Source organism: Sander lucioperca, chromosome 5, assembly GCF_008315115.2.
Source record: "Sander lucioperca isolate FBNREF2018 chromosome 5, SLUC_FBN_1.2, whole genome shotgun sequence".
Classification (NCBI taxonomy): domain Eukaryota; kingdom Metazoa; phylum Chordata; class Actinopteri; order Perciformes; family Percidae; genus Sander; species Sander lucioperca.
In genome coordinates, this window is record NC_050177.1 from 3,734,773 (window position 1) to 3,806,861 (window position 72,089).

Consider the following 72,089-nt stretch of genomic DNA (forward strand, 5'->3'; position numbering starts at 1 on the left):
ATTCATTAGTTGTTTGTTTATGATTTAACAGAGTATACATCATCGCTATGAAGTTCAGGCAAAATACCATCTGAGGTGTCTAAAGGGCTAGACCAAGTCACCCAAAGGCTTTTTGTTGTAAACACCCCCCAGACAAAGACCAAGAGAGGAAAGGTGAGCTTTTCTTCTGCCATTTATATCTTGTTTTGGTAGGAACTGTTCTACACAGATCCAGTTCCATCTCACATTGTATTTACATTGCCTTTGTTTCCTTTTAGTTTGGAGAGGCTTCCCGACCACACCAGAAGTCCAACCACCACACCACCTGTCCCCCAGCCTGCCGTCCTCTCCGTAGGGAAGGAGAGGACGGCCCAGAGCAGAGTAGGGAAGACTGGGGCAGAACCTGGAGGAAGACCTGAGGAAGAAGGAGGTGAGAGCCTGTGTCTTTGGACCGTACCACCTGCACAGGTGATTATAGGCTGAGTTAACCTGAGCAAGCATCATCAACACTTAGTTTCTCAAAACATCACTACAATTACATCAGTTACTGCTGACATTACTATTTATACATATATGTACACACACAACAACCATAAGCACCCCAAATATTATTGTGAGGAGAAACCTTGTGCTGACTAGATCAGATGTCATGAGATCACTATCACTAGCATTAGTAAAGGACCAGAATCTGGGTGGATACATGTTTACCTTTATTAATTCTGTTTTATCTGTCATCCACAGACACCATACAGACTCTGGAGACTGCGCTGGAGCAGGAGCCAGCAAGGAGTCAACATTAAAAATGGGTGTCATGATTTTTTAAGCAGCTTGATTTTTATTAAATAAATTAAAATGTATTGAGACACTGTCTCATTGCAATAGTTTGAAGTCTTGTAAGAAACTACTTTGGGAACTACTTGTGTATATTGTTAGATGCAGCCCTTTTCACTGTGGATGTGTTCATGTCTTACCAGGACTATTCAGGAACCCAAAACACTGACCACATTGTTTACGCTAATGTCAAATTCAGATAACTTCAGATTTCCTGCTACTTTATACTTCTCCTCACTTTGTACTTGTTACTCCACGACATTAACAGACCTGCCAACCTGTAGGCATTTTGTGTAGTGAAATACGGTGATACGATTTGTCACTTTAAACTACGTGAAAAGTTCACTTGTTGACGTGCAGTAGCCGGCTAACACTTGATGGTATTAGGCTCAAACAGCGTAGCAGCCACGAGCATGCTGGGAAACTAAACTAAAAAGTTCGACCAATTACAGCGTTGAGTTCCTTCCTCTTAAATGTCAAGCGGGATATCTGCTACGGTCAGTGTATATTTTGGTCATTCAATTTTCATTTCATAAACAGGTATTAAAAAACAAAACAAAACTTCTTTTAAAAACCAGCTGGCTTTTAAAAGAAGTTCCTATCCTAACCAGCATAAAACGGATATATGTTGTTAGAATCAGAATGTGGTTGGTTTTATTCAGGGATGTATTTTAAGACGGTTTTATTTCCTTTAACCATGCAAGTAAGCAAAAAAAGTGTTCATTTTTACCGGAGGCTGTATTACCGAGGGTCAGCGGCGCTGCGCCCGGCTCTGGAGCACCGGAGCTGGCCTGGAAGCCAAAGAAGGATCGGCGGTGCTCCATATATACAGTATCTATAGCAACCAAACTTCACTGGCGAGACAAACGTGTGACGGTCAGGAAGACGTTTTGGCAGGGGGAAAAACTGATCAGAAAATGTAATGGAACGTTGTAGAAATGTAGTGGAGTAGAAAGTATAGATATTTGCTGCAAAATGTAACAAAGTAAAAACCACTCCATTTTGGCCCTATAAATAGTGATCAATCACCAAGTAACGCAGGATTTAATCAGTGTAATTGCTGATGTAAATTGCAGTGTTAGTGTTTCTTTGCATAGCCTACTATGATTTCGACAAATGATCAGAAATACATTACAGTAGAATACTATAATTGTAAATGACTGTAGAATTAAATAAAATGCAGTAACCAATTATTTGGAGCAAACTGTCATCACTCAAATGTGCGTAAGAGTACTCTTCAGTGTTCGTAGATTTTGTTCATAGCTAAGAACAAATCCAAGATCAGAAAACATTAGTGAATGTCAGAATCCTCGTAAAAAGTGCGTAAGTGGGGTTTAATAAAAAAAATTGTTTAGTTAGTATTATTAGTTAACACACAGTAGAATATACACAAGTCTCTGTCTCAGTCAGACAGACAATCCCTACCTGTCTCTGTCTCAGTCTGACAGACAGACAGTCCCTACCTGTCTCTGTCTCAGTCTGACAGACAGTCCCTACCTGTCTCTGTCTCAGTCTGACAGACAGACAGTCCCTACCTGCCTCTGTCTCAGTCTGACAGACAGACAGTCCCTACCTGTCTCTGTCTCAGTCTGACAGACAGACAGTCCCTTCCTGCCTCTGTCTCAGTCCGACAGACAGACAGTCCCTACCTGTCTCTGTCTCAGTCTGACAGACAGACAGTCCCTACCTGTCTCTGTCTCAGTCAGACAGACAGACAGTCCCTACCTGTCTCTGTTTTAGTCCGACAGACAGACAGTCCCTACTTGTCTCTGTCTCAGTCTGACAGACAGACAGTCCCTACCTGCCTCTGTCTCAGTCTGACAGACAGACAGTCCCTACCTGTCTCTGTCTCAGTCTGACAGACAGACAGTCCCTACCTGTCTCTGTCTCAGTCAGACAGACAGACAATCAGGGAGTGCTATCATCAAGCTCAACCATCAATTAGATTCTAATCAGGGTGTTAAACATACGGATAATTCTGAGTTTTTTCTCTGAATATTACCCCTCTCTCCCAGGTCTGGAACATTATCTTTTTTCCTACAACATCAAGCTGACAAGAAACTCTGCGGCAGATAAAGTTTCTGATCTTTCTGGAATGGTTTACTTGAGATCAAATGAGGGGGGTGTGGCCCATGAACTAAAATGAGTTGGACAGCCCTCTAACCATTAATTCAATTCAATTCAATTTATTTATATTATCAATTCATAACAAGAGTTATCTCAAGACACTTTACAGATAGAGTAGGTCTAGACCACACTCTATAATTTATAAGGCCCAACAATTCCAGTAATTCCTCCAAGAGCAAGCATTCAGTGTGACAGTGGTGAGGAAAAACTCCCTTTTAGGAAGAAACCTGGGACAGACCCAGACTCTTGGTAGGCGGTGTCTGACGGTGCCGGTTGGGGGGGTGATGAACAGTGGCGATAATAGTCACAATAAAGATAATGGAACAGTGACTAGAAATAGTAGCTGACCATTAGAAAGGTGCATGGAGACGGTGCGCCTACGTGAGGCTGAAGTGCCACGTGGTGGTGCCGGGGGGATAGTCTCCGTCCTGGTTCATAAACAGGAGGCCGAGCTGGATGATCTTCAGGAGGTCGATGTTCCACCTCAGCAGCTGGTACTAGTAGTCTAGTGTGCTTCCAAACGCACCGATTGGCAGGACAACCACTCCGGGGAATTCTGGGTCCTGGTGAAAAATAAAAAGACATTAACAGAAAAAAAATATTTCTCAGCAGTGAGCACTAGAGTGGAATAGGGATCAGCCAATTATCGGCCCTGGCCAATTATCTGGGCTAATATTTGGCCATATCAAATGTGATTAGGTTATCAGGGTTTTATTTTAACCATAACCGATAAAGTTAGTTATAATAAAGTGAGCTACTTTGGCTCTGCTACAGCTCTGTAAACACTTATCAATAATCTGTTAGCATGTTTAGACTTCAGATGACTATTTCCTTCTTTGTTGGACTCTGTATTCTGTTTAGAGTTTCGGTTTTATTACATACTTGCTTAAAGCATTTCAAATAACTTTTGTGTTGGAGTTTGTATCATTCCAAAATGTTAATTTAGATTTTTTTTTAGATCCTCTTGCAATGAAGACGGATATCAAAAAGCAAAATAGAGACAAATGAGCTGATTAAGAACTATAATCCTTCAAATGTAAGTGTTTCTGCTTCAAAATGTATTTTAATATTATATTTAACAGTTTACATTTAAATAAACACTGATGACTGACAAATGTAAAAAAAAATAATGATATGAACATTAAATCTGACCAACAGGAGTGATATTCAAATGTGTCGGGGGTTTATCCCACTACCACTATGTATAGACATAACCTAACCCTATATATACTAGTGCTGTCAGTTAAACGCGTTATTAACGGCGTTAAAGCAAACCCATTTTAACGGCGTCAATTTTTTTATCGCGAGATTAACGTTCTTTTTGGCCAAGCAAACTTTGTCGTTTTTTTCACATTCTGTTGCAACAACTAGTAACGTTAGAAAAACTACAACACCACACCGGCTCTAGTTTGGGCTTGGAGCCAGTCAAAGAGTAGTAGGCTAACAGTAGGTTTTGAGTGGATGGCAAGCGAGAGACGCCGAAATGGATGCCAATAAGATTCCGAATGGAAAGATGACTTTTAAAATGTTGTGGAGGGGGACAGTAGTCTCACCTGACCCGTCTTATACATGGCCGTAGAGGGGGACAGTAGTTTCACCTGACCCGTCTTACACATGGCCGTCGAGGAGGACAGTAGTCTCACCTGACCCGTCTTATACATGGCTGTAGAGGGGGACAGTAGTTTCACCTGACCCATCTTACACATGGCCGTCGAGGAGGACAGTAGTCTCACCTGACCGTCTTATACATGGCCGTCGAGGAGGACAGTAGTTTCACCTGACCGTCTTATACATGGCCGTCGAGGAGGACAGTAGTCTCACCTGACCCGTCTTATACATGGCCGTCGAGGAGGACAGTAGTTTCACCTGACCCGTCTTATACATGGCCGTCGAGGAGGACAGTAGTCTCACCTGACCGTCTTACACATGGCCGTCGAGGAGGACAGTAGTTTCACCTGACCCGTCTTACACATGGCCGTCGAGGAGGACAGTAGTCTCACCTGACCGTCTTATACATGGCCGTCGAGGAGGACAGTAGTTTCACCTGACCGTCTTATACATGGCCGTCGAGGAGGACAGTAGTCTCACCTGACCCGTCTTACACATGGCCGTCGAGGAGGACAGTAGTCTCACCTGACCGTCTTATACATGGCCGTCGAGGAGGACAGTAGTTTCACCTGACCCGTCTTACACATGGCCGTCGAGGAGGACAGTAGTCTCACCTGACCGTCTTATACATGGCCGTCGAGGAGGACAGTAGTTTCACCTGACCGTCTTATACATGGCCGTCGAGGAGGACAGTAGTCTCACCTGACCGTCTTACACATGGCCGTCGAGGAGGACAGTAGTCTCACCTGACCCGTCTTATACATGGCCGTCGAGGAGGACAGTAGTCTCACCTGACCGTCTTATACATGGCCGTCGAGGAGGACAGTAGTCTCACCTGACCGTCTTATACATGGCCGTCGAGGAGGACAGTAGTCTCACCTGACCGTCTTACACATGGCCGTCGAGGAGGACAGTAGTTTCACCTGACCCGTCTTATACATGGCCGTCGAGGAGGACAGTAGTCTCACCTGACCCGTCTTACACATGGCCGTCGAGGAGGACAGTAGTTTCACCTGACCCGTCTTACACATGGCCGTCGAGGAGGACAGTAGTCTCACCTGACCGTCTTATACATGGCCGTCGAGGAGGACAGTAGTCTCACCTGACCCGTCTTACACATGGCCGTCGAGGAGGACAGTAGTTTCACCTGACCCGTCTTACACATGGCCGTCGAGGAGGACAGTAGTCTCACCTGACCCGTCTTACACATGGCCGTCGAGGGGGACAGTAGTTTCACCTGACCGTCTTACACATGGCCGTCGAGGAGGACAGTAGTCTCACCTGACCGTCTTACACATGGCCGTCGAGGAGGACAGTAGTTTCACCTGACCGTCTTATACATGGCCGTCGAGGAGGACAGTAGTTTCACCTGACCGTCTTATACATGGCCGTCGAGGAGGACAGTAGTCTCACCTGACCCGTCTTACACATGGCCGTCGAGGAGGACAGTAGTCTCACCTGACCGTCTTATACATGGCCGTCGAGGAGGACAGTAGTCTCACCTGACCGTCTTATACATGGCCGTCGAGGAGGACAGTAGTTTCACCTGACCGTCTTATACATGGCCGTCGAGGAGGACAGTAGTTTCACCTGACGCGTCTTATACATGGCCGTCGAGGAGGACAGTAGTCTCACCTGACCGTCTTATACATGGCCGTCGAGGAGGACAGTAGTTTCACCTGACCGTCTTAACATGGCCGTCGAGGAGGACAGTAGTCTCACCTGACCGTCTTATACATGGCCGTCGAGGAGGACAGTAGTTTCACCTGACCGTCTTACACATGGCCGTCGAGGAGGACAGTAGTCTCACCTGACCGTCTTATACATGGCCGTCGAGGAGGACAGTAGTTTCACCTGACCGTCTTATACATGGCCGTCGAGGAGGACAGTAGTCTCACCTGACCGTCTTATACATGGCCGTCGAGGAGGACAGTAGTTTCACCTGACCCGTCTTACACATGGCCGTCGAGGAGGACAGTAGTTTTGCCTGACCCGTCTTACACATGGCCGTCGAGGTGGCCAGTAGTTTCACCTGACCGTCTTATACATGGCCGTCGAGGAGGACAGTAGTCTCACCTGACCCGTCTTACACATGGCCGTCGAGGAGGACAGTAGTCTCACCTGACGCGTCTTATACATGGCCGTCGAGGAGGACAGTAGTCTCACCTGACCGTCTTATACATGGCCGTCGAGGAGGACAGTAGTTTCACCTGACCCGTCTTACACATGGCCGTCGAGGAGGACAGTAGTCTCACCTGACCGTCTTATACATGGCCGTCGAGGAGGACAGTAGTTTCACCTGACCCGTCTTACACATGGCCGTCGAGGAGGACAGTAGTCTCACCTGACCGTCTTATACATGGCCGTCGAGGAGGACAGTAGTCTCACCTGACCGTCTTATACATGGCCGTCGAGGAGGACAGTAGTTTCACCTGACCCGTCTTACACATGGCCGTCGAGGAGGACAGTAGTCTCACCTGACCCGTCTTACACATGGCCGTCGAGGAGGACAGTAGTTTCACCTGACCGTCTTACACATGGCCGTCGAGGAGGACAGTAGTCTCACCTGACCGTCTTATACATGGCCGTCGAGGAGGACAGTAGTCTCACCTGACCCGTCTTACACATGGCCGTCGAGGAGGACAGTAGTTTCACCTGACCCGTCTTACACATGGCCGTCGAGGAGGACAGTAGTCTCACCTGACCGTCTTATACATGGCCGTCGAGGAGGACAGTAGTTTCACCTGACGCGTCTTATACATGGCCGTCGAGGAGGACAGTAGTCTCACCTGACCGTCTTATACATGGCCGTCGAGGAGGACAGTAGTTTCACCTGACCGTCTTATACATGGCCGTCGAGGAGGACAGTAGTCTCACCTGACCCGTCTTACACATGGCCGTCGAGGAGGACAGTAGTCTCACCTGACCGTCTTATACATGGCCGTCGAGGAGGACAGTAGTCTCACCTGACCGTCTTATACATGGCCGTCGAGGAGGACAGTAGTTTCACCTGACCGTCTTATACATGGCCGTCGAGGAGGACAGTAGTCTCACCTGACCGTCTTATACATGGCCGTCGAGGAGGACAGTAGTCTCACCTGACCGTCTTATACATGGCCGTCGAGGAGGACAGTAGTTTCACCTGACCCGTCTTATACATGGCCGTCGAGGAGGACAGTAGTTTCACCTGACCGTCTTACACATGGCCGTCGAGGAGGACAGTAGTTTCACCTGACCGTCTTATACATGGCCGTCGAGGAGGACAGTAGTCTCACCTGACCCGTCTTACACATGGCCGTCGAGGAGGACAGTAGTCTCACCTGACCGTCTTATACATGGCCGTCGAGGAGGACAGTAGTCTCACCTGACCGTCTTATACATGGCCGTCGAGGAGGACAGTAGTTTCACCTGACGCGTCTTATACATGGCCGTCGAGGAGGACAGTAGTCTCACCTGACCCGTCTTACACATGGCCGTCGAGGAGGACAGTAGTTTCACCTGACCGTCTTATACATGGCCGTCGAGGAGGACAGTAGTCTCACCTGACCGTCTTATACATGGCCGTCGAGGAGGACAGTAGTTTCACCTGACCGTCTTATACATGGCCGACGAGGAGGACAGTAGTCTCATCTGCCCGTCTTACGCATGGCCGTCGAGGAGGACAGTAGTTTCACCTGACCGTCTTACACATGGCCGTCGAGGAGGACAGTAGTCTCACCTGACCGTCTTATACATGGCCGTCGAGGAGGACAGTAGTTTCACCTGACCGTCTTATACATGGCCGTCGAGGAGGACAGTAGTTTCACCTGACCCGTCTTATACATGGCCGTCGAGGAGGACAGTAGTTTCACCTGACCGTCTTATACATGGCCGTCGAGGAGGACAGTAGTCTCACCTGACCCGTCTTACACATGGCCGTCGAGGAGGACAGTAGTCTCACCTGACCGTCTTATACATGGCCGTCGAGGAGGACAGTAGTCTCACCTGACCGTCTTATACATGGCCGTCGAGGAGGACAGTAGTTTCACCTGACCCGTCTTACACATGGCCGTCGAGGAGGACAGTAGTCTCACCTGACCCGTCTTACACATGGCCGTCGAGGGGGACAGTAGTTTCACCTGACCCGTCTTACACATGGCCGTCGAGGAGGACAGTAGTCTCACCTGACCGTCTTATACATGGCCGTCGAGGAGGACAGTAGTTTCACCTGACCCGTCTTACACATGGCCGTCGAGGAGGACAGTAGTCTCACCTGACCCGTCTTACACATGGCCGTCGAGGAGGACAGTAGTCTCACCTGACCGTCTAATACATGGCCGTCGAGGAGGACAGTAGTTTCACCTGACGAGGAGGACAGTAGTTTCACCGGACCGTCTTATACATGGCCGTTGAGGAGGCCAGTAGTTTCACCTGTCGCGTCTTATACATGGCCGTCGAGGAGGACAGTAGTCTCACCTGACCGTCTTATACATGGCCGTCGAGGAGGACAGTAGTTTCACCTGACCCGTCTTACACATGGCCGTCAAGGGGGACAGTAGTCTCACCTGACCGTCTTATACATGGCCGTCGAGGAGGACAGTAGTCTCACCTGACCGTCTTATACATGGCCGTCGAGGAGGACAATAGTCTCACCTGACCGTCTTATAGATGGCCGTCGAGGAGGACAGTAGTTTCACCTGACCCGTCTTACACATGGCCGTCGAGGGGGACAGTAGTCTCACCTGACCGTCTTATACATGGCTGTTTATGAGGACAGTAGTTTCACCTGACCCGTCTTACACATGGCCGTCGAGGAGGACAGTAGTCTCACCTGACCGTCTTATACATGGCCGTCGAGGAGGACAGTAGTTTCACCTGACCCGTCTTACACATGGCCGTCGAGGAGGACAGTAGTCTCACCTGACCGTCTAATACATGGCCGTCGAGGAGGACAGTAGTTTCACCTGACGCGTCTTACACATGGCCGTCGAGGAGGACAGTAGTTTCACCTGACCGTCTTATACATGGCCGTCGAGGAGGACAGTAGTTTCACCTGACCCGTCTTACACATGGCCGTCGAGGAGGACAGTAGTCTCACCTGACCGTCTTATACATGGCCGTCGAGGAGGACAGTAGTCTCACCTGACCGTCTTATACATGGCCGTCGAGGAGGACAGTAGTTTCACCTGACCGTCTTATACATGGCCGTCGAGGAGGACAGTAGTCTCACCTGACCGTCTTATACATGGCCGTCGAGGAGGACAGTAGTCTCACCTGACCGTCTTATACATGGCCGTCGAGGAGGACAGTAGTTTCACCTGACCCGTCTTACACATGGCCGTCGAGGAGGACAGTAGTTTCACCTGACCGTCTTACACATGGCCGTCGAGGAGGACAGTAGTTTCACCTGACCGTCTTATACATGGCCGTCGAGGAGGACAGTAGTCTCACCTGACCCGTCTTACACATGGCCGTCGAGGAGGACAGTAGTCTCACCTGACCGTCTTATACATGGCCGTCGAGGAGGACAGTAGTCTCACCTGACCGTCTTATACATGGCCGTCGAGGAGGACAGTAGTTTCACCTGACCCGTCTTACACATGGCCGTCGAGGAGGACAGTAGTTTCACCTGACCCGTCTTACACATGGCCGTCGAGGTGGCCAGTAGTTTCACCTGACCGTCTTATACATGGCCGTCGAGGAGGACAGTAGTCTCACCTGACCGTCTTATACATGGCCGTCGAGGAGGACAGTAGTTTCACCTGACCCGTCTTACACATGGCCGTCGAGGAGGACAGTAGTCTCACCTGACCGTCTTATACATGGCCGTCGAGGAGGACAGTAGTTTCACCTGACCGTCTTACACATGGCCGTCGAGGAGGACAGTAGTCTCACCTGACCGTCTTATACATGGCCGTCGAGGAGGACAGTAGTTTCACCTGACCGTCTTATACATGGCCGTCGAGGAGGACAGTAGTTTCACCTGACCCGTCTTACACATGGCCGTCGAGGAGGACAGTAGTTTCACCTGACCGTCTTATACATGGCCGTCGAGGAGGACAGTAGTCTCACCTGACCCGTCTTACACATGGCCGTCGAGGAGGACAGTAGTCTCACCTGACGCGTCTTATACATGGCCGTCGAGGAGGACAGTAGTCTCATCTGACCGTCTTATACATGGCGTCGAGGAGGACAGTAGTTTCACCTGACCCGTCTTACACATGGCCGTCGAGGAGGACAGTAGTCTCACCTGACCCGTCTTACACATGGCCGTCGAGGAGGACAGTAGTTTCACCTGACCGTCTTATACATGGCCGTCGAGGAGGACAGTAGTCTCACCTGACCGTCTTATACATGGCCGTCGAGGAGGACAGTAGTTTCACCTGACCGTCTTATACATGGCCGTCGAGGAGGACAGTAGTCTCACCTGACCCGTCTTACACATGGCCGTCGAGGAGGACAGTAGTCTCACCTGACCGTCTTATACATGGCCGTCGAGGAGGACAGTAGTTTCACCTGACCGTCTTATACATGGCCGTCGAGGAGGACAGTAGTTTCACCTGACCGTCTTATACATGGCCGTCGAGGAGGACAGTAGTTTCAACTGACCGTCTTATACATGGCCGTCGAGGAGGACAGTAGTCTCACCTGACCGTCTTATACATGGCCGTTGAGGAGGACAGTAGTTTCACCTGACGCGTCTTATACATGGCCGTCGAGGAGGACAGTAGTCTCATCTGACCGTCTTATACATGGCCGTCGAGGAGGACAGTAGTCTCACCTGACCGTCTTATACATGGCCGTCGAGGAGGACAGTAGTTTCACCTGACCGTCTTATACATGGCTGTCGAGGAGGACAGTAGTCTCACCTGACCCGTCTTACACATGGCCGTCGAGGAGGACAGTAGTCTCACCTGACCGTCTTATACATGGCCGTCGAGGAGGACAGTAGTTTCACCTGACCCGTCTTACACATGGCCGTCGAGGAGGACAGTAGTCTCACCTGACCGTCTTATACATGGCCGTCGAGGAGGACAGTAGTCTCACCTGACCCGTCTTACACATGGCCGTCGAGGAGGACAGTAGTCTCACCTGACCCGTCTTACACATGGCCGTCGAGGAGGACAGTAGTTTCACCTGACCGTCTTATACATGGCCGTCGAGGAGGACAGTAGTCTCACCTGACCGTCTTATACATGGCCGTCGAGGAGGACAGTAGTCTCACCTGACCGTCTTATACATGGCCGTCGAGGAGGACAGTAGTCTCACCTGACCGTCTTATACATGGCCGTCGAGGAGGACAGTAGTTTCACCTGACCCGTCTTACACATGGCCGTCGAGGAGGACAGTAGTCTCACCTGACCCGTCTTATACATGGCCGTCGAGGAGGACAGTAGTTTCACCTGACCCGTCTTACAAATGGCCGTCAAGGAGGACAGTATTCTCACCTGACCGTCTTATACATGGACGTCGAGGAGGACAGTAGTTTCACCTGACCCGTCTTACACATGGCCGTCGAGGAGGACAGTAGTCTCACCTGACCGTCTAATACATGGCCGTCGAGGAGGACAGTAGTTTCACCTGACCGTCTTACACATGGCCGTCGAGGAGGACAGTAGTTTCACCTGACCGTCTTATACATGGCCGTCGAGGAGGACAGTAGTCTCACCTGACCGTCTTATACATGGCCGTTGAGGAGGACAGTAGTTTCACCTGACCCGTCTTACACATGGCCGTCGAGGTGGCCAGTAGTTTCACCTGACCGTCTTATACATGGCCGTCGAGGAGGACAGTAGTCTCACCTGACCCGTCTTACACATGGCCGTCGAGGAGGACAGTAGTCTCACCTGACCGTCTTATACATGGCCGTCGAGGAGGACAGTAGTCTCACCTGACCGTCTTATACATGGCCGTCGAGGAGGACAGTAGTTTCACCTGACCGTCTTACACATGGCCGTCGAGGAGGACAGTAGTCTCACCTGACCGTCTTATACATGGCCGTCGAGGAGGACAGTAGTTTCACCTGACCGTCTTATACATGGCCGTCGAGGAGGACAGTAGTCTCACCTGACCGTCTTATACATGGCCGTCGAGGAGGACAGTAGTTTCACCTGACCGTCTTATACATGGCCGTCGAGAAGGACAGTAGTCTCACCTGACCCGTCTTACACATGGCCGTCAAGGAGGACAGTAGTCTCACCTGACCGTCTTATACATGGCCGTCGAGGAGGACAGTAGTTTCACCCGTCTTACATGGCCGTCGAGGAGGACAGTAGTTTCACCTGACCGTCTTATACATGGCCGTCGAGGAGGACAGTAGTCTCACCTGACCGTCTTATACATGGCCGTCGAGGAGGACAGTAGTCTCACCTGACCGTCTTATACATGGCCGTCGAGGAGGACAGTAGTTTCACCTGACCGTCTTACACATGGCCGTCGAGGAGGACAGTAGTTCACGCCTCTTACAGGCTGAGCCCGTCTTACACATGGCCGTCGAGGAGGACAGTAGTCTCACCTGACCGTCTTATACATGGCCGTCGAGGAGGACAGTAGTCTCACCTGACCGTCTTATACATGGCCGTCGAGGAGGACAGTAGTTTCACCTGACCGTCTTACACATGGCCGTCGAGGAGGACAGTAGTCTCACCTGACCGTCTTACACACGGCCGTCGAGGAGGACAGTAGTTTCACCTGACCCGTCTTACACATGGCCGTCGAGGAGGACAGTAGTCTCACCTGACCGTCTTATACATGGCCGTCGAGGAGGACAGTAGTCTCACCTGACCGTCTTATACATGGCCGTCGAGGAGGACAGTAGTTCACTGACCCGTCTACAGGGCCGTCAGGAGGACAGTAGTTTCACCTGACCCGTCTTATACATGGCCGTTGAGGAGGACAGTAGTTTCACCTGACGCGTCTTATACATGGCCGTCGAGAAGGACAGTAGTCTCATCTGACCGTCTTACACATGGCCGTCGAGGAGGACAGTAGTCTCACCTGACCATCTTATACATGGCCGTCGAGGAGGACAGTAGTCTCACCTGACCGTCTTATACATGGCCGTCGAGGAGGACAGTAGTTTCACCTGACCCGTCTTACACATGGCCGTCGAGGTGGCCAGTAGTCTCACCTGACCGTCTTATACATGGCCGTCGAGGAGGACAGTAGTTCACCTGACCGTCTTACATGGCCGTCGAGGAGGACAGTAGTTTCACCTGACCGTCTTATACATGGCCGTCGAGGAGGACAGTAGTTTCACCTGACCCGTCTTATACATGGCCGTCGAGGAGGACAGTAGTCTCACCTGACCGTCTTATACATGGCCGTCGAGGAGGACAGTAGTTTCACCTGACCCGTCTTATACATGGCCGTCGAGGAGGACAGTAGTCTCACCTGACCGTCTTATACATGGCCGTCGAGGAGGACAGTAGTCTCACCTGACCGTCTTATACATGGCCGTCGAGGAGGACAGTAGTCTCACCTGACCGTCTTATACATGGCCGTCGAGGAGGACAGTAGTTTCACCTGACCGTCTTATACATGGCCGTCGAGGAGGACAGTAGTCTCACCTGACCGTCTTATACATGGCCGTCGAGGAGGACAGTAGTTTCGCCTGACCCGTCTTACACATGGCCGTCGAGGTGGCCAGTAGTTTCACCTGACCGTCTTATACATGGCCGTCGAGGAGGACAGTAGTCTCACCTGACCCGTCTTACACATGGCCGTCGAGGAGGACAGTAGTCTCACCTGACCGTCTTATACATGGCCGTCGAGGAGGACAGTAGTTTCACCTGACCGTCTTATACATGGCCGTCGAGGAGGACAGTAGTTTCACCTGACCGTCTTATACATGGCCGTCGAGGAGGACAGTAGTCTCACCTGACCCGTCTTACACATGGCCGTCGAGGAGGACAGTAGTCTCACCTGACCGTCTTATACATGGCCGTCGAGGAGGACAGTAGTTTCACCTGACCGTCTTATACATGGCCGTCGAGGAGGACAGTAGTCTCACCTGACCCGTCTTACACATGGCCGTCGAGGAGGACAGTAGTCTCACCTGACGCGTCTTATACATGGCCGTCGAGGAGGACAGTAGTCTCATCTGACCGTCTTATACATGGCGTCGAGGAGGACAGTAGTTTCACCTGACCGTCTTACACATGGCCGTCGAGGAGGACAGTAGTCTCACCTGACCCGTCTTACACATGGCCGTCGAGGGGGACAGTAGTTTCACCTGACCCGTCTTACACATGGCCGTCAAGGAGGACAGTAGTCTCACCTGACCGTCTTATACATGGCCGTCGAGGAGGACAGTAGTTTCACCTGACCCGTCTTACACATGGCCGTCGAGGAGGACAGTAGTCTCACCTGACCCGTCTTACACATGGCCGTCGAGGAGGACAGTAGTCTCACCTGACCGTCTTATACATGGCCGTCGAGGAGGACAGTAGTTTCACCTGACGAGGAGGACAGTAGTTTCACCGGACCGTCTTATACATGGCCGTCGAGGAGGACAGTAGTTTCACCTGACGCGTCTTATACATGGCCGTCGAGGAGGACAGTAGTCTCACCTGACCGTCTTATACATGGCCGTCGAGGAGGACAGTAGTTTCACCTGACCGTCTTACACATGGCCGTCGAGGAGGACAGTAGTCTCACCTGACCGTCTTATACATGGCCGTCGAGGAGGACAGTAGTTTCACCTGACCGTCTTATACATGGCCGTCGAGGAGGACAGTACCGTCTTATACATGGCCGTCGAGGAGGACAGTAGTTTCACCTGACCGTCTTATACATGGCCGTCGAGGAGGACAGTAGTCTCACCTGACCCGTCTTATACATGGCCGTCGAGGAGGACAGTAGTCTCACCTGACCCGTCTTATACATGGCCGTCGAGGAGGACAGTAGTTTCACCTGACGCGTCTTATACATGGCCGTCGAGGAGGACAGTAGTCTCACCTGACCGTCTTACACATGGCCGTCGAGGAGGACAGTAGTTTCACCTGACCCGTCTTACACATGGCCGTCGAGGAGGACAGTAGTCTCACCTGACCCGTCTTACACATGGCCGTCGAGGAGGACAGTAGTTTCACCTGACCCGTCTTACACATGGCCGTCGAGGAGGACAGTAGTTTCACCTGACCGTCTTATACATGGCCGTCGAGGAGGACAGTAGTCTCACCTGACCCGTCTTACACATGGCCGTCGAGGAGGACAGTAGTCTCACCTGACCCGTCTTACACATGGCCGTCGAGGAGGACAGTAGTCTCACCTGACCGTCTTATACATGGCCGTCGAGGAGGACAGTAGTTTCACCTGACCGTCTTATACATGGCCGTCGAGGAGGACAGTAGTTTCACCTGACGCGTCTTACACATGGCCGTCGAGGAGGACAGTAGTCTCACCTGACCATCTTATACATGGCCGTCGAGGAGGACAGTAGTCTCACCTGACCGTCTTATACATGGCCGTCGAGGAGGACAGTAGTTTCACCTGACCGTCTTATACATGGCCGTCGAGGAGGACAGTAGTTTCACCTGACCGTCTTATACATGGCCGTCGAGGAGGACAGTAGTCTCACCTGACCGTCTTACACATGGCGTCGAGGAGGACAGTAGTCTCACCTGACCGTCTTATACATGGCCGTCGAGGAGGACAGTAGTCTCACCTGACCCGTCTTATACATGGCCGTCGAGGAGGACAGTAGTTTCACCTGACCCGTCTTACACATGGCCGTCGAGGAGGACAGTAGTCTCACCTGACCGTCTTATACATGGCCGTCGAGGAGGACAGTAGTTTCACCTGACCGTCTTATACATGGCCGTCGAGGAGGACAGTAGTTTCACCTGACCGTCTTATACATGGCCGTCGAGGAGGACAGTAGTCTCACCTGACCGTCTTATACATGGCCGTCGAGGAGGACAGTAGTCTCACCTGACCGTCTTATACATGGCCGTCGAGGAGGACAGTAGTCTCACCTGACCGTCTTATAGATGGCCGTCGAGGAGGACAGTAGTTTCAACTGACCGTCTTATACATGGCCGTCGAGGAGGACAGTAGTCTCACCTGACCGTCTTATACATGGCCGTCGAGGAGGACAGTAGTTTCACCTGACCGTCTTACACATGGCCGTCGAGGAGGACAGTAGTCTCACCTGACCGTCTTATACATGGCCGTCGAGGAGGACAGTAGTCTCACCTGACCGTCTTATACATGGCCGTCGAGGAGGACAGTAGTCTCACCTGACCGTCTTATACATGGCCGTCGAGGAGGACAGTAGTTTCACCTGACCGTCTTATACATGGCCGTCGAGGAGGACAGTAGTCTCACCTGACCGTCTTATACATGGCCGTCGAGGAGGACAGTAGTCTCACCTGACCGTCTTATACATGGCCGTCGAGGAGGACAGTAGTTTCAACTGACCGTCTTATACATGGCCGTCGAGGAGGACAGTAGTCTCATCTGACCGTCTTATACATGGCCGTCGAGGAGGACAGTAGTCTCACCTGACCGTCTTATACATGGCCGTCGAGGAGGACAGTAGTCTCACCTGACCGTCTTATACATGGCCGTCGAGGAGGACAGTAGTTTCACCTGACCGTCTTATACATGGCCGTCGAGGAGGACAGTAGTCTCACCTGACCGTCTTATACATGGCCGTCGAGGAGGACAGTAGTCTCACCTGACCCGTCTTATACATGGCCGTCGAGGAGGACAGTAGTTTCACCTGACCGTCTTACACATGGCCGTCGAGGAGGACAGTAGTCTCACCTGACCCGTCTTACACATGGCCGTCGAGGAGGACAGTAGTTTCACCTGACCGTCTTATACATGGCCGTCGAGGAGGACAGTAGTTTCACCTGACCCGTCTTACACATGGCCGTCGAGGAGGACAGTAGTCTCACCTGACCCGTCTTACACATGGCCGTCGAGGAGGACAGTAGTCTCACCTGACCCGTCTTACACATGGCCGTCGAGGAGGACAGTAGTTTCACCTGACCCGTCTTATACATGGCCGTCGAGGAGGACAGTAGTCTCATCTGACCGTCTTATACATGGCGTCGAGGAGGACAGTAGTTTCACCTGACCGTCTTATACATGGCCGTCGAGGAGGACAGTACCGTCTTATACATGGCCGTCGAGGAGGACAGTAGTTTCACCTGATGCGTCTTATACATGGCCGTCGAGGAGGACAGTAGTCTCACCTGACCCGTCTTATACATGGCCGTCGAGGAGGACAGTAGTTTCACCTGACCGTCTTATACATGGCCGTCGAGGAGGACAGTAGTTTCACCTGACCGTCTTATACATGGCCGTCGAGGAGGACAGTAGTCTCACCTGACCGTCTTATACATGGCCGTCGAGGAGGACAGTAGTTTCACCTGACCGTCTTATACATGGCCGTCGAGGAGGACAGTAGTCTCACCTGACCGTCTTATACATGGCCGTCGAGGAGGACAGTAGTCTCACCTGACCGTCTTATACATGGCCGTCGAGGAGGACAGTAGTTTCACCTGACCGTCTTATACATGGCCGTCGAGGAGGACAGTAGTTTCACCTGACCCGTCTTACACATGGCCGTCGAGGAGGACAGTAGTCTCACCTGACCCGTCTTACACAGGGCCGTCGAGGAGGACAGTAGTTTCACCTGACCGTCTTATACATGGCCGTCGAGGAGGACAGTAGTCTCACCTGACCCGTCTTACACATGGCCGTCGAGGAGGACAGTAGTTTCACCTGACCGTCTTATACATGGCCGTCGAGGAGGACAGTAGTCTCACCTGACCCGTCTTATACATGGCCGTCGAGGAGGACAGTAGTCTCACCTGACCCGTCTTACACATGGCCGTCGAGGAGGACAGTAGTTTCACCTGACCGTCTTATACATGGCCGTCGAGGAGGACAGTAGTTTCACCTGACCGTCTTATACATGGCCGTCGAGGAGGACAGTAGTCTCACCTGACCGTCTTATACATGGCCGTCGAGGAGGACAGTAGTTTCACCTGACCGTCTTATACATGGCCGTCGAGGAGGACAGTAGTTTCACCTGACCGTCTTATACATGGCCGTCGAGGAGGACAGTAGTTTCACCTGACCGTCTTATACATGGCCGTCGAGGAGGACAGTAGTCTCATCTGACCGTCTTATACATGGCCGTCGAGGAGGACAGTAGTCTCACCTGACCATCTTATACATGGCCGTCGAGGAGGACAGTAGTTTCACCTGACCGTCTTATACATGGCCGTCGAGGAGGACAGTAGTCTCACCTGACCCGTCTTACACATGGCCGTCGAGGAGGACAGTAGTTTCACCTGACCCGTCTTACACATGGCCGTCAAGGAGGACAGTAGTCTCACCTGACCGTCTTATACATGGCCGTCGAGGAGGACAGTAGTTTCGCCTGACCCGTCTTACACATGGCCGTCGAGGTGGCCAGTAGTTTCACCTGACCGTCTTATACATGGCCGTCGAGGAGGACAGTAGTTTCACCTGACCGTCTTATACATGGCCGTCGAGGAGGACAGTAGTCTCACCTGACCGTCTTATACATGGCCGTCGAGGAGGACAGTAGTCTCACCTGACCATCTTATACATGGCCGTCGAGGAGGACAGTAGTCTCACCTGACCGTCTTATACATGGCCGTCGAGGAGGACAGTAGTCTCACCTGACCGTCTTATACATGGCCGTCGAGGAGGACAGTAGTCTCACCTGACCGTCTTATACATGGCCGTCGAGGAGGACAGTAGTTTCACCTGACCGTCTTATACATGGCCGTCGAGGAGGACAGTAGTTTCACCTGACCGTCTTATACATGGCCGTCGAGGAGGACAGTAGTTTCACCTGACCCGTCTTATACATGGCCGTCAAGGTGGACAGTAGTTTCACCTGACCGTCTTATACATGGCCGTCGAGGAGGACAGTAGTCTCACCTGACCGTCTTATACATGGCCGTCGAGGAGGACAGTAGTTTCACCTGACCGTCTTATACATGGCCGTCGAGGAGGACAGTAGTCTCACCTGACCGTCTTATACATGGCCGTCGAGGAGGACAGTAGTTTCACCTGACCGTCTTATACATGGCCGTCGAGGAGGACAGTAGTCTCACCTGACCGTCTTATACATGGCCGTCGAGGAGGACAGTAGTCTCACCTGACCGTCTTATACATGGCCGTCGAGGAGGACAGTAGTTTCACCTGACCGTCTTATACATGGCCGTCGAGGAGGACAGTAGTCTCACCTGACCGTCTTATACATGGCCGTCGAGGAGGACAGTAGTCTCACCTGACCGTCTTATACATGGCCGTCGAGGAGGACAGTAGTCTCACCTGACCGTCTTATACATGGCCGTCGAGGAGGACAGTAGTTTCACCTGACCGTCTTATACATGGCCGTCGAGGAGGACAGTAGTCTCACCTGACCGTCTTATACATGGCCGTCGAGGAGGACAGTAGTCTCACCTGACCCGTCTTACACATGGCCGTCGAGGAGGACAGTAGTTTCACCTGACCGTCTTATACATGGCCGTCGAGGAGGACAGTAGTCTCAACTGACCGTCTTATACATGGCCGTCGAGGAGGACAGTAGTTTCACCTGACCGTCTTATACATGGCCGTCGAGGAGGACAGTAGTCTCACCTGACCGTCTTATACATGGCCGTCGAGGAGGACAGTAGTTTCACCTGACCCGTCTTATACATGGCCGTCGAGGAGGACAGTAGTCTCACCTGACCCGTCTTACACATGGCCGTCGAGGAGGACAGTAGTTTCACCTGACCGTCTTATACATGGCCGTCGAGGAGGACAGTAGTCTCACCTGACCGTCTTATACATGGCCGTCGAGGAGGACAGTAGTTTCACCTGACCGTCTTATACATGGCCGTCGAGGAGGACAGTAGTCTCACCTGACCGTCTTATACATGGCCGTCGAGGAGGACAGTAGTCTCACCTGACCCGTCTTATACATGGCCGTCGAGGAGGACAGTAGTCTCACCTGACCGTCTTATACATGGCCGTCGAGGAGGACAGTAGTCTCACCTGACCGTCTTATACATGGCCGTCGAGGAGGACAGTAGTCTCACCTGACCGTCTTATACATGGCCGTCGAGGAGGACAGTAGTTTCACCTGACCGTCTTATACATGGCCGTCGAGGAGGACAGTAGTTTCACCTGACCGTCTTATACATGGCCGTCGAGGAGGACAGTAGTTTCACCTGACCGTCTTATACATGGCCGTCGAGGAGGACAGTAGTCTCACCTGACCCGTCTTATACATGGCCGTCGAGGAGGACAGTAGTCTCACCTGACGCGTCTTATACATGGCCGTCGAGGAGGACAGTAGTCTCTTCTGACCGTCTTATACATGGCGTCGAGGAGGACAGTAGTTTCACCTGACGCGTCTTATACATGGCCGTCGAGGAGGACAGTAGTCTCTTCTGACCGTCTTATACATGGCGTCGAGGAGGACAGTAGTTTCACCTCACCGTCTTATACATGGCCGTCGAGGAGGACAGTAGTCTCACCTGACCGTCTTATACATGGCCGTCGAGGAGGATAAGCTATGAATCCGGATGTCGGTAGGGGTACCGACAGCAGTAAGAGTACCAATAGGGACTCCATAACATTTTATAATGGTTTCGACTTTGTATATATACCACTCTGTTTGCACATACCCTTCTGTGACGGTGCAAAATTTTAACCATAATGTTTTTTTAGCATATTCTGATAGAGGACATGATGACGAACACGGGAATGTATAATACTTTGCATTTTTAATGTTTTATTGCTGAGATATGGGCAATTTTGTCCCAAAATTTGCAAGCGCAAAGCATTATGGGAAATGGTTTACCTTTTGTGCTGTATCTTTAGAACAGAAGGTGCTAGAGCGATGAAACTTTGACCTACCCCCCCATTTTCAATGATGGGCTTTCCCGTGGTACCACCCGCTTGTCTCTACGACCTTTCGTTTCCGAGCTACGTTACGTTTTTTAGTCAAAACGTCTGTATCTCCTGAACGGAAGGCCGTAGAGACTCGGGGACAAGTTCAGTGTGTTCGGGGTGGTCAAATTATGTCAGACGGAGTCCGTTTCCAAGTGTGTAGGACGTACCGTTCTGGAGTTATAAGCGAAAATGTTCGCGCCATAGACTTTAATTGTAGGATTTAGGGGGTTAGGGTTAGGGTTAGGGGGTTAGGGTTAGGGGGAAGGTAAAGAGGTGAACGCCGCACCATGGAGACCCATGGATGTAGACGACACCTAATGCACAAACCAGAACACATCCACACAACCCAGCAACCCCGCCCCCACAGGGAGACCCAGGACCACAAACAACTCGGCATATAATCTCATAGTTGTATTTAAACTTTAAATTTGGTTCAAAGACCCTTGGCTAGAGATGGAAATAAAGGCGTACCACGGAGGCCACGTGGAATAAGCCAGAAGTCAAAAGACACTTAGTTGAGGCGTACCACGGAGGCCACGTGGAGTAAGCCAGAAAAGTCGAAAGACACTCAGTTGAGGCGTACCACGGAGGCCACGTGGAATAAGCCAGAAGTCAAAAGACACTTAGTTGAGGCGTACCACGGAGGCCACGTGGAGTAAGCCAGAAAAGTCAAAAGACACTCAGTTGAGGCGTACCACGGAGGCCACGTGGAATAAGCCAGAAAAGTCAGAAGACACTCAGTTGAGGCGTACCACAGAGGCCACGTGGAATAAGCCGGAAGTCAAAAGACACTTAGTTGAGGCGTACCACGGAGGCCAGGGTTAGGGGGTTAGGTTTAGAAAAAGGAGAGGGTCTCGGTGCTTTAGCACCGAGACTCTGAATGCACGCACTACAGAAAGCAATCAAAACACCCCGGTCCCCACTGTCCCTCCTCGAGGACCCCCATCGCCACTCAGTTCTCATATTTACGATTATATCAACAATTATATTCATCACATCAGAATGCCCTCTGCTGTTGCAGCATGTAATCGGAACAACACTAAAAAAAGTTTTGAGCAAATGTTAACACTAATTTAGGGTTAGGTCAAAGGTCAGTAACCAAAATTTGGGGTCAGAGTCCCAGACAGGGGTCAGTGACGGTTATGGTTAGGGTTAGAGGTCATGGAGAGGGTTAGAGACGGTTATGGTTAGGGTTAGAAGTCATGGAGTGGGTTAGGGACAGAAAAGGAAGGGAGAGGTGGGAGGTGGGTAGGGTAAAGGGAAAAGAGGGGATGGAAGGGGTGGAGGAAAGGGAAAGGAGGAGAGGTGGGGAGGCAGGACAAAGAAGGAAAAATAACATGTCTCTATCTTTGAATTATTTTTCATTTAGGCCTCTTGGTACAAGAGTGTCCAATTTTCTGATCCAGGTGCGTTCAGCTTTCCTCCTTGTCTGGATTGACCATCTGTAATCAGCTTCAAGAATGGTTGCTCTTAAGTTATCCCAATTGTGTTTAACAAAATGCTCAACTAGTGGATTGTTAGTGTTTTTCCGATTCAGAATGTTATAACGGTGTTGTGTAAATCTCGTTAAGAGCGTATTACCCGTCTCGCCTACATACTGCATCGAACATTCATGGCATCTGATGAGATAAACACAATTCTTAGTTTGGGCATCCAGACCACCTTGTGTTCTAAAGGTCTCTTTGGTAGTCTGGTTTTGTACTACTTTGTAGCGTCTGAAAAAACTATCCAGTCTCCTGCCTTTGGGTTGGTTGATTGGTTTCAGTTTAGATCTGACTAAAATGTCTTGAAGGTTTTGATTTTTTCTGTAAGCTGCAATCAGCCGATAATCTTTAAGAAGGGTATTTCCCCCTGAGCAATTAAAATTCTGTTTCAGTTTCTTGACAAATTGAACATTTTGCTCTGAGTATTGAACCACAATAGGCAAAATCGAGTCCACACAAACTGGTTTGACTTCCTCGTACTTCTTTAGAGTTTCCCTCAGCATCGTGCGAGTGTAACCTCTCTTTTTGAGTGAGGTAAAAAGGATTCTAACAGCCTCTCTAAAGTCGTCTTGCCTAGTGCATATTCTTTTGAATCGCAGTAACTGGGATTTGACCAGTCCTGCAAATGTGTGCCTAGGATGGAAGCTGGTTTTGTACAGCAAAGAGTGACTGTCAGTTTCCTTAAAAAAGACTTTGATGTCCAATTTATGTGTTTTCTCAAAATCCGGTCCTTTGTATGTGGTTGTATCGAGGAAGTCAATAGAAGTGGGACTGATTGTTGCTGTGAGCTTGATTGAGTCACTGTGCTTGTTTAATCTGTCAAGAAAGTGGTTAAAATCTTGTTCCGTATGTTCCCAGACTCCCCAGACATCGTCTAGATACCTGTAGTAGTGAAGTGGTCTTTTTGGGCAAGAGGCCAGTGCTTCTGTTTCCCACTGCGACATATATATGTTCGCATAGGAGGGGGCAAAAGATCTCCCCATACTGGTTCCTTTAATCTGCAGGTAAAACTGTCCGTCAAATTCAAAGTCATTTTTGGTTAGATTAATTTCTAACAGCTGCAAAATTTCTTTATCAGGTCTTTTGATGTCTGGGTGTCTGTGGAACATACTTCTGACTGCAGCAATCCCGTGCGCTGTACTGATATTTGTGTAAAGACTCGTTACATCCATTGAAAAGAGCAGAGCTGTAGGTGGAATGTTCAAGCTCTTGATCTTTTCCACGAAATCATAAGTGTCTTTAACATAGCTCTCGTGCAAGGTAGACAAGGGATTTAAGTAATGATCAACAAAGTAAGCGGTATGGTACGATTCGCTGCTGCAGTCAGAGACAATAGGTCTGCCTGCCGGCACCCTGTGTGGAATAGGCCACTTTTGAGGGGGCTTATGTATTTTCGGCAGCATGTAGAACCTTCTAGGCCTGGGAATCTTGTTGCTCAGGAGGAAATCTCGTTGCTTATTGTTGATGAATTTTTTGGTATGTAAAGAGGTGATAATTTTCTCAACCAATGGAATATTGTCCATGTAGATAGGGCGGTCTAGCTTAGTGTAATACTGTGTGTCATTAAGTTGTCTGTAACCTTCTTCCAAATAGTCCTGCCTGTCCATAATGACAACGGCACTTCCCTTATCAGCAGGTTTAATTACAATGTCATTATTTTCACTAAGCTGTTTCAGTGCCTCTGTTTCAAATCTGGACAGGTTAGGCTTAGTGGAGCCCACCCTGTACAGACTCTGAAAGGTGTCAAGATCCAATCTCACCAAGTTTGAGACCTCTGGAGGTAATTGAGCCAGAGCTGGTGTCCAACTGGATTTTGGCATGAATGGCAGTTGTGTAGTCTCTGGTCTGTCTCTATAATACACTGCTAGTTTAAAATGCCTATGGTAATCTTGGATGTCTGTTCTTAAAATGTCTCTGATCTCTTTTTGGCTCTGTCTCAGTCTGGATGGAATGAACGTCAATCCCTTATCAAGTAGCTGAGTCTGTGCTGCAGTTAGCTTAAATGATTTAAAGAGATTGATGACTGTTTTGAGCCCCTGCGCCTTTAAGGCTCTCAAGGGGACTGGCAGTTTAAAAACTCACACCAATGGTCCCACATATACTCTCCAGTCTGCTTTGTCCAATGAATCAAGTCCTTTGTGGTGGTGAACATGGTCTTAGAGATTTGAGGAATGTGATCAGTGTAACCGACTATGTAGTCATTTAAGTCCTCTAGGTTCCTTTGTTCGTCTCTTGGAAGCAAGCGAGAATAGTTCAAAATAGGGACATTGATTCTGGCGTTTGGAAAGGCTGTTTTTGCCATTTGTATAGCTCTTTTAAGGTCAGGAATAGTGTGTTTATCTGCCTTGTTAGCTCTGTCGTTGATCCCAAATGACAGGATCACTTTTTTCACCTCTTGTGAGACTGTAGTACGAGCCAGTATCGCTTCTGCATGTTTGAAACTTGCCCCTGGAAAGCTCTCAACTTGAACATTTGTTTCTGTGTAAGTTGGGAGCTTGCACAGGTTGGAGTCCCCTATGATTAACCACTCTCTGTCTGCTTGCTTTAAGTTCCAGTCTGTAAATTTGTCAGCTACTGGAGAGTGTCTGTGTGGAGTAAAAACTTTCCTGGGAGTTAGTATAGGCGTTGCGAATGAAAGTTTTCCCTGAATCTTTGTTGTGCTGTGAGGTGTCAGTCTGTGTTGTGGTGCAGTGTACCCAGTTATAGTTACCGATTGGTCAAGGGCGCGGCGCCCCGATGTCTCTATGTCCGAGATGGTAATCCTCAGAGGAGTCGGAGTAACTGGAGGTCTAGCCAGAATGCCAGAGGTAGAAGGACCAGGGCAAGTTAGGGCCTGGAGCTGTGGACCAGGTAGGGTGTCTGTTGAGGAAAGAGGAGGGAGGTTTTGGGGGGAGAGATGGGGAGGAAGAAGGGTAGAAGGGTTGGGAGAAGAAGTGGAGAGAGGGGAGAGGATGGGTAGGTCGATGAATTGAGGAGGGTGGGTGGGTGATGTGGCCGTCTCCACCAAATCCACTAGGTTCTCTACCGCTGGTTGCTCAGTTTGTTGCGCTTGGTCCTGCGTGCTGCGGTGCACTTCGACTGTGACCTGTAGTGGTCCGGAGGTCGGTTCTGGTCTCATCTCGTCCCTTTGTGTCCTCCGATCACGTTGAGGTAGATGTGTAGCCGTAGCTGAATGTGTTTCTTCTGTAGCCGACACAATCTGATCCCATTCCTGGTCCGCGGCATGTGGTGGAGAGGAGGAGGAAGTGGTGGGCCCCCTCGCTTCCTGTGCCGGTTGAGGTCGTGTCTCCGTGACACTCGTATCTCCCGGGGCCTCCTCTACCCTGCTGGCGACTTCAGGTAGGACAGTTGTGTGCGTCTGTGTGACTTGTTGTGTTGTTGGTTGTTGTTCTGATTGCAGGGCACTCGTTATTCTTGCCAGTGAGTGATCAATTGTGTCTCCTGTGATTTTTTTGCCAAAATGTCTCTGCGCCCACTTTTTGGCTACATCAAAGTTTTTTTGCCAGTCATTGGGCTTGAGTTGTTGGAGAATTTGGATGCTGTCTTGCAGTGAAGCCTCGTAGTGTTCACGGAGAATGAGTAGTGTGTTGTTTTCCCATTCTTTGGCATTGAGTTTAATTAAATCTGCCGTTTTTGGGTTCAGATCTGCGGGCTTGATCGTCTCCGCTAGCATGTTTGTGACTTTAGCAATAGCATTCGGAGCACTACCGGCTGAGGTGTTTTTCAGATGATGCGTTGCCTTAAGTAGCTTATACATTGTTCGTGTTGTAGCAGTAAAGTCAACGTCTTTAATATATTGTGTTGTGCGTTGTGGTTGCCTGTAGTTACCAGATCGGTTGTTGTTGCTGTTGCTGGGGTCCTGGCGTCTCTGTGGTCGGCCTCTCCGCCACGGTCGGCCGCGTGAGCGTGAGTTGCTCCGATCCTGAGCTCCGCCGTTACCTCCCCCACGGTGTTGATTGCGTCCATTTCTCTCTCCGAATGGAGCGTTGTTGTCCCGTCTGCCGTACGAAGAGCCTCGGTTGTAGCCTCGGTTCCCAGGCCGGTAGTATCCCGAGGTGCGGCCCTGGGGATTGTAGCTATAGGGCCTAGCCGCCTCTGCGTAGCTGGCACGGTAGCTATTGTAGTCACGGTTAGTATGGTTGTCATCGTAGCTTCGCGGGGCTCTGTTCTCATCGTAGTTACGGGCCGATTGCTTGAAATAGCCGTTGTTTGGCCTGTCTTGCCAGTAGCTATCTTCGTAATCATTAGCTGGTCTGTTAGCTGAGTTACGATAGCCCCTGGGTGATCGGCTAGCTGACTGGTTAGCCTGGTAGCGTCGGTTATTAGCAGGCCGGCTAGTGGATCGGCCAGTTCGATGGTCATAGCTATTAGCTGTCCTGCTAGGGGAGTTATTGGCTCGATGGTAGTAGCTATTAGCTCCTCTGCTAGCGGAGTTACTGGCTGGGTGGTAGTAGCCACTAGCTGGCCTGTTAGCCGTATAGTTAGCTTGGGTAGAACGACCAGAGGTGGGCCTACTGTTAGCTGAGGGGCTAGAGTTAGAATACCGGCCGTAGTAGCGTTCTCGGCGGCTTCGAGTGTTCTCAAACCTTCGGTTGATCATTCGTCCCCGCCGATATCGAACTGTCTGCCAGGTCGGCTCCTCCTCGTAGTCCTCCTCCATCATGTAGGGTCCCGTCGTTGTTGGTAAAAGTATAGTAATAAAAAGGGTTAGGGTTAGGGTTAGGGTTAGGGTTAGGGGGGGTTAGGGTTAGGGGAAATTAAAGAAAGTCTCACAGCCGAAGGCTGTGAGACCTTAATGCACAAACCACTAATCAGGAGCAAAAGCCCAGGATATCCCCGCCCCTCCTCGAGGCCCCCAAACTCACACACCAATCAATCTCGAGATGTTTAGTTGTTAAGATGCATATGAGAGCACATGGAGTAGAGGTCAAAGGTCAGGGCCAAAGAGGGGGAGAGAGAGGAGTTAAGTTGAGGAAATATAAGAGAGGGAGAGGTTAGAAGAGAATTGGGGAGGGAGGGAGGGGGCTGGAAGGGGAGGGGGGTGGGTGGGGGGGTGGGGGGTGGGGAGAGGTTAAGGTTAGGGCTGGGATAAGAGAGGGTTAAGGTAAGGGCTAAGATAAAGGGCAGGGTTAAAGAGGGGAAAGAAAAGGAAAAGAAGAGAAGAGGAGAAAAAAAAGGGAAAAGGAAAGAAGAAGAGAAAGAAGGAAGAAAGAAAAGGAAGAAGAAGACGGAGAGAAGGAGGAGGAGGAGAAGAAGATGATGGGGAGAAAGAGACTGAGTTGCTTTACTTTTCATTCAGACCTCTTGGGATGTGTGTGCCCAACTTTTGTATCCATGCACGTTCACATCTACGTCTGAGTTGCACTGACCAAGACTGATTAGCCTCTAAGACTGTAGCTCTCAAGTTCTCCCATTTATGTTGTATAAAGTGTTTTACCAAGGGATTGTTCAAGTTCTTTTGGTTAGTGACATTGTATCTATGCTGAGTAAATCTCGTCAGCAAACTGTTACCAGATTCACCCACATATTGTATTGAACATTCTCGGCATCTGATCAAGTATACACAGTTCCTTGTGTGAACATCCAAGCCCCCTTGTGTAGTAAAAGTTTCTTTGGTGGTTTGATTCTGGACCGTCCTATATATTCTAAAAAAGCTGTCCATTTTCCTGGTTTTAGGAGGATTTAGGGGTCTCAGTTTAGATCTAACAAGAAAATCACAGAGATTTTTATTCCTCCTGTAAGCTGCGATGAGTTTGTACTCGCTGAGGAAGACAGGGCCCCCTGAACGGTTAAAATTATTTTTCATCTTCTTGACAAACTTGACATTTTGTTCTGAATACTGTACAATGATGGGAAGAATGGAGTCTAGACAGATCGGTTTAGTCTCTTCAAATGTTTTGAGTGCTTTTTGTAACATAGTGAATGTGTAACCTCTGTTCAAAAGAGAATCAAAGAGGATACGGACTGCCCCTTTAAAGTCCACCTGTCTTGTACAAATCCTCTTGAAGCGCAGCAACTGAGATTTGACTAATCCAGAGAATGTATGTTTAGGGTGGTAACTCGTTCTATACAACAAGGAGTGACTGTCTGTTTCTTTGAAGAACACTTTGATGTCAAGTTTATGTGTTTGTTCAAAGTCAGGACCTTTGAAGGTTGTTGTATCGAGAAAATCAATGCTGTCATTACTCAAAGTTGCTGTTAGTTTGATGGAGTCACTGTGTTGATTAAGTTTGTCAAGAAAATGATCAAATTCCTCCTTTGTGTGCTCCCAAACGCCCCAGATATCATCAAGGTATCTATAATAATGCAGGGGTCGTTTGGGACAAGAAGCCAGAGCCTGAGTCTCCCACTGGGACATGAAGAGATTCGCGTAGCTCGGGGCAAATCGACATCCCATGGCAGTACCGCGAACCTGTAGATAGAATTGGCCGTCGAATTCGAAGTCGTTTCTCGTGAGAGTTAGTTCTAAAAGCTGAATGATCTCCTTGTCTGGTCTTTTACTGTTCGGATATTTCAAGAGAGTATTTCTGACGGCACGTATCCCCTCGGGTGTGCTGATGTTGGTATATAGCGAGGAGACATCCATAGAGAACAGAAAGGCCGTGGAAGGAATATTCAAGTTTTTGATCTTTTCTACAAAGTCATAAGTGTCCTTCACGTAGCTCTCGTGAAGTGTAGAAAGAGGATTAAGATAAAAATCGACAAACTGGGCTATTTTGTAAGTCGGACTGTTGCAGTCAGAGACTATCGGTCTGCCGGGAGGAATCTTGTGAGGAACGGACCACTTTTGTCTCGGTTTGTGTATTTTGGGCAGGAGATAAAAACGTCTGGCTCTGGGTTCTTTGTCACTTAGGAGAAATTGTTTCTGTTTAGTATTGATGAATTTCTTGTTATGTAGAGAAGTGACAATTTTCTCAACTAAAATAGCAGTTTCTTTAAAAATAGGACGGTCCAGTTTGGTGTAGTAATTACTGTCAGACAATTGTTTGTGACCCTCGTGGAGGTAATCCTGTCTATCCATAATTACCACAGCACTACCTTTGTCAGCAGACTTCAAAACAATATTCCTATTACTGCTAAGTTGTTCAAGTGCTGTCAGTTCAAATTTAGATAGATTGGGTTTAGTAAAGCCTACTCTATACTGTTCCTGAAAAATGTCCAAGTCCAGCTTGATAAGATCCGAAACCTCGGGCGGTAACTGGGCTAACGCTGGGGACCAGTTGGACTTGGGCATAAAGGGTAGTTGTACGGTTTCAGGTTTATCTTTATAATACACTGCAAGTCTCAAGCTTCTGTGGTAATTTTGAATGTCTGATCTCAAAGTGTCTCTGATCTCTTTATTGGTCAATTTTAAACAGGACGGAATAAATGTCAGACCTCTATTCAGCAGACTTGTTTGTGCTGCAGTTAAAACATATGATTGTGATAAGTTGAGTACGGTTTTTAACCCCGTGACCTTTGGGGTCATTCTTACGGGGTGAGCGCGTTTAAATGCGCGACCCAGTGGTCAAACATGTGCTGGGCAGCACGCGGGGTCCAGTGGACCATGTCAGACTCTGTTTCAAAGATATTTCTAGAGAGTAAAGGTATGGAGTCTGGGTAACAAACAATCTCAGTATTGAGGTCTGCCAAGTTATTCCGCTCTGTGGTAGATAAGTCACGGCAGTAGTTGATTATTGGGACCAGAATCCTGGCTTCTGGGAAGGCGATTTCAGCCATTTTGATAGCTTTTTTCATCTCAGAGATTGTGGTGTCCGGATTCTGAAACTTGCTATTTATGCCAAAAGACAGAATCACTTTTTCAACACTCTGGGAAACTGCAGTATTGGCCAGAAGGGCCTCAGCGTGTCTAAATGTCGCCCCAGGATAACTCTCAATCTGAATGTTTGGCTCTGTTTGTGGTGGAATTCTGCTCAGGTTAGAATCGCCAATAATCAACACCGGTTTGTTCGTGGTCAGAGACCAATCAGACATCTTATTAAGTACTCTGGGATTTCTGTGTGGTGTGCAACCAGCATGACGTTGTACCGATGGAGTGAAAGAGAGTGTGGTTTGGACCTTTGGTTGTTTGAGAGGGCCCAGTTTGTAACTCGAAAAAGGCCTGTCAATACATATAACTGAATCAGAGTCATCCAAAATGCTCACCTCCGGTATCTCCTTGTCAGGAACCTCTGTTCTGAGCGGTGTGGGGGTGGCAGGCTCCTGCAACAGGAGGCTAGGGACTGTAGCAGGGGCAGCCGGAGTCTGGAGCCCAGCAGAAGCCTGGTGTGTCGGGGTGTCGATGGAGGGGCAGTCTGGAGGGGAAGTGAGGTCGGGAAGGCGTAGAGGGGAGGAGGAGGAGAGGGGGGAGAGGAAAGAAGGTGGGAAGGAGGGGGGAGGGGGAGGCGGGTAGAAGGTGGTGCCAAAACTGCCAGTTCCACCGGGTCCCCGACCGCCGATGGTTGTGTCTGCTGTTCTCGGTCTTGAGGTCCTGCCGGCTGTACCTGGTCTTGTGGTTCTGTTTGCTGCTCCTGGTCCTGAGAAGTGCGATGTATCTCCGCCGTTATTTGTTGCGCTCCAGAGACGGGTGTAGGTCTCATCTCATCCCTCGGAATCCTAGGCGGGCGTTGAGGTAGTTGTGCCCCAGACGTGGAAGGTTGGGGCTCTTCAGCCGTCTCGATGCGGTCCCAGTCCTGAGTAGAAGGAGGCGGCCGGGCAGAGGGGGCAGGTTGGTTCTCAATCGGTGGTGCCGGCTGTGGTTGAGGTGCCGGTGTGTTCGCCTCTGCTGGGGCTTCAGTCACCCTGTTGTTCCCCTGGGGTGGGGCGGGTGTGCGGGGTCGTACTTCCGACCGTGTTTGAGTTTGTGTGTGGGATTGTGTGATATTTACTATGTTGGCATATACAGAATCTAGCGATGTTTGTGAAATTTTTCTGCCATAGTGTCTGCGTGCCCACCGGGTTGCTACTATAAAGTGACCCTCCCATGAATCAGCTTGGAGTTGTGAGAGAGCTTGCAGGTTGCTCTGTAGCGAGGCAGTGTAGTGATCATGGAGTGTTTGGATAGTGTTAAGCTCCCACTCTTTAGCATTAGCTTTGATGCGATCCCCAGTTTGAGTATTTAAATCTGCTGGCTTAATGGTGTCAGTTAGCAGCTTTGTGACTTTAAGAATAGCTTGTGGGGCGTTCTGGGAGGAAATGTTGTGTAAGTGGTGTTTAGCTTTAATACATCTGTATATGGTGCGTGTTATGGTAACAAAGTCAGAGTCCTGGTCACGCTGTGCCACATGCTGTGGTCGTCTGGGATTACCAGTGTTCCTGTTGTAGCTGTAGCTCGCATCCTGCCGTCTCTGAGGAGGCCCCCTCTGGCCCGGCCGTCCACGGGAACGTGAGCCGTTCTGCCTGACCGGTCCGCCGTTGAAGCCTCCACGTCGGCGAGGGCGATCTCCGCTGTCACCCGACGGTAAGTAGTTCCTCCGGTTGTAGTTAGCTCCGCCACGGTCATAGCTACGGTTAGCGGTCCTGTAGTAACCCGGGTTGCGGCCCCTAGAGCCGTAGTTGCCAGGCCTGGTTGCGTCAGCGTAACTGACCCGAGTTTGTCTGTAGCTTTGGTTAGCTCGGCTGGGATAATCATTAGCTGTGTTTGTGTAGCCGTTGCGGGCTCCGTAGTAGCCTCGGCCAGAACGATCGGGATAAAATTCGGCCTCATCGGTGTAGCTGGTACGAGATTGTCTGTAGCTGGGGTTAGCTCGACTAGGGTAATCATTAGCTGCATCAGAATAGTCTTTGCGGGCCCGGTAGTAGCCTTGGTTAGCCCGTTCGGGGTAATCCTTAGCTTCGTTAGCATAGCTCGTACGAGCTTGGAAACGGGCACGGTTAGATCGGTTAGGGTAGTCGTTAGCTCGTCTGTTGCCCCGGTAGTTATCTCTGTAGACATTAGCTGATCTGTTGTAAGCATAGTTATCAGCAGGCCTACTGGTAGGGTAACGGGAGCTAGCATACGGCCCGTTAGCAAAGCGATCTGTGTAGTTAGCAGAGTCATTGGTAGGCCCGTAACTGGGGGACGAGGCGAACGGGACATACCGGTCAAAATAGCGTCCTCGGCGTCTGCGGGCCTCAACGGGCTCGCGGTTAGTGAGCCTGCCCCTTCGGTAGCGGACGGTTTGCCAGCCAGAGTCTCCATCGAAGTCGTCCTCCATGCTAACGGGTCTCATCATCGATGTGGAGAAGAAAAAAAGCTAGTGCTAACTAAATATAAAACTGTAATGTAAAAAATGATGTAAAATGATAGAAGTAAAAATGACGTGATGGTTTATGTTGTCAACAAAAATTTATTTCGAACATACAGCGACGCGTTTCGACAATAGTATGTCTTCTTCAGGCTGTAGACAACAAGATAATGCAGAATAAATATTCACAGCAGTTATCCGAAGGTAAGATATGTGGGGTATAAGACCGCCACTACATCACTTCCTTATTTACACCTCCCCGATCTCAGAAAACCAATCCAGTAGCACTACGTAGGTAATGGTGCGTTCAAGAGCATCCAGGAAAAAAATGTAACATTCAAGGACGTCAGTATTATACAAAGGCAGTCCATATACAAGAGAGCGTCCAAAGACATTGCAACGTGAATAATGTTTTTAAACATTTTGAATCAAAAAGAATATTTTTAGTGAAGATTTTAGTGTTTTTAACAGGATTTTTAATAAAGCTTTTAATTGAAATGAGAATTATTTTAAAGCATTTTTAATAAAGATTTTAGAGTGTTTTTAATAGATTTTTAATAAAGATTTTAATAGAAATGGAAATAGTTTTTAAATAATTTTTAGTAAAGATTTTAATCGAATTTTCAATACTGTGTGATCAAATGAATTTTGTGTATTTTATTCACGTCGCAATGTTACAAACAGATTTTAATTAACAAAATAAATCAAAATAGTTTTTAAACAAGAATTTTTTAAGGAAGGGCATAGTGCAATATATCAACATGTAGTAAATTTGTAGCTTGACATTCAATATAAATACAAAAATATGTATATTAGGATGTAATTTCATACCCCCACATGTGTGCATCCGTGCCTGCACACATGTGTGTGAAAGAAAAAACACTTTTTATTACATATTCAGAAATATAAAAGTCACGATGTCAGCAGATCAAACACTTAGACAATCAAAAGTGCAGGATACCACGAAAAATGAGTTGCAGTCCTAGAGAAGAGAGCCAATGATGAGGGGCAGCCTGCGTGCTCCTGAGGTTCTACTATGCTTAAAGGAATTATGCAACTCATGAACTAGTGAATTCCTGCACTCCTTGTATACATATAATTTATTGCACAAAGCACTTTAAAAAGTAAACATAGTGTTAATTGTAGACAAGAGGAATGCATGACGTGCCACAGAAGTGGTGAAATTAATTCCACTTTGTTGTGGCATAGGATTGTTATATTGATTTAGTGAAAAATACATTGTGTCCATTAAACTTGTGTAAGGATTATTTGGTTAGGAGTTCTGAGGAGTGTGTTAAAGGAAATGGATTTGATGAATGCCTCTTGTAAACAGATATTAACTGCTGTGAACAATAGAAAACCATCACATTAACAAGATAATAACATGAGAAGCTAATGCAGAGTATAATTGTAGGAATTAGTCCAAAAAACAAGAGCGCCTCCATGTGGAGGGAGAAAGCCAGACACTGCTGGCATAAAAAAGTGTTCGTATCCATCTAAAATGAGGGCGCCTCCAGAGAGGGAAGATGTAGTCGGATTAAAAAACAGAGTTCCAACAGACAGAGTCAAAAGGTCAAAGGTCCTGGGCAAAGAGCAAAGTGGACAATTGTCCAGTGTCCATGGTTGATACGGTACATTATGAGTCTGGTATTCCCAGAATCCCGATGTTGTGATACATATTATAAACAGTAAAATGGCAATTTGAGTCAGACATTCAAAAGGTGGACCAGAGAGACCAGTGGGTCAACACAATAAGATGTACAACATTAATATCATCTAAATAGTATGTAACAGTAATATTTTATAATGAAGTTGGATGTTCAACACAGAAGCTTGAGAATGCAGTAATGATCAGAAATAAGAAAGGAGGGAGAGGGGGAGCCTCTCAGAGGGGACAGGGAAGCCAGGGCAGCTCCCAAAGAGGGTACGGGCTGGATTAGGGGAAATTAAAGAAAGTCTCACAGCCGAAGGCTGTGAGACCTTAATGCACAAACCACTAATCAGGAGCAAAAGCCCAGGATATCCCCGCCCCTCCTCGAGGCCCCCAAACTCACACACCAATCAATCTCGAGATGTTTAGTTGTTAAGATGCATATGAGAGCACATGGAGTAGAGGTCAAAGGTCAGGGCCAAAGAGGGGGAGAGAGAGGAGTTAAGTTGAGGAAATATAAGAGAGGGAGAGGTTAGAAGAGAATTGGGGAGGGAGGGAGGGGGCTGGAAGGGGAGGGGGGTGGGTGGGGGGTGGGGGGTGGGGAGAGGTTAAGGTTAGGGCTGGGATAAGAGAGGGTTAAGGTAAGGGCTAAGATAAAGGGCAGGGTTAAAGAGGGTTAGGGTTAGGGTTAGGGGTTTAGGGTTAGGGTTAGGGTTAGGATAAGCTATGAATCCGGATGTCGGTAGGGGTACCGACAGCAGTAAGAGTACCAATAGGGACTCCATAACATTTTATAATGGTTTCGACTTTGTATATATACCACTCTGTTTGCACATACCCTTCTGTGACGGTGCAAAATTTTAACCATAATGTTTTTTTAGCATATTCTGATAGAGGACATGATGACGAACACGGGAATGTATAATACTTTGCATTTTTAATGTTTTATTGCTGAGATATGGGCAATTTTGTCCCAAAATTTGCAAGCGCAAAGCATTATGGGAAATGGTTTACCTTTTGTGCTGTATCTTTAGAACAGAAGGTGCTAGAGCGATGAAACTTTGACCTACCCCCCCATTTTCAATGATGGGCTTTCCCGTGGTACCACCCGCTTGTCTCTACGACCTTTCGTTTCCGAGCTACGTTACGTTTTTTAGTCAAAACGTCTGTATCTCCTGAACGGAAGGCCGTAGAGACTCGGGGACAAGTTCTGTGTGTTCGGGGTGGTCAAATTATGTCAGACGGAGTCCGTTTCCAAGTGTGTAGGACGTACCGTTCTGGAGTTATAAGCGAAAATGTTCGCGCCATAGACTTTAATTGTAGGATTTAGGGGGTTAGGGTTAGGGTTAGGGGGTTAGGGTTAGGGGGAAGGTAAAGAGGTGAACGCCGCACCATGGAGACCCATGGATGTAGACGACACCTAATGCACAAACCAGAACACATCCACACAACCCAGCAACCCCGCCCCCACAGGGAGACCCAGGACCACAAACAACTCGGCATATAATCTCATAGTTGTATTTAAACTTTAAATTTGGTTCAAAGACCCTTGGCTAGAGATGGAAATAAAGGCGTACCACGGAGGCCACGTGGAATAAGCCAGAAGTCAAAAGACACTTAGTTGAGGCGTACCACGGAGGCCACGTGGAGTAAGCCAGAAAAGTCGAAAGACACTCAGTTGAGGCGTACCACGGAGGCCACGTGGAATAAGCCAGAAGTCAAAAGACACTTAGTTGAGGCGTACCACGGAGGCCACGTGGAGTAAGCCAGAAAAGTCAAAAGACACTCAGTTGAGGCGTACCACGGAGGCCACGTGGAATAAGCCAGAAAAGTCAGAAGACACTCAGTTGAGGCGTACCACAGAGGCCACGTGGAATAAGCCGGAAGTCAAAAGACACTTAGTTGAGGCGTACCACGGAGGCCAGGGTTAGGGGGTTAGGTTTAGAAAAAGGAGAGGGTCTCGGTGCTTTAGCACCGAGACTCTGAATGCACGCACTACAGAAAGCAATCAAAACACCCCGGTCCCCACTGTCCCTCCTCGAGGACCCCCATCGCCACTCAGTTCTCATATTTACGATTATATCAACAATTATATTCATCACATCAGAATGCCCTCTGCTGTTGCAGCATGTAATCGGAACAACACTAAAAAAAGTTTTGAGCAAATGTTAACACTAATTTAGGGTTAGGTCAAAGGTCAGTAACCAAAATTTGGGGTCAGAGTCCCAGACAGGGTTAGGGTTAGGGTTAGGGTTAGGGTTAGGATAAGCTATGAATCCGGATGTCGGTAGGGGTACCGACAGCAGTAAGAGTACCAATAGGGACTCCATAACATTTTATAATGGTTTCGACTTTGTATATATACCACTCTGTTTGCACATACCCTTCTGTGACGGTGCAAAATTTTAACCATAATGTTTTTTTAGCATATTCTGATAGAGGACATGATGACGAACACGGGAATGTATAATACTTTGCATTTTTAATGTTTTATTGCTGAGATATGGGCAATTTTGTCCCAAAATTTGCAAGCGCAAAGCATTATGGGAAATGGTTTACCTTTTGTGCTGTATCTTTAGAACAGAAGGTGCTAGAGCGATGAAACTTTGACCTACCCCCCCATTTTCAATGATGGGCTTTCCCGTGGTACCACCCGCTTGTCTCTACGACCTTTCGTTTCCGAGCTACGTTACGTTTTTTAGTCAAAACGTCTGTATCTCCTGAACGGAAGGCCGTAGAGACTCGGGGACAAGTTCTGTGTGTTCGGGGTGGTCAAATTATGTCAGACGGAGTCCGTTTCCAAGTGTGTAGGACGTACCGTTCTGGAGTTATAAGCGAAAATGTTCGCGCCATAGACTTTAATTGTAGGATTTAGGGGGTTAGGGTTAGGGTTAGGGGGTTAGGGTTAGGGGGAAGGTAAAGAGGTGAACGCCGCACCATGGAGACCCATGGATGTAGACGACACCTAATGCACAAACCAGAACACATCCACACAACCCAGCAACCCCGCCCCCACAGGGAGACCCAGGACCACAAACAACTCGGCATATAATCTCATAGTTGTATTTAAACTTTAAATTTGGTTCAAAGACCCTTGGCTAGAGATGGAAATAAAGGCGTACCACGGAGGCCACGTGGAATAAGCCAGAAGTCAAAAGACACTTAGTTGAGGCGTACCACGGAGGCCACGTGGAGTAAGCCAGAAAAGTCGAAAGACACTCAGTTGAGGCGTACCACGGAGGCCACGTGGAATAAGCCAGAAGTCAAAAGACACTTAGTTGAGGCGTACCACGGAGGCCACGTGGAGTAAGCCAGAAAAGTCAAAAGACACTCAGTTGAGGCGTACCACGGAGGCCACGTGGAATAAGCCAGAAAAGTCAGAAGACACTCAGTTGAGGCGTACCACAGAGGCCACGTGGAATAAGCCGGAAGTCAAAAGACACTTAGTTGAGGCGTACCACGGAGGCCAGGGTTAGGGGGTTAGGTTTAGAAAAAGGAGAGGGTCTCGGTGCTTTAGCACCGAGACTCTGAATGCACGCACTACAGAAAGCAATCAAAACACCCCGGTCCCCACTGTCCCTCCTCGAGGACCCCCATCGCCACTCAGTTCTCATATTTACGATTATATCAACAATTATATTCATCACATCAGAATGCCCTCTGCTGTTGCAGCATGTAATCGGAACAACACTAAAAAAAGTTTTGAGCAAATGTTAACACTAATTTAGGGTTAGGTCAAAGGTCAGTAACCAAAATTTGGGGTCAGGGTTAGGGTTAGGGTTAGGGTAGGGTTAGGATAAGCTATGAATCCGGATGTCGGTAGGGGTACCGACAGCAGTAAGAGTACCAATAGGGACTCCATAACATTTTATAATGGTTTCGACTTTGTATATATACCACTCTGTTTGCACATACCCTTCTGTGACGGTGCAAAATTTTAACCATAATGTTTTTTTAGCATATTCTGATAGAGGACATGATGACGAACACGGGAATGTATAATACTTTGCATTTTTAATGTTTTATTGCTGAGATATGGGCAATTTTGTCCCAAAATTTGCAAGCGCAAAGCATTATGGGAAATGGTTTACCTTTTGTGCTGTATCTTTAGAACAGAAGGTGCTAGAGCGATGAAACTTTGACCTACCCCCCCATTTTCAATGATGGGCTTTCCCGTGGTACCACCCGCTTGTCTCTACGACCTTTCGTTTCCGAGCTACGTTACGTTTTTTAGTCAAAACGTCTGTATCTCCTGAACGGAAGGCCGTAGAGACTCGGGGACAAGTTCAGTGTGTTCGGGGTGGTCAAATTATGTCAGACGGAGTCCGTTTCCAAGTGTGTAGGACGTACCGTTCTGGAGTTATAAGCGAAAATGTTCGCGCCATAGACTTTAATTGTAGGATTTAGGGGGTTAGGGTTAGGGTTAGGGGGTTAGGGTTAGGGGGAAGGTAAAGAGGTGAACGCCGCACCATGGAGACCCATGGATGTAGACGACACCTAATGCACAAACCAGAACACATCCACACAACCCAGCAACCCCGCCCCCACAGGGAGACCCAGGACCACAAACAACTCGGCATATAATCTCATAGTTGTATTTAAACTTTAAATTTGGTTCAAAGACCCTTGGCTAGAGATGGAAATAAAGGCGTACCACGGAGGCCACGTGGAATAAGCCAGAAGTCAGGGGTTAGGGTTAGGGTTAGGGTTAGGGTTAGGGTTAGGGGTTAGGGTTAGGGTTAGGGGTTAGGGTTAGGGTTAGGGTTAGGATAAGCTATGAATCCGGATGTCGGTAGGGGTACCGACAGCAGTAAGAGTACCAATAGGGACTCCATAACATTTTATAATGGTTTCGACTTTGTATATATACCACTCTGTTTGCACATACCCTTCTGTGACGGTGCAAAATTTTAACCATAATGTTTTTTTAGCATATTCTGATAGAGGACATGATGACGAACACGGGAATGTATAATACTTTGCATTTTTAATGTTTTATTGCTGAGATATGGGCAATTTTGTCCCAAAATTTGCAAGCGCAAAGCATTATGGGAAATGGTTTACCTTTTGTGCTGTATCTTTAGAACAGAAGGTGCTAGAGCGATGAAACTTTGACCTACCCCCCCATTTTCAATGATGGGCTTTCCCGTGGTACCACCCGCTTGTCTCTACGACCTTTCGTTTCCGAGCTACGTTACGTTTTTTAGTCAAAACGTCTGTATCTCCTGAACGGAAGGCCGTAGAGACTCGGGGACAAGTTCAGTGTGTTCGGGGTGGTCAAATTATGTCAGACGGAGTCCGTTTCCAAGTGTGTAGGACGTACCGTTCTGGAGTTATAAGCGAAAATGTTCGCGCCATAGACTTTAATTGTAGGATTTAGGGGGTTAGGGTTAGGGTTAGGGGGTTAGGGTTAGGGGGAAGGTAAAGAGGTGAACGCCGCACCATGGAGACCCATGGATGTAGACGACACCTAATGCACAAACCAGAACACATCCACACAACCCAGCAACCCCGCCCCCACAGGGAGACCCAGGACCACAAACAACTCGGCATATAATCTCATAGTTGTATTTAAACTTTAAATTTGGTTCAAAGACCCTTGGCTAGAGATGGAAATAAAGGCGTACCACGGAGGCCACGTGGAATAAGCCAGAAGTCAGGGTTAGGGTTAGGGGTTAGGGTTAGGGTTAGGGGGTTAGGGTTAGGGTTAGGGTTAGGGTTATGGTCCCGCAACCAGAGGTTGGGACATCCCCCATTCAAAGTCAATCACAAGTTGGGTCAAAAAAACGACCTTGGTACTCCACAGAATTACACCATGAAACCCAATGGGGCCCAACTGCCAACAACTCTGTAGACCCAACATAGAAAAATCCAACTTCTCCGGCGATTTTCGCCACCAGGTGGCGCCAGAGAGCAAAAATTAGAGCCAATAGAACCGTTCGAAACCAACTTTTCAGTGCAGGACCCTCAAAAAACTACTTTTTATGTATTCATAATGCATATTAATATAAATATCATAATCATAACTTCAAAGGGCCGCCACACCCCCCCCCACCCCTCCCAGACCCCCCAGGAGGACCCCAGGGGCCCAACTTGTCAGTGTGGGACCCTCACAAAATAACTTTTTTATGTTTTATAATAAATATAATATAGATATAATAATCATAACTATAAACGCCCCCCCCACCCCCCTCACCCCCCCAGACCCCCCCCAGACCCCCCAGGAGGACCCCAGGGGCCCAACTTGTCAGTGTGGGACCCTCACAAAATAACTTTTTTATGTTTTATAATAAATATAATATAGATATAATAATCATAACTATAAACGGCCCCCACCCCCCCCCGAGCCCCCCCCAGACCCCCCAGGAGGACCCCAGGGGCCCAACTCTTCAGTGTGGGTCCCTCACCAAATAACCTTGGACTGTATACATAACACATATAATATTGTACTAATCATAACTTCAACGGACCCCCACCACCCCAGAGGAGGCCCCCAGGGGCCGACTGCACCAAACTTGTCAGTGTAGGTCTCTCCATTACTTCAAAAGGGGCCCCAGGAGGCCCCCAGGTGCCCTAATGAGTCCCGTCGTGACCGACTGCAACAAACTTGTCAGCGTAGGTCTCTCCAATGATGACTTCAAGGGGGGCCCCGGGATGCCCCCAGGGGCCGACTGCACCAAACTTGTCAGTGTAGGTCTCTCCATTACTTCAAAGGGGGCCCCAGGAGGCCCCCAGGTGCCCTAATGAGTCCCGTCGAGACCGACTGCAACAAACTTGTCAGCGTAGGTCTCTCCAATGATGACTTCAAGGGGGGCCCCGGGATGCCCCCAGGGGCCGACTGCACCAAACTTGTCAGTGTAGGTCTCTCCATTACTTCAAAGGGGGCCCCAGGAGGCCCCCAGGTGCCCTAATGAGTCCCGTTGTGACCGACTGCAACAAACTTGTCAGCGTAGGTCTCTCCAATGATGACTTCAAGGGGGGCCCCGGGATGCCCCCAGGGGCCGACTGCTCCAAACTTGTCAGTGTAGGTCTCTCCATTACTTCAAGGGGGGCCCTAATGAGTCCCGACGTGACCGACTGCACAAAAATTGTCAGCGTAGGTCTCTCCAATAATAACTTCAAGGGGCCCCCCCCAACACACCCCTCCAAGACCCCGAGGAGGCCCCTGGGGGCCCTACTGCACCCAACTTGTCAGTGTGGGTCCCTCACGAAATAACTTTGGACTGTATACATAACACATACAATATTATACTAATCATAACTTCAAAGGGCCCCCCCCACCCTCCCCACCCCACCCAGGAGGCCCCCGGGGGCCCTACTGCACCCAACTTGTCAGTGTGGGTCCCTCACAATTTAACCTTTTGACTGTATACATAACACATGTAATATTATACTAATCATAACTTCAAAGGGCCCCCACCACCCCAGAGGAGGCCCCCAGGGGCCGACTGCACCAAACTTGTCAGTGTAGGTCTCTCCATTACTTCAAGGGGGGCCCTAATGAGTTCCCCCGTGACCGACTGCACCAAAATTGTCAGCGTAGGTCTCTCCAATAATAGCTTCAAAGGGCCCACCCCAACCCACCACTCCAAGCCCCCGAGGAGGCCCCTGGGGGCCCTTCTGCACCCAACTTGTCAGTGTGGGTCCCTCACGAAATAACTTTGGACTGTATACATAACACATATAATATTATACTAATCATAACTTCAAAGGGCCCCCCCCACCCTCCCCACCCCTCCCAGGAGGCCCCCGGGGGCCCTACTGCACCCAATTTGTCAGTGTGGGTCCCTCACAATTTAACCTTTTGTCTGTATACATAACACATGTAATATTATACTAATCATAACTTCAAAGGGCCCCCACCACCCCAGAGGAGGCCCCCAGGGGCCGACTGCACCAAACTTGTCAGTGTAGGTCTCTCCATTACTTCAAGGGGGGCCCTAATGAGTCCCGACGTGACCGACTGCACCAAAATTGTCAGCGTAGGTCTCTCCAATAATAACTTCAAGGGGCCCCCCCCAAAACACCCCTCCAAGCCCCCGAGGAGGCCCCTGGGGGCCCTACTGCACCCAACTTGTCAGTGTGGGTCCCTCACGAAATAACTTTGGACTGTATACATAACACATATAATATTATACTAATCATAACTTCAAAGGGCCCCCCCCACCCTCCCCACCCCTCCCAGGAGGCCCCCGGGGGCCCTACTGCACCCAATTTGTCAGTGTGGGTCCCTCACAATTTAACCTTTTGTCTGTATACATAACACATGTAATATTATACTAATCATAACTTCAAAGGGCCCCCACCACCCCAGAGGAGGCCCCCAGGGGCCGACTGCACCAAACTTGTCAGTGTAGGTCTCTCCATTACTTCAAGGGGGGCCCTAATGAGTCCCGACGTGACCGACTGCACCAAAATTGTCAGCGTAGGTCTCTCCAATAATAACTTCAAGGGCCCCCCCCCAACACACCCCTCCAAGCCCCCGAGGAGGCCCCTGGGGGCCCTACTGCACCCAACTTGTCAGTGTGGGTCCCTCACGAAATAACTTTGGACTGTATACTTAACACATACAATATTATACTAATCATAACTTCAAAGGGCCCCCCCCACCCTCCCCACCCCACCCAGGAGGCCCCCGGGGGCCCTACTGCACCCAACTTGTCAGTGTGGGTCCCTCACAATTTAACCTTTTGACTGTATACATAACACATGTAATATTATACTAATCATAACTTCAAAGGGCCCCCACCACCCCAGAGGAGGCCCCCAGGGGCCGACTGCACCAAACTTGTCAGTGTAGGTCTCTCCATTACTTCAAGGGGGGCCCTAATGAGTCCCGACGTGACCGACTGCACCAAACTTGTCAGTGTAGGTCTCTCCAATAATAACTTCAAAGCTTGAAAACACGCTGAATTTGTTTTTTTCATTTATTTATTTATTCATTTATTTGGGACAGTGCACATTTATGAGCAATCTAACATTTCTGTAAATGAGCCAAGGTTATAGCATGAATGCAAATCTTCACCTCTAGTCCCGAGGCAGGAAAGCAACAACATACAAGATAATGCAACACAAAAGAATATGACAATATACAATATCAAACAAGAAACACATTAGCACATATTCAGGCACGTTACATTACATCAATAAGATTAGGGAAAATGATGACATGACTGGGAACTTTTAAGAAGTTGTTTAAGGTGCTTTTTAAATGTGCAGTAATTTGGACATACCCTAATGTTTGTTGGGATGCTGTTCCAAAAATGACCTCGTCTGATAGACACAACAGTTTGTCCAAAGGTAGTTTTTCTACGCGTGATCTCTATATCTCCTCTAAATGAAGCTTTGGTACAATAACGTCTGTCACAGACCGTGCCAGGCCCTCCTCGACGCAACGGGCCCGGGTTCGTATCCGCCCATGTTCAATTAACAAAGGCTTGAAAACACACCGAATAGAGCCAGGCGCTCCTCTGGCCCGCTGCCTTCTGCCGAGTGTTATTCCAACTCTCTCTCTCTTTCTCCCCTGGGCACTACGAGGTTGGGGGGGTGATATTCGGGGTCCCACGGCCTCCGCGAGCCTCCCGGACAAACTTTGAAGCCGACTGAAGCTGAAATTACCGGTTCTTACAAGAAAGGGTCTCGCACCCACGAGTTGGATTCAGTCTTCTTTATAGTCTGAGCCCACAAGAGGGCGCTCTCTATTCAATTAATAAAGGCTTGAAAACACACCGAATAGAGCCAGGCGCTCCTCTGGCCCGCTGCCTTCTGCCGAGTGTTATTGCAACTCTCTCTCTCTTTCTCCCATGGGCACTACGAGGTTGGGGGGGTGATATTCGGGGTCCCACGGCCTCCGCGAGCCTCCTGGACAAACTTTGAAGCCGACTGAAGCTGAAATTACCGGTTCTTACAAGAAAGGGTCTCGCACCCACTAGTTGGATTCAGTCTTCTTTATAGTCTGAGCCCACAAGAGGGCGCTCTCTATTCAATTAACAAAGGCTTGAAAACACACCGAATAGAGCCAGGCGCTCCTCTGGCCCGCTGCCTTCTGCCGAGTGTTATTCCAACTCTCTCTCTCTTTCTTCCCTTGGCACTACGAGGTTGGGGGGGTGATATTCGGGGTCCCACGGCCTCCGCGAGCCTCCCGGACAAACTTTGAAGCCGACTGAAGCTGAAATTACCGGTTCTTACAAGAAAGGGTCTCGCACCCACGAGTTGGATTCAGTCTTCTTTATAGTCTGAGCCCACAAGAGGGCGCTCTCTATTCAATTAACAAAGGCTTGAAAACACACCGAATAGAGCCAGGCGCTCCTCTGGCCCGCTGCCTTCTGCCGAGTGTTATTCCAACTCTCTCTCTCTTTCTCCCCTGGGCACTACGAGGTTGGGGGGGTGATATTCGGGTCCCACGGCCTCCGCGAGCCTCCCGGACAAACTTTGAAGCCGACTGAAGCTGAAATTACCGGTTCTTACAAGAAAGGGTCTCGCACCCACGAGTTGGATTCCGTCTTCTTTATAGTCTGAGCCCACAAGAGGGCGCTCTCTATTCAATTAACAAAGGCTTGAAAACACACCGAATAGCGCCAGGCGCTCCTCTGGCCCACTGCCTTCTGCCGAGTGTTATTCCAACTCTCTCTCTGTCTCCCCTGGCTGCTACGAGGTTGGGGGGGTGATATTCGGGGTCCCACAGATTCCGCGAGCCTCCCGGACAAACTTTGAAGCCGACTGAAGCTGAAATTACCGGTTCTTACGAGAAAGGGTCTCGCACCTACGAGTTGGATTCCGTCTTCTTTATAGTCTGAGCCCACAAGAGGGCGCTCTCTATTCAATTAACAAAGGCTTGAAAACACACCGAATAGCGCCAGGCGCTCCTCTGGCCCACTGCCTTCTGCCGAGTGTTATTCCAACTCTCTCTCTGTCTCCCCTGGCTGCTACGAGGTTGGGGGGGTGATATTCGGGGTCCCACGGCCTCCGCGAGCCTCCCGGACAAACTTTGAAGCCGACTGAAGCTGAAATTACCGGTTCTTACAAGAAAGGGTCTCGCACCCACGAGTTGGATTCAGTCTTCTTTATAGTCTGAGCCCACAAGAGGGCGCTCTCTATTCAATTAATAAAGGCTTGAAAACACACCGAATAGAGCCAGGCGCTCCTCTGGCCCGCTGCCTTCTGCCGAGTGTTATTGCAACTCTCTCTCTCTTTCTCCCATGGGCACTACGAGGTTGGGGGGGTGATATTCGGGGTCCCACGGCCTCCGCGAGCCTCCTGGACAAACTTTGAAGCCGACTGAAGCTGAAATTACCGGTTCTTACAAGAAAGGGTCTCGCACCCACTAGTTGGATTCAGTCTTCTTTATAGTCTGAGCCCACAAGAGGGCGCTCTCTATTCAATTAACAAAGGCTTGAAAACACACCGAATAGAGCCAGGCGCTCCTCTGGCCCGCTGCCTTCTGCCGAGTGTTATTCCAACTCTCTCTCTCTTTCTTCCCTTGGCACTACGAGGTTGGGGGGGTGATATTCGGGGTCCCACGGCCTCCGCGAGCCTCCCGGACAAACTTTGAAGCCGACTGAAGCTGAAATTACCGGTTCTTACAAGAAAGGGTCTCGCACCCACGAGTTGGATTCAGTCTTCTTTATAGTCTGAGCCCACAAGAGGGCGCTCTCTATTCAATTAACAAAGGCTTGAAAACACACCGAATAGAGCCAGGCGCTCCTCTGGCCCGCTGCCTTCTGCCGAGTGTTATTGCAACTCTCTCTCTCTTTCTCCCATGGGCACTACGAGGTTGGGGGGGTGATATTCGGGGTCCCACGGCCTCCGCGAGCCTCCTGGACAAACTTTGAAGCCGACTGAAGCTGAAATTACCGGTTCTTACAAGAAAGGGTCTCGCACCCACTAGTTGGATTCAGTCTTCTTTATAGTCTGAGCCCACAAGAGGGCGCTCTCTATTCAATTAACAAAGGCTTGAAAACACACCGAATAGAGCCAGGCGCTCCTCTGGCCCGCTGCCTTCTGCCGAGTGTTATTCCAACTCTCTCTCTCTTTCTCCCCTGGGCACTACGAGGTTGGGGGGGTGATATTCGGGTCCCACGGCCTCCGCGAGCCTCCCGGACAAACTTTGAAGCCGACTGAAGCTGAAATTACCGGTTCTTACAAGAAAGGGTCTCGCACCCACGAGTTGGATTCCGTCTTCTTTATAGTCTGAGCCCACAAGAGGGCGCTCTCTATTCAATTAACAAAGGCTTGAAAACACACCGAATAGCGCCAGGCGCTCCTCTGGCCCACTGCCTTCTGCCGAGTGTTATTCCAACTCTCTCTCTGTCTCCCCTGGCTGCTACGAGGTTGGGGGGGTGATATTCGGGGTCCCACAGATTCCGCGAGCCTCCCGGACAAACTTTGAAGCCGACTGAAGCTGAAATTACCGGTTCTTACGAGAAAGGGTCTCGCACCTACGAGTTGGATTCCGTCTTCTTTATAGTCTGAGCCCACAAGAGGGCGCTCTCTATTCAATTAACAAAGGCTTGAAAACACACCGAATAGCGCCAGGCGCTCCTCTGGCCCACTGCCTTCTGCCGAGTGTTATTCCAACTCTCTCTCTGTCTCCCCTGGCTGCTACGAGGTTGGGGGGGTGATATTCGGGGTCCCACAGATTCCGCGAGCCTCCCGGACAAACTTTGAAGCCGACTGAAGCTGAAATTACCGGTTCTTACGAGAAAGGGTCTCGCACCTACGAGTTGGATTCAGTCTTCTTTATAGTCTGAGCCCACAAGAGGGCGCTCTCTATGCAATTAACAAAGGCGTGAAAACACACCTAATAGCGAACCTACTGCACCCCAACTTGTAATTGTGGGTCCCTCACAATTTAACCTCTTGACTGTATACATAACACATGTAATATTATACTAATCGTAACTTCAAAGGGCCCCCACCACCCCAGAGGAGGCCCCCAGGGGCCGACTGCACCAAACTTGTCAGTGTAGGTCTCTCCATTACTTCAAGGGGGGCCCTAATGAGTCCCGACGTGACCGACTGCACCAAACTTGTCAGTGTAGGTCTCTCCAATAATAACTTCAAAGCTTGAAAACACGCTGAATTTGTTTATTTCATTTATTTATTTATTCATTTATTTGGGACAGTGCACATTTATGAGCAATCTAACATTTCTGTAAATGAGCCAAGGTTATAGCATGAATGCAAATCTTCACCTCTAGTCCCGAGGCAGGAAAGCAACAACATACAAGATAATGCAACACAAAAGAATATGACAATATATAATATCAAACAAGAAACACATTAGCACATATTCAGGCACGTTACATTACATCAATAAGATTAGGGAAAATGATGACATGACTGGGAACTTTTAAGAAGTTGTTTAAGGTGCTTTTTAAATGTGCAGTAATTTGGACATACCCTAATGTTTGTTGGGATGCTGTTCCAAAAATGACCTCGTCTGATAGACACAACAGTTTGTCCAAAGGTAGTTTTTCTACGCGTGATCTCTATATCTCCTCTAAATGAAGCTTTGGTACAATAACGTCTGTCACAGACCGTGCCAGGCCCTCCTCGACGCAACGGGCCCGGGTTCGTATCCGCCCATGTTCAATTAACAAGGGCTTGAAAACACACCAAATAGCGCCAGGCGCTCCTCTGGCCCGCTGCCTTCTGCCGAGTGTTATTCCAACTCTCTCTCTCTTTCTCCCCTGGGCACTACGAGGTTGGGGGGGTGATATTCGGGGTCCCACGGCCTCCGCGAGCCTCCCGGACAAACTTTGAAGCCGACTGAAGCTGAAATTACCGGTTCTTACAAGAAAGGGTCTCGCACCCACGAGTTGGATTCAGTCTTCTTTATAGTCTGAGCCCACAAGAGGGCGCTCTCTATTCAATTAACAAAGGCTTGAAAACACACCGAATAGAGCCAGGCGCTCCTCTGGCCCGCTGCCTTCTGCCGAGTGTTATTGCAACTCTCTCTCTCTTTCTCCCATGGGCACTACGAGGTTGGGGGGGTGATATTCGGGGTCCCACGGCCTCCGCGAGCCTCCTGGACAAACTTTGAAGCCGACTGAAGCTGAAATTACCGGTTCTTACAAGAAAGGGTCTCGCACCCACGAGTTGGATTCCGTCTTCTTTATAGTCTGAGCCCACAAGAGGGCGCTCTCTATTCAATTAACAAAGGCTTGAAAACACACCGAATAGCGCCAGGCGCTCCTCTGGCCCACTGCCTTCTGCCGAGTGTTATTCCAACTCTCTCTCTCCGTCTACCCTGGGCTCTACGAAGTTGGGGGGGTGATATTCGGGGTCCCACGGCCTCCGCGAGCCTCCCGGACAAACTTTGAAGCCGACTGAAGCTGAAATTACCGGTTCTTACAAGAAAGGGTCTTGCACCTACGAGTTGGATTCAGTCTTCTTTATAGTCGAGCCCACAAGAGGGCACTCTCTATTCAATTAACAAAGGCTTGAAAACACACCGAATAGCGCCAGGCGCTCCTCTGGCCCGCGGCCTTCTGCCGAGTGTTATTCCAACTCTCTCTCTGTCTCCCCTGGCTGCTACGAGGTTGGGGGGGTGATATTCGGGGTCCCACGGCTTCCGCGAGCCTCCCGGAAAAACTTTGAAGCCGACTGAAGCTGAAATTACCGGTTCTTACGAGAAAGGGTCTCGCACCTACGAGTTGGATTCAGTCTTCTTTATAGTCTGAGCCCACAAGAGGGCGCTCTCTATGCAATTAACAAAGGCGTGAAAACACACCTAATAGCGAACCTACTGCACCCCAACTTGTAAGTGTGGGTCCCTCACAATTTAACCTCTTGACTGTATACATAACACATGTAATATTATACTAATCGTAACTTCAAAGGGCCCCCACCACCCCAGAGGAGGCCCCCAGGGGCCGACTGCACCAAACTTGTCAGTGTAGGTCTCTCCATTACTTCAAGGGGGGCCCTAATGAGTCCCGACGTGACCGACTGCACCGAACTTGTCAGTGTAGGTCTCTCCAATAATAACTTCAAAGCTTGAAAACACGCTGAATTTGTTTATTTCATTTATTTATTTATTCATTTATTTGGGACAGTGCACATTTATGAGCAATCTAACATTTCTGTAAATGAGCAAAGGTTATAGCATGAATGCAAGTCTTCACCTCTAGTCCCGAGGCAGGAAAGCAACAACATACAAGATAATGCAACACAAAAGAATATGACAATATACAATATCAAACAAGAAACACATTAGCACATATTCAGGCACGTTACAGTACATCAATAAGATTAGGGAAAATGATGACATGACTGGGAACTTTTAAGAAGTTGTTTAAGGTGCTTTTTAAATGTGCAGTAATTTGGACATACCCTAATGTTTGTTGGGATGCTGTTCCAAAAATGACCTCGTCTGATAGACACAACAGTTTGTCCAAAGGTAGTTTTTCTACGCGTGATCTCTATATCTCCTCTAAATGAAGCTTTGGTACAATAACGTCTGTCACAGACCGTGCCAGGCCCTCCTCGACGCAACGGGCCCGGGTTCGTATCCGCCCATGTTCAATTAACAAAGGCTTGAAAACACACCAAATAGCGCCAGGCGCTCCTCTGGTCCGCGGCCTTCTGCCGAGTGTTATTCCAATTCTCTCTCTCCGTCTACCCTGGGCGCTACGAGGTTGGGGGGGTGATATTCGGGGTCCCACGGACTCCGCGAGCCTCCCGGACAAACTTTGAAGCCGACTGAAGCTGAAATTACCGGTTCTTACAAGAAAGGGTCTCGCACCCACGAGTTGGATTCAGTCTTCTTTATAGTCTGAGCCCACAAGAGGGCGCTCTCTATTCAATTAATAAAGGCTTGAAAACACACCGAATAGAGCCAGGCGCTCCTCTGGCCCGCTGCCTTCTGCCGAGTGTTATTCCAACTCTCTCTCTCTTTCTCCCCTGGGCACTACGAGGTTGGGGGGGTGATATTCGGGGTCCCACGGCCTCCGCGAGCCTCCCGGACAAACTTTGAAGCCGACTGAAGCTGAAATTACCGGTTCTTACAAGAAAGGGTCTCGCACCCACGAGTTGGATTCAGTCTTCTTTATAGTCTGAGCCCACAAGAGGGCGCTCTCTATTCAATTAATAAAGGCTTGAAAACACACCGAATAGAGCCAGGCGCTCCTCTGGCCCGCTGCCTTCTGCCGAGTGTTATTCCAACTCTCTCTCTCTTTCTTCCCTGGGCACTACGAGGTTGGGGGGGTGATATTCGGGGTCCCACGGCCTCCGCGAGCCTCCCGGACAAACTTTGAAGCCGACTGAAGCTGAAATTACCGGTTCTTACAAGAAAGGGTCTTGCACCTACGAGTTGGATTCAGTCTTCTTTATAGTCGAGCCCACAAGAGGGCGCTCTCTATTCAATTAACAAAGGCTTGAAAACACACCGAATAGCGCCAGGCGCTCCTCTGGCCCGCGGCCTTCTGCCGAGTGTTATTCCAACTCTCTCTCTGTCTCCCCTGGCTGCTACGAGGTTGGGGGGGTGATATTCGGGGTCCCACGGATTCCGCGAGCCTCCCGGACAAACTTTGAAGCCGACTGAAGCTGAAATTACCGGTTCTTACGAGAAAGCGTCTCGCACCTACGAGTTGGATTCAGTCTTCTTTATAGTCTGAGCCCACAAGAGGGCGCTCTCTATGCAATTAACAAAGGCGTGAAAACACACCTAATAGCGAACCTACTGCACCCCAACTTGTAAGTGTGGGTCCCTCACAATTTAACCTCTTGACTGTATACATAACACATGTAATATTATACTAATCGTAACTTCAAAGGGCCCCCACCACCCCAGAGGAGGCCCCCAGGGGCCGACTGCACCAAACTTGTCAGTGTAGGTCTCTCCATTACTTCAAGGGGGGCCCTAATGAGTCCCGACGTGAGCGACTGCACCAAACTTGTCAGTGTAGGTCTCTCCAATAATAACTTCAAAGCTTGAAAACACGCTGAATTTGTTTATTTCATTTATTTATTTATTCATTTATTTGGGAGAGTGCACATTTATGAGCAATCTAACATTTCTGTAAATGAGCCAAGGTTATAGCATGAATGCAAGTCTTCACCTCTAGTCCCGAGGCAGGAAAGCAACAACATACAAGATAATGCAACACAAAAGAATATGACAATATACAATATCAAACAAGAAACACATTAGCACATATTCAGGCACGTTACATTACATCAATAAGATTAGGGAAAATGATGACATGACTGGGAACTTTTAAGAAGTTGTTTAAGGTGCTTTTTAAATGTGCAGTAATTTGGACATACCCTAATGTTTGTTGGGATGCTGTTCCAAAAATGACCTCGTCTGATAGACACAACAGTTTGTCCAAAGGTAGTTTTTCTACGCGTGATCTCTATATCTCCTCTAAATGAAGCTTTGGTACAATAACGTCTGTCACAGACCGTGCCAGGCCCTCCTCGACGCAACGGGCCCGGGTTCGTATCCGCCCATGTTCAATTAACAAAGGCTTGAAAACACACCGAATAGCGCCAGGCGCTCCTCTGGCCCACTGCCTTCTGCCGAGTGTTATTCCAACTCTCTCTCTCCGTCTACCCTGGGCGCTACGAGGTTGGGGGGGTGATATTCGGGGTCCCACGGCCTCCGCGAGCCTCCCGGACAAACTTTGAAGCCGACTGAAGCTGAAATTACCGGTTCTTACAACAAAGGGTCTCGCACCCACGAGTTGGATTCAGTCTTCTTTATAGTCTGAGCCCACAAGAGGGCGCTCTCTATTCAATTAACAAAGGCTTGAAAACACACCGAATAGCGCCAGGCGCTCCTCTGGCCCACTGCCTTCTGCCGAGTGTTATTCCAACTCTCTCTCTCCGTCTACCCTGTGCTCTACGAAGTTGGGGGGGTGATATTCGGGGTCCCACGGCCTCCGCGAGCCTCCCGGACAAACTTTGAAGCCGACTGAAGCTGAAATTACCGGTTCTTACAAGAAAGGGTCTTGCACCTACGAGTTGGATTCAGTCTTCTTTATAGTCGAGCCCACAAGAGGGCGCTCTCTATTCAATTAACAAAGGCTTGAAAAGACACCGAATAGCGCCAGGCGCTCCTCTGGCTCGCGGCCTTCTGCCGAGTGTTATTCCAACTCTCTCTCTCTGTCTCCCCTGGCTGCTACGAGGTTGGGGGGGTGATATTCGGAGTCCCACGGCTTCCGCGAGCCTCCCGGACAAACTTTGAAGCCGACTGAAGCTGAAATTACCGGTTCTTACGAGAAAGGGTCTCGCACCTACGAGTTGGATTCAGTCTTCTTTATAGTCTGAGCCCACAAGAGGGCGCTCTCTATGCAATTAACAAAGGCGTGAAACCACACCGAATAGCGAACCTACTGCACCCCAACTTGTCAGTGTGGGTCCCTCACAATTTAACCTCTTGACTGTATACATAACACATGTAATATTATACTAATCGTTACTTCAAAGGGCCCCCACCACCCCAGAGGAGGCCCCCAGGGGCCGACTGCACCAAACTTGTCAGTGTAGGTCTCTCCATTACTTCAAGGGGGGCCCTAATGAGTCCCGACGTGACCGACTGCACCAAACTTGTCAGTGTAGGTCTCTCCAATAATAACTTCAAAGCTTGAAAACACGCTGAATTTGTTTATTTCATTTATTTATTCATTCATTTATTTGGGACAGTGCACATTTATGAGCAATCTAACATTTCTGTAAATGAGCCAAGGTTATAGCATGAATGCAAATCTTCACCTCTAGTCCCGAGGCAGGAAAGCAACAACATACAAGATAATGCAACACAAAAGAATATGACAATATAATATCAAACAAGAAACACATTAGCACATATTCAGGCACGTTACATTACATCAATAAGATTAGGGAAAATGATGACATGACTGGGAACTTTTAAGAAGTTGTTTAAGGTGCTTTTTAAATGTGCAGTAATTTGGACATACCCTAATGTTTGTTGGGATGCTGTTCCAAAAATGACCTCGTCTGATAGACACAACAGTTTGTCCAAAGGTAGTTTTTCTACGCGTGATCTCTATATCTCCTCTAAATGAAGCTTTGGTACAATAACGTCTGTCACAGACCGTGCCAGGCCCTCCTCGACGCAACGGGCCCGGGTTCGTATCCGCCCATGTTCAATTAACAAGGGCTTGAAAACACACCAAATAGCGCCAGGCGCTCCTCTGGTCCGCGGCCTTCTGCCGAGTGTTATTCCAATTCTCTCTCTCCGTCTACCCTGGGCGCTACGAAGTTGGCGGGGTGATATTCGGGGTCCCACGGACTCTGCGAACCTCCCGGACAAACTTTGAAGCCGACTGAAGCTGAAATTACCGGTTCTTACAAGAAAGGGTCTCGCACCCACGAGTTGGATTCAGTCTTCTTTATAGTCTGAGCCCACAAGAGGGCGCTCTCTATTCAATTAATAAAGGCTTGAAAACACACCGAATAGAGCCAGGCGCTCCTCTGGCCCGCTGCCTTCTGCCGAGTGTTATTCCAACTCTCTCTCTCTTTCTCCCCTGGGCACTACGAGGTTGGGGGGGTGATATTCGGGTCCCACGGCCTCCGCGAGCCTCCCGGACAAACTTTGAAGCCGACTGAAGCTGAAATTACCGGTTCTTACAAGAAAGGGTCTCGCACCCACGAGATGGATTCCGTCTTCTTTATAGTCTGAGCCCACAAGAGGGCGCTCTCTATTCAATTAACAAAGGCTTGAAAACACACCGAATAGCGCCAGGCGCTCCTCTGGCCCACTGCCTTCTGCCGAGTGTTATTCCAACTCTCTCTCTCCGTCTACCCTGGGCTCTACGAGGTTGGGGGGGTGATATTCGGGGTCCCACGGCCTCCGCGAGCCTCCCGGACAAACTTTGAAGCCGACTGAAGCTGAAATTACCGGTTCTTACAAGAAAGGGTCTTGCACCTACGAGTTGGATTCAGTCTTCTTTATAGTCTGAGCCCACAAGAGGGCGCTCTCTATTCAATTAACAAAGGCTTGAAAACACACCGAATAGAGCCAGGCGCTCCTCTGGCCCGCTGCCTTCTGCCGAGTGTTATTCCAACTCTCTCTCTCTTTCTCCCCTGGGCACTACGAGGTTGGGGGGGGTGATATTCGGGGTCCCATGGCCTCCGCGAGCCTCCTGGACAAACTTTGAAGCCGACTGAAGCTGAAATTACCGGTTCTTACAAGAAAGGGTCTTGCACCTACGAGTTGGATTCAGTCTTCTTTATAGTCGAGCCCACAAGAGGGCGCTCTCTATTCAATTAACAAAGGCTTGAAAACACACCGAATAGCGCCAGGCGCTCCTCTGGCCCGCGGCCTTCTGCCGAGTGTTATTCCAACTCTCTCTCTCTGTCTCCCCTGGCTGCTACGAGGTTGGGGGGGTGATATTCGGAGTCCCACGGCTTCCGCGAGCCTCCCGGACAAACTTTGAAGCCGACTGAAGCTGAAATTACCGGTTCTTACGAGAAAGGGTCTCGCACCTACGAGTTGGATTCAGTCTTCTTTATAGTCTGAGCCCACAAGAGGGCGCTCTCTATGCAATTAACAAAGGCGTGAAAACACACCGAATAGCGAACCTACTGCACCCCAACTTGTCAGTGTGGGTCCCTCACAATTTAACCTCTTGACTGTATACATAACACATGTAATATTATACTAATCGTAACTTCAAAGGGCCCCCACCACCCCAGAGGAGGCCCCCAGGGGCCGACTGCACCAAACTTGTCAGTGTAGGTCTCTCCATTACTTCAAGGGGGGCCCTAATGAGTCCCGACGTGAGCGACTGCACCAAACTTGTCAGTGTAGGTCTCTCCAATAATAACTTCAAAGCTTGAAAACACGCTGAATTTGTTTATTTCATTTATTTATTTATTCATTTATTTGGGACAGTGCACATTTATGAGCAATCTAACATTTCTGTAAATGAGCCAAGGTTATAGCATGAATGCAAATCTTCACCTCTAGTCCCGAGGCAGGAAAGCAACAACATACAAGATAATGCAACACAAAAGAATATGACAATATATAATATCAAACAAGAAACACATTAGCACATATTCAGGCACGTTACATTACATCAATAAGATTAGGGAAAATGATGACATGACTGGGAACTTTTAAGAAGTTGTTTAAGGTGCTTTTTAAATGTGCAGTAATTTGGACATACCCTAATGTTTGTTGGGATGCTGTTCCAAAAATGACCTCGTCTGATAGACACAACAGTTTGTCCAAAGGTAGTTTTTCTACGCGTGATCTCTATATCTCCTCTAAATGAAGCTTTGGTACAATAACGTCTGTCACAGACCGTGCCAGGCCCTCCTCGACGCAACGGGCCCGGGTTCGTATCCGCCCATGTTCAATTAACAAGGGCTTGAAAACACACCAAATAGCGCCAGGCGCTCCTCTGGTCCGCGGCCTTCTGCCGAGTGTTATTCCAATTCTCTCTCTCCGTCTACCCTGGGCGCTACGAAGTTGGCGGGGTGATATTCGGGGTCCCACGGACTCTGCGAACCTCCCGGACAAACTTTGAAGCCGACTGAAGCTGAAATTACCGGTTCTTACAAGAAAGGGTCTCGCACCCACGAGTTGGATTCAGTCTTCTTTATAGTCTGAGCCCACAAGAGGGCGCTCTCTATTCAATTAATAAAGGCTTGAAAACACACCGAATAGAGCCAGGCGCTCCTCTGGCCCGCTGCCTTCTGCCGAGTGTTATTCCAACTCTCTCTCTCTTTCTCCCCTGGGCACTACGAGGTTGGGGGGGGTGATATTCGGGGTCCCATGGCCTCCGCGAGCCTCCTGGACAAACTTTGAAGCCGACTGAAGCTGAAATTACCGGTTCTTACAAGAAAGGGTCTCGCACCCACGAGTTGGATTCAGTCTTCTTTATAGTCTGAGCCCACAAGAGGGCGCTCTCTATTCAATTAACAAAGGCTTGAAAACACACCGAATAGCGCCAGGCGCTCCTCTGGCCCGCTGCCTTCTGCCGAGTGTTATTCCAACTCTCTCTCTCTGTCTCCCCTGGCTGCTACGAGGTTGGGGGGGTGATATTCAGGGTCCCACGGCTTCCGCGAGCCTCCCGGACAAACTTTGAAGCCGGCCGAAGCTGAAATTACAGGTTCTTACGAGAAAGGGTCTCGCACCTACGACTTGGATTCAGTCTTCTTTATAGTCTGAGCCCACAAGAGGGCGCTCTCTATTCAATTAACAAAGGCTTGAAAACACACCGAATACCGAACCTACTGTCCCCAACTTGTCAGTGTGGGTCTTTCCAATAATAACTCCAAGGGGGGCCCGAGGAGGCCCCCAGGGGCCCTAATGAGTCCCGACGTGACCGACTGCACCAAACTTGTCAGTGTATGTTTCTCCAATAATAACTTCGAGGGCCCCCCCCCCACCACACCCCTCCAAGCCCCCGAGGAGGCCCCTGGGGGCCCTACTGCACCCAACTTGTCAATGTGGGTCCCTCACAAATTAACTTTGGACTGTATACATAATACATATAATATTACAATATCATAACTTCATAGGTCCCCCCCCCACCCTCCCCACCCCTCCCAGGAGGCCCCCGGGGGCCCTACTGCACCCAACTTGTCATTGTGGGTCCCTCACAATTTAACCTTTTGACTGTATACATAACACATGTAATATTACACTAATCATAACTTCAAAGGGCCCCCACAACCCCAGAGGAGGCCCCCAGCGGCCGACTGCACCAAACTTGTCAGCGTAGGTCTCTCCATTACTTCAAGGGGGGCCTGAGGAGGCCCCCAGGGGCCCTAATGAGTCCCGACGTGACCGACTGCACCAAAATTGTCAGTGTCAGTCTCTCCAATAATAACTTCGAGGGCCCCTCCCCCCCACCCCACCCCTCCAAGCCCCCGATCAGGCCCCTGGGGGCCCTACTGCACCCAACTTGTCAATGTGGGTCCCTCACGAAATTAGCTTTGGACTGTATACATAATACATATAATATTACAATATCATAACTTCAAAGGGCCCCCCCACGACGTGGAGAGAGAGACCTACACTCCAATAATAACTTCAAGGGGGGCCCGAGGAGGCCCCCAGGGGCCCTAATGAGTCCCGACGTGACCGACTGCACCAAAATTGTCAGTGTACGTCTCTCCAATATTAACTACAAGGCTTGAAAACACGCTGAATTTGTTTATTTCATTTATTTATTCATTTATTTGGGACAGTGCTCATTAATGAGCAATCTAACATTTCTGTAAATGAGCCAAGGTTATAGCATGAATGCAAATCTTCACCTCTAGTCCCGAGGCAGGAAAGCAACAACATACAAGATAATGCAACACAAAAGAATATGACAATATAGAATATCAAACAAGAAACACATTAGCACACATTCAGGCACGTTACATTACATCAATAAGATTAGTGAAAATGATGACATGACTGGGAACTTTTAAGAAGTTGTTTAAGGTGCTTTTTAAATGTGCAGTAATTTGGACATTCCCTAATGTTTGTTGGGATGCTGTTGCAAAAATGACCTCGTCTGATAGACACAACAGTTTGTCCAAAGGTAGTTTTTCTACGCGTGATCTCTATATCTCCTCTAAATGAAGCTCTGGTACAATAACGTCTGTCACAGACCGTGCCAGGCCCTCCTCGAAGCGACGGGCCCGGGTTCGTATCCGCCCATGTTCAATTAACAAAGGCTTGACAACACACCGAATAGCGCCAGGCGCTCCTCTGGCCCGCGGCCTTCTGCCGAGTGTTATTCCAACTCTCTCTCTCTGTCTCCCCTGGGCGCTACGACGTTGGGGGGGTGATATTCGGGGTCCCACGGCCTCAGCGAGCCTCCCGGACAAACTTTGAAGCCGACTGAAGCTGAAATTACCGGTTCTTACAAGAAAGGGTCTCGCACCCACGAGTTGGATTCAGTCTTCTTTATAGTCTGAGCCCACAAGAGGGCGCTCTCTATTCAATTAACAAAGGCTTGAAAACACACCGAATAGAGCCAGGCGCTCCTCTGGCCCGCTGCCTTCTGCCGAGTGTTATTCCAACTCTCTCTCTCTTTCTCCCCTGGGCACTACGAGGTTGGGGGGGGTGATATTCGGGGTCCCATGGCCTCCGCGAGCCTCCTGGACAAACTTTGAAGCCGACTGAAGCTGAAATTACCGGTTCTTACAAGAAAGGGTCTCGCACCCACGAGTTGGATTCAGTCTTCTTTATAGTCTGAGCCCACAAGAGGGCGCTCTCTATTCAATTAACAAAGGCTTGAAAACACACCGAATAGCGCCAGGCGCTCCTCTGGCCCGCGGCCTTCTGCCGAGTGTCATTCCAACTCTCTCTCTCTGTCTCCCCTGGCTGCTACGAGGTTGGGGGGCTGATATTCAGAGTCCCACGGCTTCCGCGAGCCTCCCGGACAAACTTTGAAGCCGGCCGAAGCTGAAATTACAGGTTCTTACGAGAAAGGGTCTCGCACCTACGACTTGGTTTCAGTCTTCTTTATAGTCTGAGCCCACAAGAGGGCGCTCTCTATTCAATTAACAAAGGCTTGAAAACACACCGAATACGAACCTACTGTCCCCAACTTGTCAGTGTGGGTCTTTCCAATAATAACTCCAAGGGGGGCCCGAGGGAAGAAGATCCAGAATCTTCTGAGACCAGATTACCCAGAATGCTCAGAGAGTCAGAGGGAGGGTGAGGATGAAGAGCAGAGGAGCAGAGAGGCATTTCTGAAGATCACACTGGACTTCCTGAGGAGAATGAAGCAGGACGAGCTGGCTGACCGTCTGCAGAGCAGTAAGAGGATTTCGCTAAAGATTTAACTTGCTGGACTAATGGGACGTTTATTAATGTCTCCAGAGAAGGGTCAAAGTATGTTCCTGTTTCTTTATAAATCACTTTCTGATGTTCTTTGTTGTGTGTTCATTCAGGAAGTCCTGCTGGAGTTTGTAAGCGTAAACTCAAATTTCACCTAAACAAGAAGTTCCAGTGTGTGTTTGAGGGGATTGCTAAAACAGGAAACCCAACCCTTCTGAATCAGATGTTCACAGAGATCTACCTCACAAAGGGAGGGACTGCAGAGGTCAATGCTGAACATGAGGTCAGACAGATTGAAACAGCATCCAGGAAAACAGATAGACCAGAAACAACAATCAGACAAGAAGACATCTTTAAAACCCCACCTGGAAGAGATGAACCAATCAGAACAGTGATGACAAAGGGAGTGGCTGGCATCGGGAAAACAGTCTTAACACAGAAGTTCACTCTGGACTGGGCTGAAGACAAAGCCAATCAGGACATCCAGTTCACATTTCCATTCACCTTCAGAGAGCTGAATGTGCTGAAAGATAAGAAGTACAGCTTGGTGGAACTTGTTGATTACTTCTTTAGTGAAACCAAAGAAGCAGGAATCTGCAGGTTTGAAGAGTTCCCAGTTGTGTTCATCTTTGACGGTCTGGATGAGTGTCGACTTCCTCTGGACTTCCTCAACACTAAAATCCTTACTGATGTTACAGAGTCCACCTCATTGGGTGTGCTGCTGACAAACCTCATCAGGGGGAATCTGCTTCCCTCTGCTCGCCTCTGGATAACCACACGACCTGCAGCAGCCAATCAGATCCCTCCTGAGTGTGTTGACATGGTGACAGAGGTCAGAGGCTTCACTGACCCACAGAAGGAGGAGTACTTCAGGAAGAGATTCACAGATGAGGAGCAAGCCAGCAGAATCATCTCCCACATCAGGAAATCACGAAGCCTCCACATCATGTGCCACATCCCAGTCTTCTGCTGGATCATTGCTACAGTTCTGGAGGACGTGTTGAAGACCAGAGAGGGAGGAGAGCTGCCCAAGACCCTGACTGAGATGTACGTCCACTTCCTGGTGGTTCAGTCCAAAGTGAAGAACATCAAGTATGATGGAGGAGCAGAGATGGATCCACACTGGAGTCCAGAGAGCAGGAAGATGATGGAGTCTCTGGGAAAACTGGCTTTTGAGCAGCTGCAGAAAGGCAACCTGATCTTCTATGAATCAGACCTGACAGAGTGTGGGATCGACATCACAGAAGCCTCAGTGTACTCAGGAGTGTTCACACAGATATTTAAAGAGGAGAGAGGACTGTACCAGGACAAGGTGTTCAGCTTCATCCATCTGAGTGTTCAGGAGTTTCTGGCTGCTCTACATGTCCATCTGACCTTCACCAACTCTGGAGTCAACCTGCTGTCAGGAGAACAAACAACATCAACACAGTTCTACCAGAGTGCTGTGGACGAAGCCTTACAGAGTCCAAATGGACACCTGGACTTGTTCCTCCGGTTCCTCCTGGGTCTTTCACTGCAGACCAATCAGAATCTCCTACGAGGTCTGATGACACAGACAGGAAGTAGCTCAGAGACCAATCAGGGAACAGTCGAGTACATCAAGAAGAAGATCAATGAGATCAATCTGTCTGCAGAGAGAAGCATCAATCTGTTCCACTGTCTGAATGAACTGAATGATTGTTCTCTAGTGGAGCAGATCCAACAGTCCCTGAGTTCAGGAAGTCTCTCCACAGATTATCTGTCTCCTGCTCAGTGGTCAGCTCTGGTCTTCATCTTACTGTCATCAGGAGAAGATCTGGACGTGTTTGACCTGAAGAAATACCGTGCTTCAGAGGAGGCTCTTCTGAGGCTGCTGCCAGTGGTCAAAGCCTCCAACAAAGCTCTGTAAGTGGGATTTATTCATCATTAAATACTCTGATATCTTTAATTGGAGTTAAATATAATAACTTGTTTCCTTTCTGTCTTCTCTCCAGACTGAGTGGCTGTAACCTGTCAGAGAGAAGCTGTGAAGCTCTGTCCTCAGTTCTCAGCTCCCAGTCCTCTAGTCTGAGAGAGCTGGACCTGAGTAGCAACAACCTGCAGGATTCAGGAGTGGAGCAGATCTCTGATGGACTGAAGAGTCCACACTGCACACTGGAGACTCTCAGGTTAGATCAAGAAAAATATCCTTTGGAAACACAGTATTTTATTCCTATTTAGAATCACTTCATAAGGAATGAAATGTGAACTGTGGCTGAGATCCAGGAATAATTTATATTTTAATATCATGTCACTTTGATTACTGGACGTTTGCTTATTCCTGATTATACAAGAAGTAGATCCGACCAGACAATCTGATTGGTCAACTAGACATTTAGAACGTACTCAAATCAGCATGACAGCACACCCAGAGCCATTTAAGCACACCTGGTGCATCACATAAAATATTACTTTGCCATTTCCATGACAAGATTGTAACTTCCAGGGCTGAATCAAAAAACAGTAACGTTAGCCTACAACATTGATACAATGGATTGTTTTGTTGTTAATTTTGATTTATATGAAGGACTTAGTTTTGATGAATGGTTGGAAGAGGATGAGAACAGAATCATTGGATGAAATTACATTTTTACAACAATCTGGAGTTAACTGTTAACTAGAATAGCCTTTATTGTCATTGTACTTTACAATACAGCAAAATTAGGATCGCTACTCCACTGGGTGCATACAATAAATACAACAAATAATCCTTACAGGACATATAAAAACAGAATAAAAACAGTAAAAGAGCAATGATCTTTTTTTCACATCAGCTGTGCCACTGACACGTCAATAATGAAGTTAGCGGATGTATAGTAGTTAAATCCATGAAAAAATATTTTTCTCTGTAAATATTTATGTTTTAACCAAATTAAGGCAGCCAAGCAGTTTGGTTTTTATATGTGCGGTAGTTATTACATTTTGGAAAATCCCACGATCTCTACCGTTACAAAGCTAACGTTAGCTAAAGATGACTGGCTGACTAACGTTTAACAGGGAGGGACTACAAATCATCTCTGTTGCTTTTCTTTATTTTGAGAGTGCATTGCCCCACAATATGAATACAGTTTGATTATAACTTTTATTTAGTTGGTAACCGTTGTTGTATAATCGCTTTATTACAAGAGAGGGTTTGATTATCACTTCAGTCATGCTTACGAACCTCGGTGCTAGCGCCTCGGTCCTAGATGCATCACTGTCGTGCCAATAATGACGTTAAATCAAACCCTCTCTTTGTAATATTGCTTAATTCAGTCACGATTATCATGTTTCCAACTTGTTTAGAGTGGAGCAGCAGATATTTAAACATGCTGAGAAGGGATTTCATATACTGTATCACCAAAAGTCCAGACTCAACATATAAACACAATCGTTATTTGTCTTCTTACATGATTTTTCTCTAAACTTTTAGCTTTATTCAATTTAAACCGCCTGTCTCATGTTAGGATTTAATATGTAACTATTCAGAAATCTTTGAATGTTTCCAAAGCATAGTGTTCTTATTCATAACATGTCGTAATGCACAAAGTATGAACTATGGCTGAGATTGAGAAACTAATTATTTTTTAAATCTTAAGTGAATATAAATACTGGGTGTATTTGTACTCCTCATTCAGTCACAATAAGTTATCATGTTTCCAACTTGTTTAGAAATGGATTTTATATTCTCTATCACCAAAAGTCCAGAATTAACATTTAAACACAATCATTATCTGTCTTCTTCATTACCGCCCCTCCAAAAGAGCTCTGTAAGTGTGATTTATTCATCATTAAATACTCTGATATCTTTCATCAGGAGTTAAATATAAATGTATTGTTTCCTTGCTGTTGTCTATCCAGACTGAGTGGTTGTAATCTGTCAGAGAGAAGCTGTGAAGCTCTGTCCTCAGTTCTCAGCTCCCAGTCCTCTAGTCTGAGAGAGCTGGATCTGAGTAACAATGACCTGCAGGATTCAGGAGGGAAGCTGATCTCTGATGGACTGAAGAGTCCACACTGCACACTGGAGACTCTCAGGTCAGATCAAGTACAATAGTCTTTGAGAACACAATATTGAAAAATACTTTGGAAACATTCAAAAAATGTGAATGCTTCCAAAGTATTTCATTCTGATTTAGAATCACTTCATAAATAATGAAATATGAACTGTGGCTGAGATCCAGAAATCATTTATATTTTAATATCATGTGATACTGAAACTCTGATTACCTTTAGTTGATAAAACAGCTGACATGTAGCTTTGTTTCTGCTGATACGATAATCTTCGGCAGTAGTTATTAATTATATATTTATTAATTTCTAGACTCAGAGTTACTTTCCATCAGGAGTTTTCATTGTTAACTTTTGTTGTTAAATAATTAAATAGAACCAATGATTTTAAATGTGTATTCTAAATCTGGACCAAAATGTACCAGGACAACAAACAAACATAAAACAAACATGGCTCCACGTGTTGACAGAGGGTTCCTGTGTGTTGTTCTGTGTGTTTGCAGTCTGTCAGGCTGTCTGATCTCAGAGGAAGGCTGTTCTTCTCTGGTCTCAGCTCTGAGCTTCAACCCCTCCCATCTGAGAGAGCTGGACCTGAGCTACAATCATCCAGGAGACTCAGGAGTGAAGCTACTGTCAGCAGGACTGAAGGATCCTCTCTGGAGACTGGAGACTCAGAGGTACAAACACTGATGAACAAAAAGGAGATATTTGTGTGGGAAGGTTTAAAGGAGAATATCTCCAGGAACTAAAATGATAACACCCTTTTGTTAATAATTGATGTAGTTTGGACACATCTCTGTATGTTAAAAGGACTGTCCGTGGTTTTAAGAAGGCAGTGGTGGCCTAAAGGTTAGAGATGCGAGCTTGTGACCGGGAGGTCGTCGGTTCAATCCCCAGACTGACAGGATAAAATCTGGGTGGGGAAAGTGAAAGAACAGCGCTTGTTCCTCCCTCATTACCACCACTGAGGTTCCCTTGAGCAAGGCACTTAACCCCAACCACTCCAGTGGAGCTGCTCAGTGGCCAGCAGATCAGACTGTGGTTGTACTGGGCAGCTTCCAGGTATCAATGTGTAACTGTGTGAATGTGATCAGGGCGTTCCTGCAAAAGAGAGGATGCCTCTCAGTGAACCTTCCCTGAATGAATAAAGGTTAAAAAAAAAAAAAAAAAAAAGAAACATCCTTTTTTCCTCTTTCCCGTGATCAAATCAGTTTCAACTCGACAGAAAGGTCCAGGACAGGTTTAGCCTAGCTTAGCACAAAGCAATGTGCTTTCTACGCTGTGAGAAGAGTGTGTGGATGAACCATTAATCTACTCTTTTAGCAGACTAGTTAGCTAGCTGTTTAAAATGTCAGTTGCGGGTGCTGCATGGCTCATGTGAACGATCAGAGACGTACACTGACGTCTAGACTAATTATTGTACAAAGTTCCTCTTGTGCTGGGAGAGTACAGACTCCAAGTTCAAAAACATCTTTCCTTGTCCCTGCAGTGCAAACACAATATATGTGTGTGTGTGAGAGTGATGTAATGTTGGTGTTTCTCTACAGAGAAAGGTCCACTGTGGCACCAAATGCTTGCTCTTGGGAGAATTGTTGGGTCTCTGTAAATGATAGTGTGGCAGTGGCGTCGGCAGCTGTAATCCTGTTCCAACTGTGCATACTTTTTTTTGAGACGCTCATCTAATGATAACAATGTGTAAATTTACACATAGTCTGTTCTGCTCTCTGCTATGTTTAGTTATATTTCCCTCATTGTTTATACGTTATTTCACCCACAAGCCATCCACTATTAATCAGAATATTCATTGTTATGACTCAATCTGTATTTGAGAGGTGGGCCGTCAGGGCCAGCAAGGCCTTCTCTGCTGGCCAAGAGATTGTTATATTTTTATAATTAAAGGCCTATATATTCATTTCTAAAATAAATATATATATTTATCAATTTCATATATGTATTTTATATATTGTATATGCTGCAAGTTTGTTTACATTTTTAGATGTAAAGTTAATGAAATAAAGGTGGATGTACTTTTCTTCACATGATGAGCAGCTTTTGGTAAGTTTAATGGATTTTTCAGCATTTCAGTGAAATGATTTTATAGCTATTACTGCTTGCTTTAGGTGTTAAAGATTTGAGCAGTGTCAGTGGCTGCTGGGCCTTTGTGTGTGCGTAGTGACGTGTGTGTTAAGCCCCCGCTGCTTGGCTGGAATTTGTGGGGAGGCCTGTTGATCGCTGATTGTGTAATTTGTGTTTTTGATTGCTTTGTGGTCACCGTATGAGTAAATATGACCGGTTGTTGTGGGTTTGTTTTGGTTTCTTTGGTAATTCCATTCATTTTGACTTCATGTCATGCAGCATCCTGTCATACTGTGTGAAAGTGATGCTTCAGTCAGCGTGTGTTCATGTCTCTGCAGTAGTGTATCAGGTGTCTCTAGGTGTTGAGTCTTGTGTTAAATCACGTTATTCCACACAGTAATGTCCTAGTAGTAGTAGTAGTAGTAGTAGTAGTAGTAGTAGAAGATTGTAGCTAACAATAGTAGTAGAAGATTGTAGTTAGTTAGTAGTAGTAGTTAGTTAGTTAGTAGTAGTATTAGTAGTAGTAGTAGTAGATTGTAGTTAGTTAGTTAGTAGTAGTAGTAGAAGATTGTACTTAGTTAGTACTACTACTAGTAGTAGTAGTAGTAGTAGTAGTAGTAGTAGGAGTAGAAGATTGTAGCTAGTAGTAGTAGTAGTAGTAGTAATAGTAGTAGTAGTAGTAGAAGATTGTAGCTAGAAATAGTAGTAGAAGATTGTAGTTAGTTAGTAATAGTAGTAGTTAGTTAGTTAGTTAGTTAGTAGTAGTAGTAGTAGTAGTAGTAGTAGTAGAAGATTGTACTTAGTTAGTTAGTTAGTAGTAATAGTAGTAGTCGAAGATTGTAGTTAGTTAGTACTACTAGTAGTAGTAGTAGATTGTAGCTATCAGTAGTAGTACGTTAGATTGATAACCTTTAAAGGCAAAAACACAAAAAGAAATATTCATTAATTAAAGGACATTTTCAAATTAAATATATTATTTCATTGTAGTCATGGTAACCACATCATAAATAGCCATTTTTCTCGAATGAGCTGAATGAGAGTTCCCTCTTTCATGAAGGGATTTCGGTGAAATACTTTTTCACCAAACATTTCACACCACCTGTTCACACAAAGGTGCACCAGTTTAAATGTTCCCCAGGGAAACACAAGCCAATGATGGGTTCCACAATGCATGCACTTTCTCGCCCCCTGCTGGTGTTTTATCTTGTAAAGAAATTGAAAGGGTGAATGCTTATGTTGTTTACTGTCTTTTGATGCAACAGTACTGAAGGCCCAGGTGTAAAATACACGGCCCTCCACTGCCGTAGATAAACTGCTGGTTGCTATGGACGCTGCTATCTCTGAACCCACGGATCTAGCATGTTGTTGGTATCATTTGTGTTTACATGGACATGAATATTCCAGTTATGAGGATTATCCTGTTTTTGATCATATTCAGGATATGATGTTTAGGCTACATGGCACACAGAGAAATCAGGTTATTCACATCAGTCAGTCAGGCAATAGGGCATAGTGAACACAGTGGTGCCAGCCTGTAACAGAGGAGGGGGGGACTGACAACCTCAGCCTGTCAGTCAGGCAATAGGGAATAGTGAACACAGTCTGCGTGGAGTTTTGAAATGTGTAAATACACTTAACTTTACTGGCACCACAGCTCTGTGTGTGTGTGTGTGTGTGTGTGTGTGTGTGTGTGTGTGTTTGTGTGCTTGTTTTACTATATTCGTGTGGTCCAAAAGCCGGGGAGTCCTACTTGTGGGGTCTGCAAAGCCTTGTCAAGGGGCTAGGGAATGCATTATGTCAATGATGGGTCCCCACAAAGATAGTGAAACGCACTGTGTGTGTGTGTGTGTGTGTGTGTGTGTGTGTGTGTGTGTGTGTGTGTGTGTGTGTGTGTATGTAACAGAGCTGTTACATGCTCTCATTGACTTCAATATTAAAAAAAAAAGTGTTAAAAAGCTTAATATTTAAAAAAGTATAAATAGTAGAAAAAAAGTTGAAGAAGTCCCATCATCTCCTGAAAGAGCTGAAGATTTTAAAAGTTGAATGGTTTTAATAGCTGAACGTATGCAGAAGTTACAGAGCCAAAAAACGTACGGAATAATAAGAAGTTCATAAAGAACCGAATAACAATATGCTGCTGAATCAGCATTCCCAAAAATAATGTCAGCATCGCTGGTTTTAAGGTTGAGGCTGACGATGGTTTGCTCTCTCAGGTTCATCTCCTGTCTTACAGCAGTGAGATCTCTGTCCATGGCCTGTCTGTCCTGCTGTATCTCCTGTCTTACAGCAGTGAGATCTCTGTCCATGGCCTGTCTGTCCTGCTGTATCTCCTGTCTTACAGCAGTGAGATCTCTGTCCATGGCCTGTCTGTCCTGCTGTATCTCCTGTCTTACAGCAGTGAGATCTCTGTCCATGGCCTGTCTGTCCTGCTGTATCTCCTGTCTTACAGCAGTGAGATCTCTGTCCATGACCTGTCTGTCCTGCTGTATCTCCTCTCTTACAGCAGTGAGATCTCTGTCCATGACCTGTCTGTCCTGCTGTATCTCCTGTCTTACAGCAGTGAGATCTCTGTCCATGACCTGTCTGTCCTGCTGTATCTCCTCTCTTACAGCAGTGAGATCTCTGTCCATGACCTGTCTGTCCTGCTGTATCTCCTGTCTTACAGCAGTGAGATCTCTGTCCATGGCCTGTCTGTCCTGCTGTATCTCCTGTCTTACAGCAGTGAGATCTCTGTCCATGGCCTGTCTGTCCTGCTGTATCTCCTGTCTTACAGCAGTGAGATCTCTGTCCATGGCCTGTCTGTCCTGCTGTATCTCCTGTCTTACAGCAGTGAGATCTCTGTCCATGGCCTGTCTGTCCTGCTGTATCTCCTGTCTTACAGCAGTGAGATCTCTGTCCATGACCTGTCTGTCCTGCTGTATCTCCTGTCTTACAGCAGTGAGATCTCTGTCCATGACCTGTCTGTCCTGCTGTATCTCCTCTCTTACAGCAGTGAGATCTCTGTCCATGACCTGTCTGTCCTGCTGTATCTCCTGTCTTACAGCAGTGAGATCTCTGTCCATGGCCTGTCTGTCCTGCTGTATCTCCTGTCTTACAGCAGTGAGATCTCTGTCCATGGCCTGTCTGTCCTGCTGTATCTCCTGTCTTACAGCAGTGAGATCTCTGTCCATGGCCTGTCTGTCCTGCTGTATCTCCTCTCTTACAGCAATGAGATCTCTGTCCATGGCCTGGGCACATGAAAACACAAGACAGGTGCAGAGTTAGCTGTTGTGTTAGCAGAGTTAGCTGTTGTTAGCAGAGTTAGCTGTTGTTAGCAGGGTTAGCTGTTGTGTTAGCAGAGTTAGCTGTTGTGTTAGCAGGGTTAGCTGTTGTGTTAGCAGAGTTAGCTGTTGTGTTAGCAGAGTTAGCTGTTGTGTTAGCAGGGTTAGCTGTTGTGTTAGCAGAGTTAGCTGTTGTTAGCAGAGTTAGCTGTTGTTAGCAGGGTTAGCTGTTGTTAGGTAAAGGTACTTTATTGTCACATACACATACATGTAGTGAAATTCATTCTCTGCATTTAACCCATCCCTCAAGGGAGCAGTGAGCAGCCATTTACAGCGCCCGGGGACCAACTCCAGATCTGAGCCAGTGCCTGGCTCAAGGGCACTGACTGGAGAACCTAGTACGTGTTTTTGATGGTGGGGGAAACCGGAGCACCCAGAGGAAACCAAAGTAAACATGGGGAGAACATGCAAAATCCACACAGAAAGGCCCGGAACGACCGGGATTAGAACCCAGAACCTTGTTGCTGTGAGGCCACAGTGGTAACTATTGGCCACCATACTGCCCTTAGCAGAGTTAGCTGTAGTGTTAGCTGAGTTAGCTGTAGTGTTAGCAGATGTAATTGTTGTGTTAGCAGAGTTAGCTGTTGTAAGCAGAGATGGCTGTTGTTAGCAAAGATAGCTGTAGTGTTAGCAGAGGTAGCTGTTGTGTTAGCAGACTTAGCTGTTGTTAGCAGAGTTAGCTGTTGTGTTAGCATGGTTAGCTGTTGTGTTAGTAGTGTTAGCTGTTGTGTTAGCATGGTTAGCTGTTGTTAGCAGAGTTAGCTGTTGTTAGCAAAGTTAGCTGTAGTGTTAGCAGAATTAGCTGTTTTTAGCAGAGTTAGCTGTTGTTAGCAGGGTTAGCTGTTGTTAGCAGAGTTAGCTGTTGTGTTAGCATGGTTAGCTGTTGTTAGCAGAGTTAACTTTTGTTAGCAGTTAGCTGTTGTGTTAGCAGAGTTAGCTGTTGTGTTAACAAAGTTAGCTGTTGTGTTAGCATGGTAGCTGTAGTGTTAGCTGAGTTGGCTGTTGTTAGTGGAGTTAGGTGTTGCGTTAGCTCAGTTAGCTGTAGTGTTAGCAGAGGTAGCTGTTGTGTTAGCAGAGTTAGCTGTTGGTAGCAGGATTAGCTGTTGTGTTAGCAGATGCAGCTGTTTTTAGCACAGCTAGCTGTTGTTAGCAAAGTTTGCTGTAAGTGTTAGCAGAGTTAGCTGTTGTTAGCAGTATTAGCTGTTGTGTTAGCAAAGTTAGCTGTTGTGTTAGCAGGGTTAGCTGTTGTTAGCAGAGTTAGCTGTAGTGTTAGCAGAGGTAGCCGTTGTGTTAGCAGAGTTAGCCGTTGTGTTAGCATAGGTAGCCGTTGTGTTAGCAGGATTAGCTTTTGTGTTAGCAGATGTAGCTGTTGTTAGCAGAGTTAGCTGTAGTGTTAGCAGAGACAGCTGTTGTTAGCAGATGTAGCTGTTGTTAGCAGAGTTAGCTGTAGTGTTAGCAGAGGTAGCTGTTGTGTTAGTAGAGTTAGCTGTTGTTACCAGAGTTAGCTGTTGTTAGCAGTTAGCTGTTGTTTTAGCAGGGTTAGCTGTTGTTAGCAGAGTTAGCTGTTGTGTTAGCAGAGGTAGCTGTAGAGTTAGCTGTTGTTAGCATGTTTAGCTGTTGTTAACAAAGTTAACTGTTGTTTGCAGAGTTAGCTGTTGTTAGCAGAGTTAGCTGTTGTTAGCAGAGATAGCTGTTGTTAGCAAGTTAGAAATCAGGTTATTCACATCAGTCAGTCAGGCAATAGGGCATAGTGAACACAGTGGTGCCTGCCTGTAACAGAGGAGGGGGGGGGGGACTGACAACCTCAGCCTGTCAGTCAGGCAATAGGGCATAGTGAACACAGTGGTGTCTGCCTGTAACAGAGGAGGGGGGGACTGACAACCTCAGCCTGTCAGTCAGGCAATAGGGCATAGTAAACCCAGTCTGCGTGGAGTTTTGAAATGTGTAAATACACTTAACTTTACTGGCTTTACTGGCACCACAGCTCTGTGTGTGTGTGTGTGTTTGTGTGTGTGGGTGTGTGTGTGCTTGTTTTACCCTATTCGTGGGGTCCAAAAACCGGGGAGTCCAGTATACTTGTGGGGCCAGAATGCTGGACCCCCCAGGGTTAAAGGTCTGTTTGAGGGTTAAGACTTGGTTTTAGGATTAGGATTAGGGTTAGGTTATGGTTAGAGGGACACGGGCACAAGAGGACCACTGGTGTAGATAAAACACTTAAAATCTCCTTAAAAAAGCCGGGTTCAGTTATACAAAATTGCTGTTTAAAAGACGGCAGGATATTAAACAGGTTAAAACGGACGGACAGCGGGAGATTAAAACTTTGAATAAAAGGTCAACTCCACAACTACCCCGGTCTCTCTCCCAAAGACATTACAAAATAAATAAAATATATTTATATATAGTTATGTAAGTAAATAAATTGCCTGGCATCACAATATGATTTAAATTATTAGCCCAATATAAAAAACATTATTTATCCTAAAAAAATAAAACATTTAAAGGTCTAAAATACTGTCTGAATTGCTTGCCCTTGAGGTTTTAGGATTAGGGTTAGAATTAGGTTATGGTTAGGGTGAGGGTAAGGGTTAAGGTTAGGCATTTAGTGGTGATGGTTAAAGGTAGGGCATAGTGAACCCAGTCTGCGTGGAGTTTGGAAATGTGTAAATACACTTAACTTTACTGGCTTTACTGGCACCACAGCTCTGTGTGTGTGTGTGTGTGTGTGTGTGTGTGTGTGTGTGTGTGTGTGTGTGTGTGTGTGTGTGTGTGTGTGTGTGAGCGTTCATATCTTATAGGGGTGATGTACTTTGATATTTCTTCTTTGTACCAGATAATAATCCCTCCTGAGTCCCTCCCTCTGTTAACAGCAGGGAGTTTGACTGATGACAGCATGCTTTCTCTGTAGTTTGGGTGACAGTGAGGATGACAGCATGATTTCTCTGTAGTTTGGGTGACAGTGAGGATGACAGCATGATTTCTCTGTAGTTTGGGGGACAGTGAGGATGACAGCATGATTTCTCTGTAGTTTGGGGGACAGTGAGGATGACAGCATGATTTCTCTGTAGTTTGGGGGACAGTGAGGATGACAGCATGATTTCTCTGTAGTTTGGGGGACAGTGA